The following is a 72,089-nucleotide window of genomic DNA, read 5'->3' on the forward strand; positions in this document are numbered from 1 at the left end:
GATTATAGGAGTTATTTTCATATTATTTTTTAACATCTCATCAAAGATGAAGAAGAATATGGAAGTCTGGGCATTTTTTTTCCTCCTAAATGCCCAGACTTCCATATTCTTCTTCATCTTTGATGAGATGTTAAAAAATAATATGAAAATAACTCCTGTAATTGGAGATAATCCAGATTTTGTGAACAAGTATTTGGACTCACTCAAAACGTTGTAAATAAATTATCTGGTCAAATTATAAGCTTAAATGATAAAAATGAAAATGGTATTTTCTGGCGTTTCTCATGTGTGTGATTATAATCCAGGATTGGGACCTCACAAACTAATATAGTTTTTCTGCATAGTAAAAAGCTTCTTTACATCTCACCAATAGATGTCTCTAGTGAAGTTCTAGTGATTCAAGAACAAGGTTTCTAATTTGGTTCATATATATAGAACTTCCAAGAATTTGAGTAGTGTGGTTGTCAATAATGGGTAGAATTGGTGAATGTTACACGTGTGTAAAGTGACCACTTAAACCAGCCTATGACGGTCGTCAGCCCCGTAAATGCCCAGACTTCCATATTCTTCTTCATCTTTGATGAGATGTTAAAAAATAATATTATATTATAAAGCTATGCTTGTTTGAAACGTGCCTATATACATTTATTTATCAATAGGTCAACGCATATTGCTGAAACAATACTCAAATCATAAGATGTAAGACACTCTATGCCTCTTAAGTCTGAAACAAAGCGTGATATTAATACATACAATAATAATAATGAACGTATAACAATCGAAGTACAGTTACAATAACCACCAATTGTTTATCTTAACCAATAAAAGATAATCTCTTTGTTTAAATATCAAACAATAATGTCGACTTTCAGCGCGGACAAAGTTCAGAGATATTTTTCCTTTGTTGCTCATATTAGGACGCTTCGGGTATGGACCTCAAATGGGATTCAGATAAAACAGCAACAAATCGAGTCGGAAAAAAATATAAAAAGAAACAATCTAAAAAAACCTCTTCACATAACGCTCGAGCCTTTTGATCTGACCTTTTGTGATAGTGGACTCATTTCCATGACAGTTTTCCTCGTATCATAGTTTCAGTGTCGACATTCTATAACAAAGGATTTTTTTACATAGTCTGTGAAATAATACGCCGAGACGAAAAGATAAAAGCATTTCCAAGTACTGCTTTTATTTGATAATGCAAATATTCAATCATTTTTATCATTTGTCATTCATTAGCTTATCTAAGAATTCAATTTGTGGAGTAAATATTAAACTCGTGGAAATTTTACTCTAATCTCGCGTTATCATTATTTAAATTTTATTAGAAATATTAACTTTATAAACTAACTAACCAACCATCACATATACATATATAGAAACCCACACCACTCTGTCTTTGCAAATATTATTCTTCCTCATTCATGCTTCTACTCATACACACCCGCCGATTATTTCGACTTCTGACCCGGCCGCTTTTAAGTTTTTGATATACCTTATCATGCCAGGTTTTACTCGGTCTTCCTCTGCTCCTTTTTCCAACTACATTCGCCTCATAAATTTGTCGTTTGCCATTTCAACACACGATGGCTTCAATATTTTTGTGATAGCTTGCATGAGATTCTATTCATTGTTTCGGCACTTAATTTGTGGTGAGACATGTTACAATGATTAAGGAAACACTTGTTTTTACAAATTATGAATTATTTAAAAAATTTAGAAATCCAAAAAAACCTGAATTCTTAAATAATTTATTAAATAATACAATGTTTCAAAATTCTTCACCTTTGCTTTCCACTTTTCCTTTGTTTTCAAACTCGGATTCTTGACTAACCCCTCTCCTTATGTATACAACAGTTTTTTCAATTTTTTTATATTTTATTTTAGTTATTATTCAGACCTGACGATGGAAGTTTACCTTCCGAAATTAGTAGTCACCAATAAACTTAAGTGGTATAAAAACAAGTGTTTCCATAGTTGGTTTCAGGTACCATAGAGAATCATGAAGATGCGACATCAATAACTCGACACTGGCTATAACACCCAAGAAGGGTGAAAAGCCATCAAAAAGAAGAAGAAGAAGAAGATGCGACATCGTACAACTCTCATGACGCTCACTCCTTTCAAGAACGTCATAAATCAAAGAAATTAATTTTTCAGGAGAACGTTTTTAAGTTTAAAAATATAATACAATGTATTAAAAATAAATATCAAGCCACTTATTGAACTTTTTACTGTGGAACAGATCGTTTTATGTAAAACCTGAAGGTTATTTCTCCATTTGAAAAATATTTATATATTAAAAAAAACACAACTTTTCTTCAAAATGCAAAAATAACACTTTTTGCCTTGTAGCGGGTATATATTAAGTTAAAAATATGCCTCTTTTGCTGGGATATAGTGCATTTTCTGGGCATTCCGAAACCACGCACAACTGAAAATTGTCAATTTTTTATTTATGACGTTCTTGAAAGGAGTGAGCGATGAGCCGATTGAGGTTGAAGTTTGTAATAATAAAATACTCTATAATAATAATGCACTATGTTTGTCTTATTATACCTTCCCAAACAAAGAAGTTGTCTTATCTTTGTGTTCCCAACAAGGGAAGTCTGGAAAGGTTCGTGGAAATACGCAATTCAACATTGAGTTGCAGCTGCATCTATCAATGCGAATTGGTTTATCTTTATACTATAGGAGAATGCATTATATGCACGTAGGTCTTGTGATTATGAAATTTAACGCGATACGCAATAGAAATATAACATTAATAATAATATTCATCTTGAATGATTTATTTATACAGCGCCATTTTCGTAAAATACTACTCCAAGGACGCTTATGCAGATATGGATTAAAATATGAAAATGATAATTATAATAGAAAAAAAAGTTAAAGAAAAACGTCGTTAATCGTCTGAGTCTGAAGGGGGAAAAGTGGAGCCGCCGTAATTTTTTGTAAGGGATTTATCTTGTTATTTTTATTTTTTGTATTGTCTGTATATCGCAGTCGTACAGGAGAAAGTGACCAACTAACAAAATGCAAAATGTTCAGGAGGGCCATTTAAGTCGCATGAAAATAAACATTGATGGAGTAGTAATTTTTAAGTCAATATATTATACTTCAAAGTTTAAAATCCTTTGGGATTTTTTCAGGGCAATATTAAGCTAGTAAGATATCAAATAGTCAATGATCACGTTTTTGTAAAAAATACACTTGGTCACTTTCTCCTGTATGACTAAGGTATGTTTATAGAGATATTTTATTACATATGTCTATCTACGCGAAGAATATATATATATATATATATATATATATATATATATATATATATATATATATATATATATATATATATATATATATATATAAATATATATATGTATATATATATGTATATATATATATATATATATATATATATATATATATATATATATATATATATATATATATAAATATATATATATATGTAATAAAATAACTAGGTACCTACCTATACATTTTATTAAGTACTTACAAAAAGTACCTACATAAAACAGTTCTACCACCAGATGCCGCATGCGTCGCTCAGAAGAAAACAAAAGACTTCCGATATTATTATTAACTGTCAGAATCAGATAGATAGATAGATAGATAGATATAAAAATTATTATAAAGATAGATTAAGAATAAACTTTAATTACAAAGCAACACATTGTTTATTTTATTATTATACACCCACTTTACATATTATTTACACTTAATTTTCAAAAGGAAAATATTACCACGTTATAAAACGACAATTTTGTTAAATGGAAATGGATTATGAAACATTAGATGTATTAAAACAATTACTACAATATGTTCGGAGTGAGAGAGAAAAATTAGAAGATGATCAAAGAAAACGATTAGAAGATAATCAAAGAAGACGTGGAAATCTAAGAACTAGTGATAAAATTAAAGATAAAAGTCCATGTAAGATTTGTGAAAAATTAAATAAGGGAACTCGATATCACCCTGAAGCAACATGCTGGTTTAAAACAAAGGACGATGATAAGATTAATAATAAAAATGAAGATTTACAAATCACACAGAAACAGTGCTTGAAGAATGAAAATAAAAATAATGTGGAAAAAATTTCTACAAAATATAAAATAAAATATTCTCCAGGAAAGAAGAATTTAGAAGTAGATTGTCTAAGCAGGAATCCAGTATTAAAATCGAATGAAAATGCAGATGAACAATTAAAAGTTGTAAATTTGGTTAAATTAGAAGATAATTTAAAAGATCAGAATAAAAATAAAGACATACAAATAACACAGAAACAGTGCTTGAAAAATGAAAATAAAAATAAAGTAGAAAAAACTTCTACGAAAGATAAAATAAAATATACTCCAGGAAAGAAGAATTTAGAAGTAGATTGTATGGGCAGGAATCCAGTATTAGAATCGAAGGAAAATGCAAATGAACAATTAAAAGTTGTAAATTTGGTTAAATTAGAAGATATTTCAAAAGATCAGAATAAAAATGAAGACATACAAATAACACAGAAACAGTGCTTGAAAAATGAAAATAAAAATAAAGTAGAAAAAACTTCTACGAAAGATAAAATAAAATATTCTCCAGGAAAGAAGAATTTAGAAGTAGATTGTCTAAGCAGGAATCCAGTTTTAGAATCGAATGAAAATGCAGATGAACAATTAAAAGTTGTACATTTGGTTATATTAGAAGATACTTTAAGAGATCTGAATAAAAATGAAGGAATTCAAAAGAAAAAAACAAATGGATTGAAAAAAACTGTGTCTACTTTAAAATGGTCAAGAAAAAAAAAATACAAAAAAAGAAAGAAAGAAAAAAGAACGAAAAAAAAGAAAGAAAAAAAAAAAAAAAAAAAAAACTATCATATCACTAAACTTATACCAGTCCCTTCACTACAAGAAGATGATCCGGAGGACGAGTGAAAATTTTACTATGAATTTTCATCCCCAAGGGGGGAGATGTAATAAAATAACTAGGTACCTACCTATACATTTTATTAAGTACTTACAAAAAGTACCTACATAAAACAGTTCTACCACCAGATGCCGCATGCGTCGCTCAGAAGAAAACAAAAGACTTCCGATATTATTATTAACTGTCAGAATCAGATAGATAGATAGATAGATAGATAGATAGATAGATATAAAAATTATTATAAAGATAGATTAAGAATAAACTTTAATTACAAAGCAACACATTGTTTATTTTATTATTATACACCCACTTTACATATTATTTACACTTAATTTTCAAAAGGAAAATATTACCACGTTATATATATATATATATATATATATATATATATATATATATATATATATATATATATATATATATATATATATATATATACATATATACATATTTATACATATATATATATATATATATATATATATATATATATATATATATATATATATATATATATATATATATATATATATATATATATATATATATATATATATATATATATATATATATATATATATATATATATATTTATGGAACATTTTTTCCTCATACGACAAAGAACTTTGTCCAACATCAGTATAGAGAAGATAAGTGTTTATAGTAATATTAATTCTGTACAGTAATATATTTTATTAAGCATTTATCTGGAGCGATATTACCTCCTTTGTTTCAGCTTATAATAATTCCAATACGATACAAAAACATTTATTTTATTGTGCGCAGATGGTAGATGTTCCTATTACCGTGTTTTTATATAATTTAAGGGGATTTTATTACAATGTTAAATACCGATACTATTTTTCTTGTATATTTTTTTTTACTAAAAGGAGATATTTGTGTTCTTATTATTTACAAAAATACTTCAATGTCATACTATTTCCGTGAGCCTAAGCGGCTCATTATTAGAAATAAGTATCAAATTGTGGTAGAGTGGGTTCGAACCGAGAAACTCTGACTCAAGAGTCCGCGACACTTACAAATCGACACGCTTGTTCTTCACTTCTTCTTTGTTTGCTTGTTGTAGGTTTTGTTCCCTGTTTTTAAGAAGGATTAGGCTCCTGCGATGTCGATTCCCGTCTATCAATCCATCTCTAGAATGGTGAATGCTACACATGTATGAAGTGATCACTGTAAAATCAGAGTAATTTGGCGTTCTATTCTCTCTACCTACCCCTGCGGAGAAGCGGCGTGATGGTTAGTTAGTTAGTCAGTTATAATATTGAAGTCATTTCGCTTACTCCTTTCAAGAACGTCACTAATAAAAAATCGTCAATTTTCAGATGAGCATGTTTTCGGAATGCTCAGAAAATGTACTATATCCCAGCAAAAGCAACATATTTTAAACTTAATATTTACCCGCAACAGGGCAGGAAGTGTTGTTTTTGCATTTTGAAGAAAATGTATGTTTTAATTATTTTTTAAAAATTATTTTTCAAATGGAGAAAAAACCTTCAGGTTTTACCTAAAAAGATTTGTTGCACAGTGAAATGTTCAAAAAGTGCCTTGATATTTATTTTCAATACATTGTATTATATTTTTAAACTCTAAAAACGTTCTCCTGAAAAATTAAGTGTTTTGATTCATGACGTTCTTGAAAGGAGTGAGCGATTTGTTCGAGAGTCGGTAATAGGTGAATTTACCTTAATGCGCGTTTCAATGCCAAGTGATGGACTTTTCTTGTGTTTTTCAAAACCCAGCTCCTGCCGTCTGTATGTTGGAAAATGAGAACAAAGACACTGGGATGACCATGAAATCTTCACATTAAACAAATAACAATAAAATCGCCATAATCTTGGGTTATTTAATAATGGTTTTATTCTGAAACCTCCAAAGAGACCGCCAAGAAGGCGGCGAGAGTGGCGGAAGAGGAGAGGGGTAATAATAAAAATTACAACGTAAAATGCGATCTCTCAGAAGAATGTGCGACAAAACGATGTATGATAGATGTGCGAATAGTGAAATAAGGAAGGAATGCAAAGCTGAGATAAGCATTATCGATAAAATTAAGAAAGGTGTGTTGAGATGGTTTGGACATGTAGAACGAATGAGTGAGGAAAGAACGGTAAAAAGATTTTATGGGGCGAATGTTAGTGGGAAAAGAAGCAGAGGAAGACCGAGAAAAACATGTCACGATCAGGTATGCCAAATACTTGAAAGTGGTCAGGTTAGGAGTCGTAACAATCGGCGGGTATGTATGAGGAGATGCATGAACGTGGAAGAGGCGAAGAATGTTTGCAAGGACAGCGTGGTGTGGAGCTCTATTCTCTCTGCCTACCCCTGCGGGGAAGCGGCGTGATGGTTAGTTAGTTAGTTACAACGGAAAATAAAAATTAACTAAAGCACGCCAATCACAATTAACACACTTTATGGTGACGTACGTAGAACTACAAGAATCAAATCACTGAAACGCATTGAACAAAACCTAACACATACTTACAGAGGAAGTATTAAGGAAATTTATAACTTATGACAGTCAAACGACTACATAGGCTGGTTTAAGTGATCACTTTACACACGTGTAACATTCACTTATTCTAATTTACATCTAACCAATAGATGTCTCTAGTGAAGTTCTAGTGATTCAAGAACAAGGTTTCTAAATTGGTTCGATATAGAACTTCCAAGAATTTGAGTAGTGTGGTTGACAATAATGGGTAGAATTGGTGAATGTTACACGTGTGTAAAGTGATCACTTTAACCAGCCTATGACGGTCGTCAGCCCCGTAAATGCCCAGACTTCCATATTCTTCTTCATCTTTGATGAGATGTCAAAAAATAATATGAAAATAACTCATGTAATTGGAGATAATCCAGATTTTGTGAACAAGTATTTGGACACACTCAAAATGTTGTATTTAAAGGTGATTTGAACCATAATAATGCTTTATGTCGGAATGCATTTTTTTCTCTCAAAGGAATGTGAACACATATTTTGTTATCAGAAGACGTGTTGCATTATTGCATTCCAACGAACCAACACGAAAAATTGTATTTTAAGATAAGACCCGCAATAAACTGTTGATTTATTGGAAACTTACAGAAAACACATTTTCGGTTTGAAATACAGTGTTAAAATTCACAACAACGTTCACCGTTCTTATTACTTTGTATAATACGATCTACAAGTTTGTATAAGGATGTGTGCATGTATGGTATGTATATCTCTCACTCCTTTCAATAAATCAAAAAACTTGATTTTTCAGGATAACGTTTTTAAAGTTTTAAAATATAATACAATGCATTAAAAATAAATATCAAGCCACTTATTGAACTTTTTACTGTGCAACAGATCTTTTGAGGTAAAACCTGAAGGTTTTTTCTCCATTTGAAAAATATTTAGTATATTTAAAAAAATATTAAACAATACCTTTTCTTCAAAATGCAAAAACAACACTTTCTGCCCTGTAGCGGGTAAATATTAAGTACAAATATGCCTCTTTTGCTGGGATATAGTACATTATCTGGGCATTCCGAAAACATGCACAACTGAAAATTGTCGATTTTTGATTTATGATGTTCTTGAAAGGAGTGAGCGATATGAAGTATTGTTTATTTTGGGTATCGTTGTATGAATGCAATAAGGATACAAATAATAAATGAATAAACGATAAAATTGTATAAGTATTTGAGTATGTTTTTTTAAAAATTGTAATTAAAATATAACAAATAAATGTTTAAAGGTCCCGTGGTTAGTGTACACAAGTTCTGGGTTCGACCAAACGCAAGCCGCTTAGGCTTGCCTGGAAATATAACTGAATTGAAACATTTGTTTATATCATGAGAATACAAATATATGTAAGTATTTTTTATTTCAACGAGTGGTTTTAAACAATGTTGAAGTAATACTGCATTTAAATCATACAAGCTACCCTTTTATGGTGTCAAACAGTCAAATATTTAGGATATAATTTACATTTGAAACACTAACTTTGTGATTTTCCATTTTATAATTAAAATGTAAATCAGTATAAATATTTTATTATAACTTTATTATAATGTCTACCAGTTTCTAAGCTAACCGCTTCTTTATCAAGATTGATTTATAATAAAATATTTATGGTGATTTTAAAACAAAGTTACATTTTAATTCGTTTTTTTTAAAAGTCGATTACCGCTGTCCAGTTGTAGCCGTATTGAATCCATAAAGCGATGTTGAATAAATCTCTCAAAATTACAACAAAGAAACGGTTCAGTTAGAGAAATGTGATGTTTATTTTGGTCTCAAATTGAGAGCATTCCAAGTTCCATGTGAAGTCAGTTAGTAAATTCCATTTGGGAGTTTCCACTACGGATTCTTTGTTTTGGTTACAGACGAATAATAGCCGTTTAGATTTATGCTAGAAAATAAATGTAAGTTCAAAGAATGGAGATTGCAGATGCTAATAGCTACCGTTATACTTCTGTAAAACTATTTATTTTAGCAACCTGATATAAAATATTGTTATATAATTTTATGAAATTATGGAAAATTGTCAAATGGTTGCATATATAGCTCACTCCTTTCAAGAACGTCATGAATCAAAACACTTGATTTTTCAGGAGAATGTTTTTAAAGTTTAAAAATATAATACAATGTATTGAAAATAAATATCAAACCAATTATTGAACTTTTTACTGTGCAACAGATTTTTTTAGGTAAAACCTGAAGGTTTTTTCTCCCTTTGAAAAATATTCTGTATATTTAAAAAAAAAATTAAAAAATACCTTTTCTTCAAAATGCAAAAACAAAACTTTCTGCCCTGTAGCAGATAAATATTATGTTAAAAATATGCCACTTTTGCAGGAATATAGTACATTTTCTGGGCATTCCGAAAACATGCACAACTGAAAATTGACGATTTTTGATTTATGACGTTCTTGAAAATAACTGCTCTTGACTCTGGACTGGTATCTGAAGCGCAAACTGATAACACTTTCTTTATGTGTTTAACGATTTCGTACAGACGAAGCAGTGCCATATGCACCATTGGGTCCGGATAAGGGTAAAAAGAAGAATAATAAGAATATGTATCCAAACAATAATATGTTTTAATCATTTTTAAAATAAACAAGGTCGAAATCTAAGATTAATTTCAACAGTGCAATAAATTACTTATTTGAAAAAAAATATTTCTGGAGAGGTTAATAAACATGAAATTATTATTTGTTGATAACGAAAAACGTTATCTTAAATCGAAGATAACGCTATCTTTAAAACTAATATGCGTTCAACCACAAGAAAAATAAACGTAGCTAGTGCGTAATAAAATAATAGTAAACAAACTAATCTTCTTCTTCTTCTTCTTTATGAGCCCTCTGACCTCCACTGCTGGATATAGGCCTCTTCCCCTTCTTTCCATTTCATCCGGTCGATTGCTGCTTGCAGCCTGTTTCTACCCCCCACAGCGACAATGTCGTCAGACCATCTCTTTTGGGGTCTTCCGACACCTCTTTTGCTCTCCCAAGGTGTCCATCGTAAAATTCTTGGGGTCCATCTTGTGGGTTCTTGTCTTGTGCAATATGTCCTGTCTAATGCCATTTGAGTTTTGCCACGCGATCCATGATGTCCTCTACTTTGTTTTTTTCTTGGTATATTAATTTTTTTATTTTATCCCTCAGAGTAAAACCAAGCATGGATCTTTCCATGGATCGCTGTATGCACTTAAGCTTCTCTGAACTTCTCTTTGTCAGAGCCATAGTCTCAAGTGCATAGTCTCTTTGTCAGAGCCATAGTCTCAAGTGCATAGTCTCTTTGTCAGAGCCATAGTCTCAAGTGCATAGTCTCTTTGTCAGAGCCATAGTCTCTTGTACATATCACTCACTCCTTTCAAGAACGTCATTAATCTAAAATCGTCAATTTTCAGTTGTGCGTGTTTTCGGAATGCCCAGAAAATGTACTATATCCCAGCAAAAGCGGCATATTTTTAACTTAATATTTCCCCGCTACAGGGCAGAAAGTGTTGTTTTTGCATTTTGAAGAAAAGGTATTGTTTAATTATTTTTTGAAATATACTAAATATTTTTCAAACGGAGAAAGAACCTTCAGGTTTCACCTAAAAAGATCTGTTGCACAGTAAAAAGTTCAATAAGTGGCTTGATATTTATTTTTAATACATTGTATTATATTTTTAAACATTAAAAACGTTCTCCTGAAAAATCAAGTTTTTTGATTTATGACGTTCTTGAAAGGAGTGGGCGATATGTGCTCACTGGCAGTATGCAGGATTCAAAAACTTTTATTTTCAGTGCCAAACTCCTTCCAAGTCATATAATATTAACAGAATAATACGAGTAATAAATAGAAGAAATTGGTTAATCTCTTCAATTTTTTTTTGCCTTGATTCGTCCGCCTCAGTGGTGTAATGGTTAGCGTAACCCGGGACCTCCAGCACGGTAGCCGTGCTGGAGGGTTCGATTCCCAGGGGGGGGAGAGATTGGAAATATAAGTGATACATCTCTGTACTGTGCGGTTTTATACTGTTTTTTGGGTGATTCTATTAGTTGTTATTTGGAGTTGCTATGCAATGCACAATAACATTTAGGATTTAGTTTTATTTGGAGTTGCTATGCAATGCACAATAACATTTAGGATTTAGTTTTTGGTAAGGGAATGTAATTAATTATGAGTATTTTAATGTTTTAGAATTAAATAAACACTGATGATGACAAGGTTCTTGTCGAAACCGGTAGGTTAAAGTGTACTAATAATAAAAATGTGGTTAAAACAAAGTTGTTTAATTTTATAAAGGTTATAAAATGTGCCACAAAGTATCTGCGAAAAACATACAAGAAATATATGAAACTAAATTAAGGTTAAAAATATCTGCAGACACGAATTCCCATTTTGAACATCGGTGCTTCACATCAGTCAACATAACAATTTGCTCTAACAATTTACGTATTACAGATAAAACATTTGTCTTGTGCAAACATGTTTGCACACATAACAGTTTTTCAACAATAGCTACGTGTACGTAAAGCATATGTGGTCTACGTATGCAACCGACGTGTTTAAAAGTGTTTTCATTATTTTCCACGAAGGAGTGAAGCAAACCTTGCAAATAATTATTGTATTGTACTCGTTACAATGTTTGTCGTAAAGTGTTGGCTGCAAAAAATGTAAATTGTAGCTTATTTGTCTAAAAATGGGATCTTGATAGAAAAATGACATGTAATCATTGTAATTTATCTTGAAAATTCGGGGTCACTCGTGAGAAACTGCAGATGGAAGGTCTACGCGATAAATCGCTTATAATATTATTAGTTACAACCTTACAACCTACGATCTCTCGTACTTCCTAGAATATGTAATAAACTTAAAAATGTTTTATAGATCTAGCTAAAAATTTAATAGTGTACTAGAAATCCCTCCCTGTAAATAGAAAAACACATTTTTTTATCATATCAATACATATAAATTTATTTCATAAGGATAATTTGTATTTATTGCTTTGGCGTTTAATTTGTAGAACTCCATAATATATATTATAAATATTAAAATCAAACTGTGATTTTTTGGGTCTGCTAAGATGTATATTTTATTTAATATTATTTCGCCTAAACAATAAACTACTGACTTCTATATTTTTACAGTGTCTGATTTTAATATTTAAAATACACATATGGGATAATATTTGTTTTGATTTAAAATTTTTAATAAAATGTAGATGAAAACGGCAGATTTATCTTTTCTTTTTAATGAATAGCATGTACTTATCTTTTTTCCATTTTTATTGACAAATATTTATGATCTTAATATCAGCACACATTAATTTATTTTTAATATTTATCGTATTCATCCGGTATATGCCTTTATGGAAACTTAAAATGAAACATAAACCCACTCACAGGCCATGGGATGCCTTTGTGGGATTTTTTGAGTTTATGTAATAGCGCATTTTGTGTTGGTAACATATCGCTCACCTCTTTCAACAACGTCATATTTCAAAAAACTTAATTTTTCAGGTGATCGTTTTTAAAATTTAAGAGTACAGTGTAATAAAATGTATTAAAAATAAAAATCAAGCCGCTTTTTGAACTTTTTACTGTGCACAGATCTTTTTAGGTAAAACCTGAATGTTTTTTCTCCATTTGAAAAATATGAAGTAAGGTTATTTAAAAAAATTATTAAACAATAACTTTTCTTCAAAATGCATACATGTATAAATATATATATATATATGTATATATATATATATATATATATATATATATATATATATATATATATATATATATATATATATATATATATAATATATATATATATATATATATACATATATATGGGTGTGTGTGTGTCTGTATACTTGTGCAATAATATGTATTTATATCATTTTACGACCTGATAAGACTCAATGTGAATCACACAAACAAATCAACTTTGACCTTTGATTTTATTACAAAATAACATAATGTACGTATCGTACTGCTTTATTTAATGACACATTAATAAATACTTACATGTGAAGCAGTTACAAAAGTATTATATCATACTGTAGTAGTATTGTGTTATAAATACATATAGTATAACTGAAAATCATAAACGAGTTTGTAAGGAAATTCTTTGTCATTAAAATTCGTGGAACTCTGGTATGTTGTAATGAAAATATTATAATAATCTGTAAAATAACGTAATGTATTACATATGATGTGAATGATGATGCTTTTTTGTTTTAAATACCAACTTTATTTTTGTTGTTTTTTTTTTTTAATATAAGCACTTTTTACAAAATTAAGTAATAGTTCGATAATTCTATAAATTTAGGGTTCAGTTGAAGTTGAGTTGAGTTGGTATTTAAAACATCTGTCAGTAAAATATGTATTTTTTAATGTCGGAATTTTTATAGGGTTCATTTTCCGCCATCTTGATCTACGTGCATTTAAAATTTTAAACTGAAATGATAACAGCTAATCTTGTAGGATATTTAATTCTCTATGGCAAAGATGCTCGTATTACTATTTTTTGTGAGATTTATATTTTTCGACGAAGGTCTGAAAAATACTTAAAAAAATAAGTGAAATAAATAAGACAATTGATACAAATGGGTTGAATTCGGTAATTAGCTAGCAAGTGTAGATGTTAATTAGCCCTTATCGATTCTCAATTCCTTTTTATGGTAATTATTCTCTACCTAGCTCTAATTTCTTAATTGATTTAAGCAAAAGTTTAAAATAGGAGTTTTTAAATTACTTTTATATTGGTAAATAGTGGAAATTGATAAATATAATGACGTGCTTAGCTCGACTCAGAGAAGGCGTAATTAATACGACGTCAAGCCACACTCAAAGGCGCGTTAAGGGTTAAATAACATTACTAACGTAAATTATTTCATGGCAAAAATAAACGTATTTTTGCGACTTTTCTGTGATGAAAGCCGGGTAATGTTTGAAAAAATATAAAGCTTTTTATTAAACTTTTACTTGGTAAATACCACCATTTCATGAAGTCTATTGTTACACATGTTTTCATGCATTTTTCATTATCAAACATCGATATTGAATGCGTCGAAACACGTGTTACATAGATTTTAAGAAATTGTACTATTTACTAAGTATTATACACGTAAAAATTGATAAATAATAAAATAAAATGACTGCCGAATCAATGAATAAAATGAATTATGGAGCTCTGTGTTTGTTTTTAGCCCTCAATCAATATAAATTATAAGGTGCGTCTTGAATTTGTGGTGAAAATTACGATTCCAGGACTTTTCTGGAAATTCGGAATAAAAATTCTAAGTATACTTGCCGTAATATATTTTTCGGTTTACGTTCATCAGAAAATTCAATTTTTTGTTTTTTTTTAGTTTCTTCAAAATTTTACCAACCTCTTAAATTTTTCTATAAAAGAATATTTATTTTTCTCTATGCAATTACTTTTATTACTGTTTTTTTGTGTTACATACATAGTGTAGCGAATTTATTGTAGAATTAGTGCGTATTTGTTTGTCCTCTAGTGTTATTTATGAAACACTAGTGTAGGAAAACATTGCACTTCTTTTTTTTAATTATCTAGCTGCGGCTTATGCAACACCGCTTATCATGACCCTACTCAGGCTTCAACTTTTTAAGTATCATAGTCTATGCCTACTCGAGAGTGGATTTACACTTTAATTTCATGTAATTCATGAATGAAAATTCTAGGCAAAAACACTCGCAAATATTGCACTGATAACAATGAACACACTTATATGGTCATTTTGATATTCAATTATTAAATTTATTATATTGTGTCAACCCCATTTTTAAAACCAAAATTACTTGCTTTATTTACTCAATGAGGTACAATTGAAAAAAATGTTTTAATTCAAAATTTACCGCTGTTAAATTGAGACATATATAACAGTAAATTTCCCTGATTTATGAAATGTTAATTTTAACCCAAAAATTACGAAATTGGTAAGTCATTTTACGTAAAAATATTTTTTTACAAAACTTCAAATTGGCGGGCAAAAACATTTTTGTAATTATACAGAAATGTTTGTGTTTCCTGTATCGACCATTTACGCTTGAATGTTTTCTTGGTATGTGGAAACAGCCAACTCAAGTAAATTCCGCAACTTATATTATTTGATTGTAATAATATGATTTTTTTTACATCGCAACATAGACGAAGAGAATATGGAAGTCTGGGCATTTAAAGGGCTTACGACCATCACAGGCTTGGTTAAATGATAATTTTACAAGCCTATGACGGTTGTAAATGCCCAGATCTCCATATTCTTCTTCATCTATGTTGAGATGACAAAAAATGTTAAAAAAAACTCCTACTTGAAGATAATCCAGATTTGTTAAGCATTTGGACTCTCTCAAAATGTTGTATAGTGATTCTAGTTTAATTATATTGAAATAAAAAAATACATAAATATTGAAATTTATCACTTTATTTTCTTGCCGCCATAGCGGCGGCACTTGTGCAGTACGGCAAACTACGCATGCCGCCTCTGTGGCGGCATTCGAGCGTTAAAATCAGATTTTAACCCTCTAACATTGTGTTAACCCTCTAACACAGCGATTGTTGTGTTTTGGGTTGGTCAAAGAGATAAATAGGGGTAAACAGTGATATATTAAAAGATGGATATATGTTTTGCATAATTTTATTCAACTTCTTTCAAAATATAAATATCTTATATTTACATCCGTACAAAATTATTCTTTGTAATATAAAAATTTGTTTTAAAAAAGTGTTGTTCAATTAACATCTCTACAAGGCATTGGGTTACAATTCCATTTAATACTCTGATGCTTGCAATTAAAATAATATGATTGCGATTACTTTTTATTAAAAAAAATTATTTAGTTTAGAAAATGTTTTCCAATAAAAAAAAAGCAAAATGATTCTGATGTAAATAATAACAATCGAAATTTCATTAGTACGACCTGTAGTAAAATATGTCAATTTAGTAATAACAGTATAAAATCTTTTACAATTAAAAAAGTCAATGCTATAATTTGGGAAACAGTGAGGTGAAGATTGCATTGCAAAGTAGGTACCATATATTACGAATATATTACTTTTCAGAGTATCATTTAACATCCTTAACAATAAATATGGCATCTTTAGCGTCAATCATACTTCGCGAGTGTATAAAAATAGCAAATTTCGATAAAATCCGCATTTTTACGCAAAATTAAATAAGGACTATGCGCGAGCGAGTGAGTGGTATACTGCTAGCGGTGAAAGGCACAACATGAGTCTGAGAAGTCTGACTTTGGACAATATTCTACTGGCACTTCCCTTTACTGTTACTTTACTGTTGTAGAAAGAAGCTTTTCTCGTATAAAAATATCCATAAAATGTACAATATAAAACTACATACACTATCTTATAAAAAGGTAAACATTATTAAAGTATTTAATTGTATACAATACATACAAAATAACATTATGATCACAAGTGCTTTTTCATAAAAAATACTTTTCACAATCTTCGTAATATCCTTCCTATCTCTCGTCTTCCTCACTCATACTACCAGAGCCTATCTTCTCTCTCGCTTCGTACTCTCTGGAGCATCCGTCACGAGGGGACTATTACAAAAATGATTTCTTTCGAGAGCTGTGACTAGATGCGAAACGAAATAAACGTACAATAAGTTATAAACAAATTCTCTCGACACGAAACGCGGACATACATCACTCCGAAATGTCATCGAGCGCTATTCGCTTCTCGGGACGGACGACACGGACACGCCGCCGCTCGGAGGTCTCTCTCTCTCCCCTCGAGGCGGACAGAGACGGCGCGCTGCCGGTCCGCGGGTCCGCGCAGCCGGCGGAAGGAATGTCGGCCCCTCTGTCTCTCTGTAAACACGGAGCGTTTCGAGGAAAACCGAATTTTGGACCGGGCACCGGCTGACCTCGAAACCTCCCGTTCTCGCGCACTCGCGGCAGCGCGCGAACAGGCCGCGGCGGACGTTTGGCAACACTCGGGCGCGTTGCGAAACCGAGTCTGTCGCGGCGGCGTGCTACTCGCAGGGGCGAGCGTCTTCCGACCAAGGAGGGCTCTCCTCGGCCGCTTCGGGCAGCGCGGGCGGGGCCGCCGGCGGGCGCGCGGATCAGAAGGCGTTGTTGGGCATGATGTGGCAGCCGCTCTGCACGTGCTCCATGACCTGCTCCTTGAGCAGACACACGTGCTCCTTGAGCTTCATGACCACCGTGCTGAGCTCCGTGTTCTCGCCCTTGAGCAGCTTGACCTTGTCCTCCAGCTTGGAGATGCGCTCGAGCTTGCGGCGCCGGCACTTGGAGGCCGCCACCCGGTTGCGCTGCCGCTTGCGCTCCAGCTTGATCTTCTCCTGGCACTCCATATCGATGGGCGACATGGGCGGCGACGAGCCCACGCTGGGCACCGTCTGCGGCTCGTCCTTGATGAGCACGCCGCTGTCGCCGAAGGCGGCCGGGTAGCCGGCCAGCGGCAGGTGGTCGAGGTTGGTGTACGTGGAGCTGGCGGGCAGGCCGGAGCCGCCCATGAGCTCCACGGGCTGCAGCGCGCCCTGCGAGCTGTCGCTGTGGTGCAGCTCGTTGAGCGCCTCCACGAACCCGCGCGCGTACAGCTCCTGCTCCTCCGTGGGCGCGGGCGGGAAGAGGATCTGCGTGGTGGGCGTGGGCGTCGCGCCGTTCTGCGCCATGATGAACTTCTCCAGCTCGGGGGTGGCCAGCTTCAGCATGTGCAGGTCCGGGGACGACAGCACGGGGGCGCCCCCGAACTTGGCCCGCTTCAGCTGAGGCCGGGAGTTGTTCAGGTCCAGGGTCATGCTCCTCTTGAGGTGGTTCACGTTGTTGCCGAGCGGATGGTACGAGTGCTCGTCATAGAAGGTGGTTTCCATCTTGAAAGGGGCCCGCGCACTGTTGCGAACCATGTATGTGGCCGTTCACGTACGCGCTAACTCTGTACAAAGGCGACTCGGCGCACGGCGCAGTGTTCAACTTCCAACTCGCCAACTGTCACAGTCGACTATCCAAACTGACTTCGGATACACCGAGGGTCGAGTAGAACAACACTGGTGACTCACTAAACACACCGCTAGATCAATAGACGACACTGTTTTCGAGATAAGAAAGGCACTCTCGCGATTCACGTCCTCTCTCCTCCGAGTCAAATTTACTTCTGTTGAATAAGCCTGTTGTAACACACTTTATATCTCGTGACTCACAAAGTCTTTATTTAGAAATGTCCTCACTTTAGCGCGCTTCTATTGGCTGAAAGTGACGACATCCGCGGTTCGAGTTGGTAACGCGCTCTCCCGATTGGCCGATGAAAGTTGCCCGTTCCCGGGAGCGGGGGAGGGAAGGGGGAGGGGTGTTTATGATAATCGTGTACCTACCGTGCCTATAATACTCAGCTGAGTTGTGGCCAACTTAATTTATTTGTCAGTAGAGGCGAACCCATTATTTTTTATTTTATTTTGTGCAATCTTTCATTACGCGAGATTGCAATCTTTTCTAGAGTTCTCCATAAAAGAATTGTTAATGCTTTCCAACGATTTTAAAGTTATTAATGATAAGAAAATAACACGCAAAAACAATTTTATCAAGTTGTTTTGCATGCTTATAATGATGCCGATCAACGATTCGTAGGAGGGGAGTGAATGATTCGTAGTGGGCTATATTATATTTAAAATATGAAAATACGGATCGTAAAAACGAGCAAAACAATATTTATAAAACTCAAATAATGAACATTTCAATACAGTTAACTTTTATAAACCGATTAACAGTAAAAGAACAAAAGTTTTCCAAAATATTTGATTTCCTTGGTTTTATATACTACAAACACACGAAAAAATATTTCAATTAAGTAATTACACTTTTCCATTGTAGTTGATCGAATGTAAATGTAACATATATAATATAATGCCTCTATAAATACGTAATTACTCCTCCGACTTGCTAGAACGTTCTATTTTCTTTACAAAAATAATATTTTGGCTTTAAAAAATATATATTAACATTCATCATACCATTTTTTCTTATTTATAAAAAAAAATATTACAGATTCCTTTCGTATTTAACGAAAGGTTTGTTTCTCTGATTACAGAAATCTTCTTTATTTGAAAAAGGTTAGAATCTTTGATAAATGGAACGTTCTAGCAAAGAAATATAAATCGTATTACAGAAAACTACTATAGGTAGAACGATTTTATTATTTCTAGAATGATTTTATTATTTTTACACAACTAACTTTCGCTAAACAGCATTTTGCATGTCATTCGAGAAATTCTTAATTTACATCATAAATATAAACCTGCCAAACTAAAAAAAAAACATGTTGGAAGCTTCCTTGCGATTTTATCTTCATAAGTAAATAAGAAAAATGCAAAGCGCCCTTATGAAAATGGCGCTATATAAATCAGTCAAATATCATTAAATCATTATAAAGTTGATTCTGTTTAAATGGGGCAGATGGTTATAGATTTAAAAAAAAAATACAATAAATTTTTTCGTTACTGATTTGTCCCACTTTCGTTAATGTTTTAGATACTGAAAATAAGTAGACTTTTTTTAAGAGGGAGTAGACCCAATATAATATTAAGAGGGTCTTAAAACTTTAATTTCCTGGGGCCTCTTAAAACATTATGGACGGGAAAGGTATTTCTACCTGTTCGGTCGGCTTACGGATGGGAAGGGTATTTTTAACTTCTGCGCTGATTTTAAGTCAGAATAGAAGGAATTACATATTTAATGTTTTTATATGAATATTATGTACCAATCTCTTTGAATATCTCTCTCTATATGAACATAATTATCAAATCCCATCTCCAGCGGTCCGCACACGTAAAAAAATACCCATCCTTAGATACTAGTCTCTAGGTACGGAAACCAAACTGAAGAACTAGAGTCTTTTATGGCACTAACAGACATAACTCGCTGCTGTGATTAGTCCCGCGCGGCTGACAAACATGAATAAAAATGGTCCAAACTGTCTTGATCAGTCTCGTGTCCCGATCTTCCCAATTAGGACAAATCGCTCACTCCTTTCAACAACGTCAAATATCAAGTTGTGCATGTTTTCGGAATGCCCAGAAAATGTACTATATTCCAGCAAAAGCGGCAATTGTGAAACATAATATTTACCCGCTACAGGGCAGAAAGTGTTGCATTTTGAAGAAATGGTATTGTTTAATTATTTTTTTAAATATTCTAAAATTTTTTCAAATGTAGAAAAAACCTTCAGGTTTTACCTACAAAGATGTGTTGCGCAGTAGAAAGTTCAAAAAGTGGCTTATTTTCAATAAATTTTTTTATATTCTTAAACTTTAAAAATGATCTGAAAATTCGAGGTTTTTGATTTATGACGATTGAAAGGAGTGAGCGATATGTATGTTTATATGTTTCAAATACACAATGAAATCATCTACAATTTTAGTGTTTTTTTATTTTTATTAATATAAAAATATAAAAACTGATTTATCAAACTGCTCACCATCTTACAATTCAATTTCCCGACAAATCATAATTAAGTGTTTTTTTGGAAAAGGCAAATATTTATTACATAGTTATAAATAAGTTTTGCAATAAAATTTCATGGTGGAATTGTTGAAAGGAGTGAGCGAAATATAATATATTTATACAAGAACTGTGTACTTTACCAGCTAATGAGGTATAAGTCCCAAGCAATAATGTATACGGCAGTAAATACAGGCATGTAATGGTGAAATGAAAAACAGCAAAATTAAAAAATATTTTTTATTCATTTTGAGAAAACAATTATTATAATTACAAAAAATTATAATTACAAAAAATTACACATGACATTTAAATAATAAAATATATGCACAAGATATTTTTTTTACAGATTTGAATTTCACTGTATTCACAGCTTTGTATGTACCGTATATTTTTTTATCGGTGTATAACATTGATTTCTTTCTTATAACAGTAGTAGAAACTTTCTATTATAGTTTTAGCTGAACTATCTTAAGTACTTGTAAAAAAGATATAAAATGAAACTGACCATTTATGTTTGTCCTCAAAACGGGACATCTACCAATTTTTACGTAATAGTATGTATATTCAAGATAACACATATTTTTTCATAGTTTTTATGTATTAATAAAAAGAAAAAGAATGTTGATAAAGGAAATAACAGGAATAAATAATAATGAATACGAAAAAAAAAAATAAAAAAATTCTGATGAACAAAAAACGGGACGGTCCCGTTCTAAACGGGATGTATGGTCACTTTACGCATGAACAATAGCTTATTTCACTTTGAAACCATTGCAAACTTCATGCATATTTTGTTTGAAAAAACCTATTAAATCATAAAAAATCTGGTTTGGTAAAAATGTTGGTGAGTACTGCTAAGTTATCTTAATGTAAATTTTACAAGGAAGAAATAAAACACATAATATTATCAGGACGTGATGTGCAAATACATTTTTTTAATGTTAAAAAATGACATTTTTGAAGTCTTGAATTAGATTATGAATCTATGTACCAATTTATGTAGTTACTTCGAATTTCAATTAAGTATGTATATAAATAAAAACTATAAGATGAAATGGATAGTTGAAAAAATTAAATATTTTACCTCCTTTTCTTAATTTACCATATCAAATGTTTTGGAGCCACTTAAAACATATATCGCTCACTCCTTTCAACGTCATATCGCTCACTCCTTTCAAGAACGTCATAAATCAAAAATCGTCAATTTTGAGTTGTGCATGTTTTCGGAATGCCCAGAAAATGTACTATATCCCAGCAAAAGAGGCATATTTTTAACTTAATATTTACCCGCTACAGGGCAGAAAATGTTGTTTTTGCATTTTGAAGAAAATGTATTGTTTAATAATTTTTATAAATAAATTTAATATTTTTCAAATGTAGAAAAAACCTTCAGGTTTTACCTAAAAAGATCTGTTGCACAGTATAAAGTTCAATAAGTGGCTTGATATTTATTTTTAATACATTTTATTATATGTTTAAATTTAAAAACGATCTCCTGAAAAATCATGTTTTTGGATATATGACGATTGAAAGGAGTGAGCGATATGTATGTTTATATGTTTCAAATACGCATTGAAATCATCTACAATTTTAGTGTTTTTTTTTAATATAAAAATATAAAAACTGATTTATCAAACTGCTCACCATCTTACAATTCAATTTCCCGACAAATCATAATTAAAAGTGTTTTTTTGGAAAAGGCAAATATTTATCAGATAGTTATAAATAAGTTTCGCAATAACATTTCATGGTGGAATTGCGTTTTATATATAATAATATGTATTAAAATAAATATTTATGTTGTTATTATATACACGAATATTCAAATTTCATGTGATTTTTGTAGGTCTAAGCGGTCCGTTATCAAAAGCAGGTGTCAAGTTGTGGTAGAGTGGATCCTAACACAGAAACTGTGACCCAGAGTCTGCGTCACTAACCACGGGACCACAACCTACTTGTAGTACCTACCCGCAAATGGTTGAACAAAACTATAAGGTAATTATGTACATATTTTGATAAATAATATATAATTTAACACGCACCTTATCTTCATCGTTCACTGTGTGTAGTATCACTTGACACGTTGACTGCCAACTACGAGATAACTCATAGATTGCATTCTTGGCTAGGACGCCGACTAGGAGTTATCTCGTACTGTGTTTACTTGCCATATTTGTGCAGTTACGATAAAATTCCTAGTATATTAGTGCTAATATGGATAGATGGCGCATGGAAAGAGAGCAAAAATCAATGCTGGCTTGCACAAACAGAAAATTTATCAATAAATGAAAAGAAAATATAATTATAAAAAAATTATTCAAAATTAAGTTACATAATATTTTTAAGGTTGGCTAGAATTCTGAAAATTGCCGTGGCAGTCAACGTGTTAAAAACTCTGTTTCACAACTACTAGTTTTGGAATAATCGTCCCCTAATCAGTCTATAGTTCGGCTGTCCAAACGTCCAAAACGACTTCAATATTCTTACTCCATTTTAAAATTAAATTTTTATAGTCTTCAAAATCATCTTATCGCTTTCTCACTCCATCAGCTGACACATGCATGCGCCCTTTTGTCATGTATTTGATTGTTTTGCTTCTGATATTAGTAAACGCAACATTGACAATTGTCACAAGTGCTGTGTAAATGATCCAGTTTGCAGTTATCACACCACAACGTCAAAGTGTGCACATCTTTTTTTTTCTGTTTCCATCTCTTCCAGAAAAAGCTGTGTGTCACAATACATATCAACTGTTAATATAAGTTTTTTTTGCAATGGTGTAAAGGTCAAATTGAAAGCTACGAGCCTGCTTTAATAGAAAGCGTCTTTGACTTTTGGCACATCTGGCAATATCATGACTTTTTGGAAATCCATAGAATAATAACGAATAATATTCACGTTGTCATCTGATGCATCTTCTCAAAATTTTTGATAGCTTTATCAGCTCTAGTTTTGTGGTTGAAATAGTTCACTTGGATATTATCAGGCACAACTGGTTCTTCTGCAATGTATTTTTGGTTTTTTCCTCATACTGTGTGCAATCACAGCATCTATCTCCTTATGGAAACTTTAACCGGTTAACTGCCAAAAGCATCTTAAGACGCACAACTTTCTGTGAACGGAGCGCCGCTCATACAAAAATTACGTCTTAAGACGCGCCGTTTTAAATGGGCTTTTACTAAAGAAAATCAATTATTTAAATGTACAAATATATTGAACGCATAGTGACATCTATTGAGAATATCTTGGCATACTTAGAATTGAAGCAGAATTTATTTTTACCACTTTAAACGTGAGAGAGAGCTTTGTCGTCGGAACAACTGATAGCGCTCAGGGTTGTCCAATAATCCCCGAGTTGCCGTCACTGCCGAATCTGATGACAGTGATTTTAGTGTCAATTCTGATGATTTTTAATTATTAAAAATCATAGTACGTGTGTATACTTTTGATATTAAACTAACATAAACAATTACTTTTGACATATAATTTAGTTTCCATATTTTCTATGACTAATTTTGTGACAACCCTGCACCATGAACAATTAATTTTATGATTATGGATAAGTGACTACACGACTGGCACGCTTTTCATTTATTTGGTAAGTTTTATAAATAAACGTTATTACACTTTCAATAACGATATGTTTAGAAGGTTTTATTTTTGTCATAAAATTCGCGGCGTGCTGGGTACCGCCATACATGTACCTGCCGGCAGTTAAAAGGTTAATGATATGTTCATATCTATCGCTGTTTGTCTATACAACTCAGTGGAACCGGGCTCTGCTGGGTGCTTGATCTTAAAGGCCCTATACATCGTTGCCAGAGTCAGCGTTCTTCAGTGTTCATCAGCTCACGTACTAACTTGACATCTGTCAACTAAGAATGTTTGCTCTGATTTGACAATTTTAAAACGCAGTAAGCCACATTAACAATCTTAAAACACAGTAAGAGACAGACTCTCACTATGTTTTAATTTTGGCAATGCGACTTACTTGATTTTAAATTGTATTTTAGTAGACTTTTGATTGCCAAAGTGTACTTACTGTATTTTTAGAATTGCTATCTTAAGATATAACTGTATTTTAATAATTTTTTCTTCAGCAGGCTATGGGGATACGTCTTGTAAGTCCAAAAATGAAAAAAAAACCTTTTAAAAAAAAAGTCCCTTTCTGTGTTTTAAGTTTGGACAGCCGAGTTGGCCTGATGAGGGAAATAATTACAAAACCAATAGTCAATAAACAGAGTTTTTAAGTAGTTTCATACGTCAACTATGAATTATATCACTATAGTGTTCTATTACCATACCAGAAGCTAAAAACATTTTAAAAATAATTATTAAAATAAATTGACTTAAATTCTTCAGATTAAAACGTTTTTTCCCAAAATTTTGTCGTAAGATACTAATATTTTATTCAGGTAAGTTAGATAAAGATTATTTTTTATTTTATTTATCTTAACATTATAAAATGAGTAGATTTAGTATATATCGCAGGATTTTCGCTTGGAGCAATATATTCCAACCAAACACGCCCAGTCTAGTGAAAATAATCACTTCATCAATGATAATTTTACAAAACAGTTTGTCTTTTTTTGTAGGGGCAAAGGATTCACCAATCATGGATCGAGATGTCACCCTGGATACCTGAATGGTCACTTTGTGTATAATCCCGAGTGAATGGTAAGAGTTTATTTAACGGTAACAGACACTATCCGGACGTCATCGTAAGGTTTGTCCGTCTTGGGGTTGGTCTTCACGTTGCTGATGTTCTGGACAATCTCCATTCCTTTCACCACACGGCCAAACACTGTGTGCTTGTTGTCTAACCAGGGCTGTAAGAAAAGAAAACATTATTTAATTTGTACTAAGTATTGGCTACTGCTACTATCACGCTTTTAAATTATTTACAGTGATGCCTCGTATAACATAACATAAAGAGTTACTGCTATACTGAACAATATCACGCCAGATATTGATCTTTCCATGTGTCTGAGGGGGTATTCCGAAGCGGGATTCTTCTACATCTTTAACGAGAGTCTTCTTGCTTACTTTTAATATGTTTTTAATTAATTTACGCTTTAAATGTTAGTTTGTAATGTATATATTAATTATTGTTGAATAAATTGAACTGAATTGAATAATGAACGCCTGATAAACAAATTCTGTGCACAACCAACTATTTGTTTGCGCGACTCACAACAGACTATTTCATATTTCATCCTACCACTGAACGCCTCGTCACACATTCTGCTAAGTGAGCGTATTTTACATACTGTTGGTAGAGAGCGGGAGATGCTTATAAGTGTTCTATTTGCTTACTTTTGGTAGAGCGCGAGAGACGCCAAAAAACATTGTACAGATCGGAATTGGGTTTGCGGTTACTTGTGATTAGTATACTGAGGGTCAGGTGGCAGACTGTCTGAGTATAATTAGGGTTGGAGTTGAGTGAACTGTCTGACAACAATGTGTTAATATTTTGATAATAACTAAAACCTCCCCCTTTGTCCATTTTTTCGTTGATAAAAAATAAGAAACAGCTACCCTCTCCTCGTCTTTCAACATCCTAGGGACTCAAATTTAGTTTCAGTTTCACATGCTTCTTTGATGCTGAGGCATAGAAACATGTATCACAATAGATTTTAATAAATAGTGGTATTACCAAGTAATTTTTTAAAGGAATAACCCGCGAAGCTTCTGCATTTAGAGGCTTGCAGGTAGGATAGTAAGGATAGGGAAGGTAAATGGGAAAAATACATCACAAATACCCAGAACAATTGAGAATAAATCTTTCTTGAATTTATTTTGCATTGGGCGGGAATCGAACCCGCGATGCCAGTTTTGCAGTCGAGCATCTACCCAACTATGCCACGGCGCCTTTAAAACATTTTTTTACTCGTAAATCATTAAATTGACCGAGATATTAGATTTGGAACTTGGTTTCAAAGAGGTAAAAGTTGTTACCGTGGGAGCCAGTGTGACGAAGAACTGACTGCCATTGGAATTAGGTCCGGCATTGGCCATACTCAGCGTGTAGGGTCGGTCATGTTTCAGGGCAGGTCGGAACTCATCTTCAAACTCCCCGCCCCATATACTCTCTCCCCCAGTACCGGTACCTGCATAAAACATAATTCAAGGAAAAATTCATATTATTTACATATTTTTTTGATATCGCAGCAACATAGGTGAAGAAGAATATGGAAGTCTGGGCATTTACAGGGCTTACTACTGTCATAGGCTTGGTTAAGTTATCACTTTACACACGTGTAACATTCACCAATTCTACCCATGATTGACAACCACATTACTGAAATTTTTGGAACTCCTACATATATGTATATCATTGATCTCATGACATTATACATGAGTTCACAAGAGCCACCTATGTTGGATTGAGAAAGCTTTTATTTAGCAGAGACCCTTTAAAAAAAGTAACTCCTAAGTGGAGAAAACCTAGATTTGTGAACAAGTATTTGGATACATTTAACCTCTCCGGGAGTATGGACATAAATGAACATCCGTGCAAATTTTTCTCAAAAGGAGTATCGATCGATGTTAATGAATGTCAAAGTCTGTCTGCCAGTTAATATGATGCAACTTGTATAGCAATGACATCTGTGGATATGTATATGCTGGGCTTTTTCCCATGTAACGCGATGGAGTGGCGTTCCGGACATATTTTGTTTAAATTTACAAAATCAATTAGACGAAACAATGTTTGGGCTCGCGTAATTACAATCTATATTTATATAATTTGTCAAAATGATAAAGTATGGTATTGTAATGAATATTTAAATGATATTTAAATCTATTTTTTGACCACCATACACATACAAACGCACGGTTTTTCTTCATCATTCCGCGCTAACCCGTATGACCTACCCGCACGAGAAAAGATATCTGTTCCAAAAATATTTCATGCGTACCGGATACACTGACAAATTTATGCCTGGTTTCATACCTGACAATATTTTGTGACATTGTGATTTTTTTGCTTGTTTATAAAAAATATGCCTGGAAATAACCCGAAGGTAGGGTGGTTAAGGTAAAAAGTTTGACATGAAGTGAGTTCCGGTACCTTTTTGTTTAAAAAAAAGCCCTGTTTATATGTAATTCTGACAAAAAATAAAACCTAGAGATGGTGAGATTTTTTTCTTATTATTTTTACATAATTTCTATCTTCATAATACATACATTTTTTCATAATAATTGATTTTTTTTTCATGTAAAAAGAATCCACTCCCCAGAGAAAGTCGGACATCAATCATTGTACTCCCGGAAAGGTTAAAATGCTGTGTAACCTAAATGTGCATACCGGTTGGGTCACCCGTTTGTATCATGAAGCCCTTGATGACTCTGTGGAAGATGTGGCCATTATAATATCCATTCCTACTGTGGATACTGAAGTTCTCCACCGTTTTGGGTACTTCCTTTCCAAAGAGCCGGATATGAATGTCTCCTAGCTCTGTGTGAAGTATCGCCTTGTCATACAACTTCTGGACACCTGAAAATTTAAATTAAAACATTAGTATATTCTGTGCGTCGATTACGACTCCCGTATCAATACAAATATTGCAGCCACACATTGAACCGGGATTCGTGATGAGTGAAGATAAGGATTCGTACCTGGTTTTAGGTGTTTTGAAAACACAAAGGAATATACTTATTTAAGATGTTTAAATAGAAAGCACACTTTCATTTTGAACAAATTACGGGTTTTAAAAAATTTGCAAATTTATGTTTTTCTGCATGAAATTATTTTATACACAGTGATTGTTGATGGTTGACATAGAAAGATGAAACAAAAGTAGCGAAATATGGGACAAGGATTCAAAAAGTTATTAATTAAATGATATTGCTCACTCCTTTCAACAACATCATATTTTAAAATTCGTCAATTTTTAGTTGTGCATGTTTTCGGAATGCCGAGAAAATGTACTATATCCCAGCAAAAGCGGCATATTTTTAACTTAATATTTACCCGCTATAGGGCAGAAAGTGTTGTTTTTGCATTTTGAAGAAAAGGTATTTTTAATTTTTTTTTGAAATATACTAAATATTTTTCAAAGGGAGAAAAAACCTTCAGGTTTTACCTAAAAAAATCTGTTGCACAGTAAAATGGTCAATAAGTGGCTTGATATTTATTTTTTAATACATTTCATTATACTTCTAAACATTAAAAACGATTTCCTGAAAAATCTAGTTTTTTGATTTGTGACGTCGTTGAAAGGAGTGAGCGATATATGCAACCATTTGACAATTTTCCATAATTTCATAAAATTATATAACAATATTTTATATCAGGTTGCTACTAAACACTAGATAGATGATTTTTCATCATTATTTATTTTCAAAATATTCCTTTTTGTAATATTACTTGAAGGTAATAATAAATAAAATAAAATAAATATTATTTGTTTAATCGTTTGGCATGAATTTGTTTTGTGTAAGCTATTTTGCATCATCAAAATTTGACTGAGACATACAGATGCCCCGTTAACAAAAAAAAAATTAACAGCTCCTACCCGTACCCTCTTAAATTTAAACTAAGCTTCACATACGGAAAATGATGCAGAATGGATTGAAATATGTGTCACAATAGATTTGAAGAAATAGTGGTATTTAATAATAAATAAATCCCTTACCGCACCCCAATGGTGTGTAGGGCACTGCTTCATATAAACGCAGTGTTACCTCGATCAATTAAACATGAAGGAAAGGTGATCAGCCCTCCACTTTAGGTACCAGTCCAGTGTAATATTGAATAAATATTAGAGTGAAAAAATCACTTATATTTATTAAACCCCCCTGGGAATCGAACCCGGGACCTCCAGAACGGTAGCCGAGCATGCTGACCATTACACTACGGAGGCGGAATAGTGGTATTTACCAAGTGAAATTTTAATTTAAAAAAAAATATATATAAATGGGATATAATCAAAAAGCAAAAAAAAACCCTACATGATTTAAAAATAAATAAATAAAAAATGTATTTCTTGCTATAGAAATACTAAATGTATTGAGTTGGTTTTGCGATGTCAAATATGTAAAACATCTGCGTAAATAAACATGTCATCGGCTTAGAGTTCAAAACAAACAACTCTGAAATGTCAATTTGACAACAAAAAGGTTTTTTTTCTTCTTAACATTATTCAATGTCTAGATTATACAATCACAATATAAATTTTTACAGTAACATTTGGGGTATGAATATAATGGCATTAATGGCTATTAAAATGGAAAATATTTGTATTGAAGAAAAATTAATAGATCCTTCATATTATTTTTTAACATCTCATCAAAGATGAAGAAGAATATGGAAGTCTGGGCATTTACAGGGCTGACAAATGTCAAATGACAAATGGCTGTCAGCCCCGTAAATGCCCAGACTTCCATATTCTTCTTCATCTTTGATGAGATGTTAAAAAATAATATGAAAATAACTCCTGTAATTGGAGATAATCCGGATTTTGTGAACAAGTATTTGGACACACTCAAAATGTTGATGTTCATATTCATGTATTTTTTCTTCCAACAGCTTGTCTTGTTTGTCAACGAGCACTATTTCTATTGATTCAGGTTTTTATTGACATTTCTTCGTAGAAGTCCATTTCATATAAGAATAAAATAATAAATACATAGCTTTTATACTTTTATTTTGTTTTACAAGTGACCGGGTTATTGCGTTACTGAAACCAGTCGAAACCAAAATGAAACCAGATGGAACCCAGCCGCTGGTCAAATAAAATAAAAATGGAAATGTGATTTGTTGAAAATATTTTAATTATTCTTATATAATTTCTATGAATGCAGGCACCGGTAAGGAGACTTTGGTTGTCTGATTCGGTGTGTGGAGGGATGTTATTTTTAAACCCTTTTGCACACGTTTTTATTGTCAGTTATCGGTTTAATGCAAGAATTTAAGTCAAATAATTTACACAATAAATAATAACCAGAAAATATTTATGAAGGCAGTGCTGGAGAATATCTTTTTTTTATTTATATATGGGTGCGTATAATTCCACATAATAAAATGATATATATTTGGCATTGTGAATTTTTTACATAATTATTTTGTTGTAAATTAAGCGGTCTAGTAAGGAGTTGAAATAATCGGCGGGTATGTATGAGGAGATGCATGAATGTGGAAGAGGCGAAAAATGTTTGCAAAGACAGAGTGGAGTGGCATTCTATTCTCTGTGACTACCCCTGCAGGAAGTGGCGTGATGGTTAATTAGTTGGTTAGTCTGTGTAAAAACCAAATTAACAATACACCCGCAAATTTTTATATTTTGGAGTTAGTTATTCATAGTCTAAGATAGCAATGTTTACAAAATGTGTTATGAATAGCATTGCATTCCAAAAAAGGTTTGATGATGATATGCCAATGGAATTTAACAAAGGACATCATACGACACTCATAACATAACGAATACTAAGATAATTGAGAGAAAGTTTGTTAATACGAACCGCTGAATTATCAATTGATTACAAAAATGTTGTGTTAAAAATGTCTAATAATTTATGTTTAAACAAAAAGTCGTACTCTTCTGTTCAGCTTGTAATTCTTCTAAAGTAATATCGAGAGTTCCCATCGGTTTTCGTCTAAAGCAACATTTAAATACGTTGGGCATATTAAATAAATATTTTCACTTTTCCACCCAAAAATATTTATCGAATCACATCACAAAAATCACTGCATCAGTTGAAATGAACACGGTGAAAAAAGCCACTGTTCTCACTTACAAACAAAACAAAAAAATACACAAACATATATATGAACACAACTTGGCACAGACTTTTGTATTGCTTTGCCAAGAGTTCGAAGCAAACTAAACACCAGTGTTTGGTTTACAAGCGACCGATGCAAACATATGTGTCAGTCACACCATTGTCCTTCAGTACTGAATGAAATTAACATGACTGTATAATAGCAAAACATGCAATGTGCATGTCACACGTTATCAAATTATCAGGTGTTTCGAAATGGGTTGTTGATAAAATATAATAAATTACTTTATATTACGGCAAAAGCTAGAATTAGGTGGAGTTTTTCCTTTTATTTAGGTAGTAAAATTCTAATTCCAATACCAAATTGCCCTCAAGTCATGCAAGGAAATTGTAAAGGTCAACTAGTGGCTGACCTGTATTTGGGGGTTATTGATCTAACGAAAATGTGGTGTGAGAAAAATCAATGGCTGTAGCGAACAGTAAATTGGGTCACTGTAATGCTGACATAATTATTTTAGAGGAGAATCATACGCAAGCGACTGCTTTTAGACTCACTAAACACGTCTGCAAATAAATTCCATTACAAAATTTGCATATTTTTTTTGGCCAATGTTCTGCATAAATTTAAATATAATTATTATTTATTATGCTTGATAATGAACGAGTAATGGGCGTACACTGACATACATTATACTTTATATTACTCGTATGACAATACTTTAAGTATTAATTAAATTATGTAATATTTTATATGCTCCATTATCTTTGACTAAATCATCAACTAATTAAAAAAATTAAAGTAAATAGTAAAGCTTAATTTAAAGAGTTACTATATTTTTATTTTAAATTAGCACTACTAGTTTTGTCCGCCTCCGTAGTGTAATGGTCAGCATGCTCGCCTACCATTCTGGAGGTCCCGGGTTCGATTCCCTGGGGGGTTTAATAAATATAAGTGATTTTTTTCACTCTAATATTTATTCAATATTACACTGGACTGGTAACTGAAGTGGAGGGCTGATCACCTTTCCTTCATGTGTAATCGATCGAGATAACACTGCGTTTATATGAAGCAGTGCCCTATGCACCATTGGGGTGCGGTAAGGGATTATTATTATTATTATAGTTTCAGGAGAGCAGTCCTGCTATCCACAGATAATTTTACCAATGGGAGGACTGCTTTCTAAAGCTAGTATGTAGTGAGTATTTTAAATAAAATTTTACTTGTTAAAAACCGTTATTTCTTAAAAATCTATTGAACCTGAAAATTATATGCATTCAAAAACACGTGTCATAACAGATTTAAAGCGAAATTTTTAGATTTTTTTTTAAAATTACAAATAAAATAAAAATCAAACACAAAGTGTTCCAGTAAATCAAATTTTACATTATTTTGTCAAAAATGTGAGAGATCCAAATTATTATTTTTTTTTGTTAACACTCCATTTTAAATAAAAAAAAATCATATACAAATAATAGATTTTAGTGATACTCAGTAACTTGAGTAATTCAAAATTTTTGAAATTTATTTGTCAAAAACATGATTGGTTGCAAATATTACTTTTGTTAACATTCTATTTCGGTAAATTAAAAAAAAAGGAGAATGAAGAGTGCACAAAATTCTATCAATGCTTTATTATAGAATTTTTCTATACACTATAAAATTATGAAGGCGCTATCTAAGCAAATAAGATAAGTATCGGCAATTTCGGATAATATACTTGGTAGAAAAAGAAACTCCAACCAAACACTAACCACAACAAATAAACCAATAACTAGATTCAAAATAAAAAGGCATTAGAAAGTATTTAATTTTTTAGCTACTTAAAAATTTAATAATCCGAAAAGCGTTTATTTCAGTGGCTTATCTGTGGTAGGATAGTAAGTAAGTGTAAGGATAGGTAGTGTAGATATGGTAAATACAGCAAAACAACTCAGACCAATTGAAAATATATACATCGCTCACTCCTTTCAAGAACATCATAAATCAAAAATTGTCAATTTTCAGTCGTGCATGTTTTCGGAATGCCCAGAAAATGTACTATATCCCAGCAAAAGAGGCATATTTTTAACCTAATATTTACCCGCTACAGGGCAGAAAATGTTGTTTTTGCATTTTGAAGAAAAGGTATTGTTTATAATTTTTTTATATCCTAAATTTTTTTTAAATGGAGAAAAAACCTTCAGGTTTTACCTAAAAAGATCTGTTGCCCAGTAAAAAGTTAAATAGAGGCTTGATATTTATTTTTGATACATTGTGTTATATTTTTAAACTTTAAAAACGTTCTGAAAAATATTTTTTTTTGATATATGACGTTCTTGAAAGGAGTGAGCAATATCTCTTGAAAAGATCACACGTCTAACGACGAGGTACTTTAAATAATCGAAGAAAGAAGGCACCTACTGGCGACTATCTCCAAGAGACACGCCAAATGGATCGGTCACTTGTTGAGTCAGGAAGGATTCCTGCACATAATAATAGAGGAGACGATCGAGGGAATAAACGCCAGAGGACGCCCACGCCGCGAATACCTAAGCGACTTATTCGAAAACATGAGCTGCTCACCGTATGAGGAGCTGAAGAGGGTTTCGCAAAATAGACCTAAGTGGCGAAGGTGGTGTCATTTGTTGATGCAGACCAATCCAAAGTATCGAGACAAAAGAAGAAGATCTCTTGAATTAATTTTGGATGTGACGTGAATCAAACCTGCATATACCTGTATCACAGTCGAACATCTACCTAACTATGCCACACCTATGTTTAATTTATCCACATTTTACGTATACAACAGTGTTCAGAAACCATCACCTGAGATGAAATTGCATAGCTTCATATAGTGACTACGTTCATAAATGCAAATTTAATGCTTTAGTATAGTTATTGGTTTATCGAATACTGATAAAACGGGTTTTACTTCACAAATGCATTTTTCATTACCATTTTTTAGCAATTCAAGGCAACGTCAGGCGTCATTGCGACTTCAAAGAAAAGTCGTAAACCCATCTGTCAACAGACTGACATTTGTGTAAATAAGGTCTTATCATAACGGATGTCATAAATGTATATTTCTAATAAACGTGCTAACTCAGTAATATTTGTTTGAAGATACTAAAAGGGAAAAAGATTACATACTTTTTTTGGTTTAAATGGTGGATTAATGTGTAAAATTAACAGTGCCTGATAACTATGCAGATAAGATAATTTAAAATAATAAAATCACAACAATATAGTTTTTTCCACACCTTTAAGTCTTCTTGTTTATTTTTAATATATACGCCTTGAATATTCTTTGTTATGTATATATTATTTTTTTTGTTGAATAAATTGTTGAATAAATAAAAAAAGTTTTGTCGTAACCTTATAAAATAAAATATATGTGGAAAAAAGTAAATCGTTGTTATTTTATTATATAAAATGCAGTTTCACAATCTAATAAGATAATTTAATATTTAATTTAAGTTTTACTTAGTAAATAACAGTATTTATTAAAATGTACTGTGACACATGTTTTGATGCATTCTACATCATTTTCAAACACCGTATTGCGGTGTTACGGTATTTGAAAACGAAAATAAATTAAAAAATCAATGTTGTGACAGTTGTTTCGCCTAGTTATGTCATTTTCAAACAAATGTTTTTTTTTAAACAATAAAATACAACTTTAATCAAACTCAATTAGTTCTTTTGTCAGAAATAGTCTGCTTACCTTCCGTACGTACAAATCAAAAGGGATAAAGTCCTTGCTCCTTGAGAGATGGTTAATTAAAAATGATGACTAATAAAAAGTTCGTTCCTCGAAGTTGAGCTTGTTAAGGCAAGTCAAATTAAACATTCCGTAAGCAGAAAATAATTTCATTCTGAATAGTTTTTTCAACATCGAAAAATGTCTTGTATTAAAAATCTTTTATATGTAGTAAGCATTTCATTTTTAACCCGTAAGCTGCGGATCGCATCTATTGTCGGTTTTTATAGAAGTACCGTTGACTGCGGATCGCATGCATAGTCGTTTTTCAACTTTACGTACTTATATCAACACGTATGGATAATTTTTTGCACTTAAATTTGGTTCGAGGCATGGATGAATTAGTTCTCTTTGATTTATTGTCATAAAATATCAAAATTATTTTAATTTAGTGTCAACTTTATCGCGAATACTTCCGGTCGGCTCGTGCTCCGCAGATACGACAGCCGCGTCTTCTATACAGCCGCCATACTTTAGGCCGCGAGTCCGTAAATGTTAATATTTTTGTGTAAATACACCATAAAAACATAATAAGTAAAGTGCATTGTATACTGTGAACATCTATGATGGATATCTGAAAGTTTCACTACAAAAAATAGGCAAAAATATGCTTTTTTTGCCAAAAATATTGTAATGTAAAATAATCCAGCACGGGACGGAAAGTTGACACTCAAAATCGAGCAGCTTAGAGGTTAATACAACTTTAGTTTGATCTAACAAAACCAAAAAATAAGTGTTTGATTTAACATTTAATACATAAATTAAAATAGAGTTCGACAAATTAAACGCCAAATTTATAAATAAATAGTATCCCTCACCTTGTCCCTCCGTGGCTGATATGATGTCCTCCTTGGAAGGCTTTTCGTTGAAGATGTCTCGGTCGGTGTCCATGGACTTGAGGTCGTCGGGGCCGCGCCGGGAGAAGATGTAGAAGCGGTTCTTCTTGAAGGCCGTGCAGAACAGGGTCGGGTCCGGCGGCGTGACGGCCAGGGCTGGGTTGTCCGAGGCTTCCATTTCCAGGGAGATGGAACCTTTGGATTTGTGCCCACGACCCTTTGGTTATTTCAATTGGTGTTATTTTACAATAAAGGGACAGTTATTATAACATTAGCTGGCAGAAAATTCATTGTTAATTTATATTGTTTAGATAAAATTATTTGTATTGTTAAGCTAAAATTTAAAATACTTATGATAACTTAAAATTGAAAAAAAAAAGAGAATTGAATTTTTATTATTTACTCAAATATGTATTTCAATTTCATACTATTTCTGTGAGCCTAAGCGGCTCATTATTAGAAAAAGGTATCAAGTTGTGGTAGAGTGGATTCGAACCGAGAAACTCTGACTCGAGAGTCCGCGACACTAACCACGGGACCACAACCCGACTTATACAACCCGAATTATAAAACACTTGTACTATCGAACGTTTTTCCAAAACAATAAATTAAAAAAAACCTTGTAAAGTAAAATTTAACTAATTAAAAAATAACTGTTAAAAATAAATAAATTTGGTTAATTTTATAGCGCCATTTTTGTAGAATACTACTTCAAAGGCGCTTAACTATTCATCTTGATACTCGTATAACTTCCAAAACTCCAAAAAATAAAACAAGATATATATGGTGATTTTAAACAAGATATATAGGGTGATGTTATTCTGTATTTCACTAATCACTATTGCATCAAAGTATTGACTTTGAAAATGTGATGTTCATCATGTAAACGGACCAATTGCCAGTTATCAAAATAAGAAGTAAATTGGGCATTGAGTATATTATTTCACTCTGAAAAGTATACACTTGATAATTACTCTGATACTTTATTTAAAAAAATTCATTTACAATTTTAACCCTTTCCACTCAGACCATTATTTCTCATAACTGATAAAAAAATGCGACGTTTTTCTACCATTAAAATAAATACTTTGGATCCCTAATTTTGGGACACTCTATCTGACAATTTGTATGACCATGTTAATTAAGATTAACTGTATTTATCTGAAATATTTTTTGGTAGAATATACTTGGTTGATAGAGAAATCAGTAATTAAAGTTATACCTGCGCCGGGCCAGACATTGTGGCCCACGGAACTGCCTACTAGAATCATACGGGCCAGAATGTCTGGCCTACAGAGTGGTAAGAGTGCTAAAAATGCTAATATTACATAATTTGTTGCAACTCAACAATTACCTGGAAGAGAGCCAGATGGAGCGGTCTGAGATTCTCTGGTTTGCCGATCATCTTGATGCACCTATTGGTCACCAAGTTGACGAGTTTCACTCCCAGCATGGTGGAGTACATGATGAAGTTGCCGCTCTCGTCAAACAAGATGTTGGCCAAGTGCATCGCATCCGATCTCTCCAAATCTCTCTCCGATGCCATCCTGAATGGAAATGAAAATCACTATTAGCCGTGTTTATACATATCATACGTAATTTCCAGGTAAAGTATAAAATATTGTGATATATCGCTCACTCCTTTCAAAAACTTCATAAATAAAAAAAAATTATATTTCAGAACGTTTTGAAGTTTAAAAATGTAACACAATGTATAAAAAATAAATATCAGGCCACTTATTGAACTTTGTACTGTGCAACAGATCTTTTTAGGTAAAACCTGAAGGTTTTTTTCTCCATTTGAAAAATATTTAGTATATTTAAAAATAATGAAACAATACCTTTTATTCAAAATGCAAAAACAACACTGTCTGCCCTGTAGCGGGTAAATATTAAGTTAAAAATATGCCTCTTTTGCTGGGATATATGTAGTACATTTTCTGGGCATTCGAAAACATGCACAGCTGAAAATTGACAATTTTTGATGACGTTCTTGAAAGGAGTGAGCGATATGTTGATTTAGCTGTAAGAGGACAAAATGAAGTAGAATGGGAAAAAAATGAATACATATCGCTCACTCCTTTCAAGAACGTCATAAATCAAAAAACTTGATTTTTCAGGAGAGCGTTTTTAAAGTTTAAAAATAAAACCCAATGTATTAAAATTAAATGTCAAGCCACTTATTGAACTTTTTACTGTCCACCTGATCTTTTCAGGTAAAACCTGAAGGTTTTTTCTCCATTTGAAAAATATTTGGTTTATTTAAAAAAATTATGAAACAATACTTTTTATTCAAAATGCAAAAACAACAATTTCTGCCCTGTAGCGGGTAAATATTAAGTTAAAAATATGCCGGTTTTGCTAAGATAACGTACATTTTCTGGGCATTCCTTAAATATGCACTACTGAAAATTGTCAATTTTTGATTTATGACGTTCATTACTTCGCAAAGGAGTGAGCGATATATTGATTTAGCTGTAAGAGAAAAAATTGAAGTAGTGTGGGAAAAAATGAATATATGTAAAGAAAAATTAATTTAACTTAAATTTCACTTGGTAAATTCACCACGAATTCTTAAATTTTATTGTGACTGTATTTGAAAATGATACAGAATATGTTGAAACAAGTGTCACAATAGATTTTAAGAAATAAGTCTACCAAGTAAAAATTAAATTAATTAACTAACTAACTAACTAACCATCACGCAGCTTCTCCGCAGGGAACGATCAAGAGTGTCGGGTTGTTCTCCCGTTTAGTGTCGCGGACTCTTGAGCAAGAGTTTCTGGGTTCGAACCCACTCTACCACAATTTGATCCCTATTTTTAATAATGAGCCGCTTAGGCTCACAGAAATAGTATGAAACTGAAGTATTTTTGTAAATAATAAAAACACAAATATTTCTCTTTTCTTTTAAAAATAAAGATAACACTGCGGCGATACGATGCAGTGCCTTATGCACCATTGGGTGCAGATAAGGGTTTATTTTTTTCCCCCCTTTTTTGCACTCTGCTCATAAATACAAACTTATGCCACGGGTAACGGATTCTTACACATTTACCGTAGTGCTTTCAAATATACATTATGTGGGAGAAAAAAAAAGAGGGTAGAGCAGTGAAGTTCAACCGCTCCACTCTACCACACTTTGGATCCATAAATACTGGCCGATAAGGGTGAGAAGAAGAAGGGTGGTTTATGAAAAGATACCATAAAAGTTACCTTCTTCCGAACTCCATATTGGGCAACTGCTGCGTTTGGTGTTGAAGTTCCGTAAATCGCTGCAACGTCTCATCAAACACGCGCGAGAGCTTTCCAGTCGCAAAGTGGAACACCCTGACCTTCCTGTCCACGGAGAGAGCCGCCATTTTCCTACCGTCCGGAGAGAAGGCCAGCCCCGTCGGGAAGGTTTTGTTCTTGGCGAACTCAAACAGGTCCGTGTCGAGCTTGGAGTCAAAGGACACGTTCTTGGGGAACTTGAACTCCTGCTTGGGGCCCGTCCAGTACTCCAGGATGCCGGCTCGGTCCACAGAGACGCACACGTCGAAGGCTAAGTTGTACTTTATCACGGCAACGGGCTGCCGGTGCAAAGTCTCAAAAACGTGCAGGGGATCTTTGGTGCTCTGAATACCATTGTAGATGTATATTTTATTGGTGTTTGCTTCCGATCTATAAAAAAATACACAAATAAGATTTTATTTTTATTTATCTATTTAGGTACATAATAATAATAATAATAAAACCCTTATCTGCACCCCAATGGTGCACTGCTTCATATAAACGCAGTGTTACCTAGATCGTTTACACATAAAGGAAAGGTGATCAGCCCTCCGCTTCAGCTACCAGTCCAGGGTAATATTTAAGAAATATTACAGTGAAAAAGTCACTTGTATTTATTTGACCCCCCTAGGAATCGAACCCGGGACCTCCAGAACGGTAGCTAAGCGTGCTGACCATAACACTATGGAGGCGGACAAATTTAGGTACATAGATACATTTTTTATATTTTATTAATTATATGTATTATGGCTCTTAAGGCATAGCCTGTGTTGAGCCGAAATTCTTGCATGTTAATACAATAAGGTTTTCAATATAGTTAGTACAATATAGGTTTTTTTTTAAATATACGTACATTTTTTAATACAATTAGACACAATTTATATACATTTATACATATCGCTCATTCATTTCAACGTCATATATCAAATAACTTGATTTTTCAGGAGATCGTATTTCAAGTTTAAAAATATAATAAAATGTATTAAAAATAAATATCAAGCCACTTATTGAACTTTTTACTATGCAACAGATCTTTTTAGGTAAAAGCTGAATGTTTTTTCTCCATTTCAAAAATATATAGTATATTTAAAAAAATAATTAAACAATACGTTTTCTTCAAAATGCAATTGCTTTCTGCCCTATAGCTGGTAAATATTAAGTTAAAAATATGCCGCTTTTGCTGGGATATAGTACATTTTCTTGGCATTCCGAAAACATGCACAACTGAAAATTGACGTATTTTGATATATGACGTTGTTGAAAGGAGTGAGCGATATGGCAAGCTTATAATTTTAGCTTCTTTAATACTAACGCTAAGCGTATTTTTCAGACAGATACTTACAATGCTAAAGCATTTATTGCGTCTCCGGAAGTATGCATCCACTCAGCGCAATAAGGTTCAAAATCCAATTTGATCATGTTGATCATATCTGAAACAAACAATATTGAAAAATGAACATCATTTACAATAATATATATACCATCATAGGCTTTAATGAATAGTCAAAATATGTTGGTTTATATTCAGAATTATTAATAATATAACGCTTGACTGGAGGCCTAGACGCAGAAGCGTGGGTAGGCCCCAGGCATGATGGTCCGATGACATTAATCTTACCCTCGCGGTGATATGTATTTACTACATCTCGACCTTAAAAATGAGAATATCAATATAAAATAAAATAGATACGGGCTCACAATTTTTGTATTCCTCCCTAATATAATAATGTATTACATAAAAGTATTATAATATAAAGTTATTCATTTGCAGCGACAGAATCAAATAATTTGTGAAAAAATCGGGAATAAAATCACCAATACACAAGCGTTTCTCATCGTTTGAGCGCATGCCGTTGCTCTGTGTATACGCGCATGTCGTTGGAAGTTTAGTAGTGCGCAGACCGTCGTATGCAATGGTCGTGTCGCTACGCTAGCAATTGCGACTATTTATGATGTCTTTTTATCGATAATTATCCGAGCTAACAGTATAAAATTGTTACATTTCAAATTCAACCATGGTCAATAAAAGCAACATTTAGGAATATTCACATTTTTCCCGTTTTGAAACTACATTTTCATATGGTGTTCTAAATACATTTTTGGAAGTTTTTAGCACCGTAAGGGAAGGGTTAAGAAAGAGCCTGGTGTGCACTGGAAGAGAATCGGTTCCAACAGAGAACTGTGGAAGCCCAAGAGGGAGGTCTTTGTACAATACTGGACACAAGAAGAAGGCTAAAGTAAGTAAGTATAACGCATGACTCAAAAATTAGGTTTTACATATTATCTGAATTCTTAAAAGATGAATGATAACCATAATTGACCAATTGGGAAGCCAGTCCACTAAACTATTCAAGGCTAGTGGACTGGTATCCAACAAACTAGCTAGGAACATGCATTTACAAGTCAACCAATTCAGCGGGAAATGGGGAAAGCTGTTGGCTCCGAAAGTTAGAAAGCAATCTAATTCACTGGATTGGCTTCAATAAATGGCTTAACGATATTCCCTTATAGCCAGTCCACTAAACTATTCAAGGCTAGCGGACTGGTATCCAACAAACTAGCTAGGAACATGCATTTACAAGTCAACCAATTCAGCGGGAAATGGGGAAAGCTGTTGGCTCCGAGAGTTAGAAAGCAATCTAATTAGCTGGATTGGCTTCAATAAATGGCTCGAGGATATTCCATAATCTCGTAATATGAACACATTGGCTTAATAACACATTGTTTGCGGTAAACGCTTAAAAGCATCTTTTACATATTTTTGGTAGAGAGTGGGAGACGCTTATAAGCGTTCTATTTGCTCACTTTTGGCAGAGTGCGAGAGATGTCAAAAAAATTTGTAGGGATCAGAATTGGGTTTGTGGTTACTTGTGATCAATATAGTGAGGGTCGGGCGGCAGACTGTCTGAGTGTAATTAGAGTCGGGGTTGATGAAAAACCCACCTGACAATAAGTTACCATATTGGCATGGCTTAGGATATGGTATATTATTTGTCAATATTTGTGGTTTATTTTTAACTTTGTGATAATTACAATAACTGCAATGATATACAGAAAGACCCTGATTAAAGCTGTTTCTGCATTTCACAATAGTATTGAGATTTGCATGCAATATTGGTATTCCTCGAAATCGTGCAATCTAGAGCCGTGATTGATATTATTACAAAATGTGTTAATATGAGCGTGCTTAATGTTATTTTGTTTAGCCCTGGAAGTTATTTGAACAAATCCTCTGTGCTAACACATTGTTTGCGGGAAACACTTAAGAGCGTCTTTTACATATTGTTGGTAAAGAGCGAGAGAAGGTTATAAGAGTTCTATTTGCTTACTTTTGGTAGAACACGAGATACGCCAAAAAACACCATACAGATCAAAATAGGGTTTGCGGTTACTTGTGATTAGTATACGACCCTAAGTAATATACTTATTAGGGTCGGGACTAATGAAAAAACTGCCTGACAATGTGTTAAGTGAGGTCTAAGTGTACATATTAGGGTGACTGACCGGAGCCATTTCGTAGTAACGTAACGTGTTACGATGCGAGTATTCAGGCAGTCAGTACACCGAGCCGAGCGCTCCATCCATAGTTTCGGATGCTCGGTGATGCTTGCCGCCAGCGATGTTACGTTACGACGAAATGCTCCGTGCAGTCATATATATGTAACACTGGACGCTTGTAAATGTTTTTTTTCTCTCATTATTTCGAAATGAAATGTCTGACATGTAGATTATTACTAGGACTTATAAAAATGGTTTAACTCTCAGAACTGCTAACAATTTAAAAACTTATTTATGATTTGTATGATTTTGTATCCAGTGTCTGAAATATAATTACTACATGCTAATGCGCTGTACTTTGTTAGTAATCATACATTCCTATATATGATAAGAAGCGGAACAAAAGGCATGGAAGCTTACCGAAGTTAATGACATCAAATATTTTCACAGATTTGTCACTAGAAGCGGTGCAGAGATAAGTGCCATTGCAATTTGACGCCAAGGCGGTAATTGGTCCCAAGTGACTTCGAAAATGTTTGACGAATTCAATTTCTTCTTCCACTTTCTTCCAGAACTTGAGATGACCGTCGCAACTCGCTGTCACGACGAAATCCGTCTTCGTCACGACGACATGAGTAACAATATCTCTATGCATATAACTTTTCTCATAAGACTCCGAAGAAGGCAGGTTTTCTAAATATAGCGACTCGTATTGTAAAACTGAAACATCGATAAACTTATTAAAATTGTTTAATTGCGTTGTTACATTAAAACGATATATTTATCAACGGTTTGAAATTACCTTTCCGTTTTTTTTGAGGTTGGGGTTGCACAGCCTCCGAGGGCAACGGTCCAACCCAGCCACTATCGGACTCATCTCCACTGTCATTATTTTGTTTTTTACTTTCGGAATCAGACATTATGCGATGGATTACAGAAATAACCAATTTCAAATGTCAAACCGTCAATAAACAAACATCGCGAACAAATTGTCCAATCGCATCCAATAAAGTTCAAGTATTTTTAGTTTAGTAGACTGTGTACACTGCACACAGATGGCAGTCGGCGGCAGGTGAAACTCGACTCGTAAAATGACGAGAAAATGATCATCACCATGAACGTGAAACTTTGGACGGATATGGGAAGGTTAGTGATGCAGTTTATTGCATCGGTAGTCGTATAAAAAACGTCGATTACCTATATGCAGTCGAACTAAGTACAACTTCTAGAATTTTAAAGATAACCTGAACTAGGAGAGAAAGATGATTTCTTGATACTATTAATAAATGTAGCATGCATGTCCGAAAGCAGATTACTATTGAACTTTTCCAAAATGAAAAGAACTTTGGATAGACACACTCAAGCGATATGTATTCATTTGAAAAATTATTAATATTTGCATTCATTAGAAAAAAAATCACAAGCTGATAAATCACGCGGCTTTTTTTAGATTCTTAATATGTTTCACGAAGATCAAATTAGTAAAACAACAATCACACGTTTTTATTAGTTAAGGTATATTAGCAGCATTTAATTTTTTTTTATCGGAAGTACCAAACAATGCTAATATTGAATTCATAAATGTATTTGCAGTGCCTAGAATCGATTATTTAATAGTATGTACACTAGTCTTTCAAACCAGGAAATGATTCAACTGTCGTCAGCACTAAAAAAAAAACAAATGCAAAAGTGATTTTTTTTTATTTCTCTATTTGGTTACTTATTTCACTAAGAGAATTTCACTTGTTATGCTTATCTTTATACGTAGAATAAAAACGGTGTGTATATAAATAATGATCCAGATTATCTAAAGAAAGCTGTGCATTCCAGAAGAATTAATCAATAGGCGTCATTCATTTCGATTAGCTAAGACTATTGCTATGGAATAAAAATACTATTATTATTTATTGTAACGATTATTGAATTGTCTCCAAAAAATAAATAAATATTTCGTGTCAGACAAAAATACTGAGCAAAAAAATTAGTCTAAATAAAATATTTGAAAATAATATATTTTACTCGATATCGAAAGTAGGGACTTCAAATTGCATCTCACGGACATCCCTTCTCCCTCTGTTCGACGATGACACCACAGCCATATTTCGCGCGCATTCATATACATTCTTCCGTCCTTTGCGATTTCGTAGTGGACGGTAGCGGGCATTTTTGTGGTCGACGCTTCTGTAATTTGGTGGTGTTATAGATTTAGCATAGTTATTCAGTTTTTATTACTGTTAACTTTGTTATAAATACTTTGTTATTTCATTTTACTATATTACTTTAAGGTAAGCATGTCAAATTTCCATATATTATACGTATCAATTGTTCGGTACCGGTTATGAGAAATGAAAACACGTGGTTTCCACACATCCCGATATTATTGCTCTACACGCGTGGAATTACCTTTATTTATTGTAAACGTGTTTCCTCGTGGTAAATAACTTATTTCATATTTATCGAATGTGTATCTTCATATGATTTGTTCCCATGAGTATGGTTCGGTGCATGTGTCACAAAAAAGCGATGCAACGTAAGAGTGCATTTACATTCCCCCCGTTCAATTTCTCTTCGGTTGCATGCCAACCTTTTTATTTTATCGGCAACTCCCAACCGCTAATAAAATTCTCCGCTAGTTTTAAGGAATGTTGACATGATTTAGATTTTCTAATATTTTTTGTTCAATTATTCTATTAGGTTATGTATTACTATGTACTTAAAAGCCAACATGACTAGCATCAGAAATTCCATTTTGGAGAAAGCACATTTTTAGATTATTTTTCACTGAAAACATCGATTTTCGGTTTTGAATTATTTTAAAACCTTCATTATACTCATCCAATAATATATTTTTAAGAGTTTAAATTGAATAATGCAATGTTGGGGCATGAGAAATAGATTTTAATTAATTATTTTGGTCTAACATGCCTTTAACTTCAAACATGTTAGCTCTCATTATTTTTAATGTTGTATGAAATCTTCCGAAAGATAACTGATGCGTTAAAAAAATTGCTACATATAATGGACAAACTATTTAAATAGGATATTATTGAAAATATTTAATTTTCTTAAAAAAGAAAGTCAGTATGGCTTACTTCAATCATACCCACATGTTCTTATTTCAAATAAAATATGGAGTGAGTTTGTTTTGCAAGTCATTTGATTTGTCTTGTAATATATTTTAAATCACAAATATCCAAAGTATTTATTATTTTACAGTTTTTTTTAGTGTAATTTATATAAAATTTGTGCCAATCAAATCGTAAGTCAAATTTTATCCGCTTTCTACTAATTTTGGAAAACATGTGCTTAATTTCAATGAAACTTGTTTTTCAAATGAATATTTTTTTTTGAATTCTTTAATTATAGGTGTTGTGGTTAGGATGTTTGGCTTCAATGGTAGAAAAATATAATAAATATGAGTGATATTTCAATGTAATATTTCTTCATATCGGTCTGGACCGATCACTTGAAGCGCAGAACTGATCACCTTGCCTTTGTGTAATTAAATTACTATCATCTATGTTATGTTCTTATTTTATAATTTTCTTCACTCTATTTTATATAATGTCCGCCTCCGTAGTGTAATGGTCAGCACGCTCGGCTACCGTTCTGGAGGCCCTGGGTTCGATTCCCAAGGGGGGTAAAATAAATTTAAGTGATTTTTTCCCTGTAATATTTATTCAATATTACCCAGGACTGTTACCTGAAGCGGAGGGCTGATCACCTTTCCTTCATGTGTAAACGATCAACATAACACTGCGTTTATATGACACAGTGCCCTATGCACCATTGGGGTGCGGATAAGGGCTTTATTATTATTATTTTATATAATGTACTCTTACTATATGAACCTCAGAGGCTTGCATACTTCACCTCAACGTTTAGAATAAAGATAAATATTGCCTGCAGTGCCCTATGCAAAATTGGGTGCAGAGAAGCGTTGGAAGTAGAAGTTTTCTTAATATATTATTATTCACTAAGACGCTTGTTGGAAATACTAAAATGGTGATTCAGCAAGTTTGTTTTAAATTATCTGGCCTCGTAATGGCTTGGTTATTATTACACATCTTTTATCTTATCAAATATATATTTGCAATTATAAAATATGTATGTATATTCAACTGGAATCAGGACTTAGTTCACTGAACATTTGGCTTATATACATATATATATATATATATATATATATATATATATATATATATATATATATATATATATATATATATATATATATATATATATATATATATATATATATATATATATATATATATAATATTTTTTCTTTATTTTTTCCACTTGTGGTATTATGATGACGTTAGCTATAGGGAGAATCAGCATAAATAACTAATTATTTAGAGATTTTTATGCGCTTTGACTATTTTCTTTCTCTTTTTAGAGTGAAAAATATGATTTTTATGTATTTTATATTTTTGTAAGGACCATCACTATGTAGTGTTATCCTAGTTTACAAAAAAATGTATGAAATAAATTGGATGAATGCGAATAAAATGGAAAACCTGTAAAATTTTTTTCTAAAGTTATAGATATTTTCACTATGAAGAACATTGATGGACTTTTCATAGTAGTATGTTAACGAAATTTGAATCACGGTAATCTATTTGTTTGGATAATTTTTTAAATAAATCATTTGTAAATATAGAGTTAACGGTAAAAAATGATGATACTATATAGGAGATGCTCTTTAAGTGTTGCGTTTATAATATTTTTGAAATTGTTTAAAATCATTTGGCTGTGATTAGCGTATTTAGTTTTCCAAAAAAAATGTAATGCTGTAACTTAGTAGTAAAATATATAGCAGCATGGTTCCTAAATAAATTTATGGCGCTTTGAATCTGTCTACTGTAGCCATTTGTGAACGGTTGATATTATCAAGATTAGTTATTTGGCTGGTTCTTGAAAGTATGATAAAATCATAATTGGGTTGCCATAATGCAAAACCAAGTATCTAACGTAATGCCAATTTTAGAGATGGAAAAATCGCATTTTAATTTTAAGCGATTTTTTTTGTTGATACACATGATTTTGAATTTACAAATTCATAATGCAAAGATTTTTTGCAGAGACCCACCAAGCTACCTTATGTGTCTTGTCAGTGGAGTTCTTTTTACATAGGTTTTTTTTATTTATTATAATTTTTTTTTTAACATAATATAATATACACAAAAAAAGAAAGAAAAAATAATACCTTTATTTGAAAAATGTGATAAATATAATTTTTTAAAAGATTTGAGAGCTTTGGGAACTTTGATTTACGGAAGCCGGGCTGCGTAGTAATTTTCTGAAACCATCTTTGTGTACTTATTGCCATAAAATTTATATAATTATTTCAACATATCTAACATCTCGATAAGATTAACAGGATTCAAATATTGAATAATTGAAAGCTTAGTATCAATACTTCATAACCCAAATTCTCTACTAACATCGGATGAATTTTGGTAGAAAAAAAATTGTGCTGTAGATTATGACAGTTTGTCTTTTTCCCCTCTGTATTTTGGTAGGATTACTCTTCACGCACGAGGCATGTTATTTAATGTTTTAGTTACGACTCAAATATGAATATCTTGATCCCTCGTAATTGGCTTATGTTTGCATGGAAAGTCTCGGCAAAATTGTTTATTTTTTGTTCCAATTTATTTGCCAGTAAAGCAGTGGTAGTAGCATGCTATTTTAAATACATTTCAATGTAATTTTAAGGAATGGTGAAGCCCAATGTGTTGATTTTGAAATAATTTGAATCTTACTAGCGACGGTGCATTTGATGATTTTTAACATTAGACATGTAGAGTTTTTATCTTGAATGGAAAATAAAAATACACTCGTAACATTTGTAATGATTTTTGTTTTAATCCTAGTACTGATTTTGAGTCTAAATCTACGGCTTTTTTATGTTCTACCAAGTGAGGTTTATGTAATTTTTAATGCTATCATGTGATGTAAAACTAGTCTCTTTGGAATTGGAATGATGTGTTTTAGTAGTGTTTTTTCCTTAATTTTAAATTTTATTTGTTTTGCAGTAGATTTAGTAGTTACAGTCTTGTCTGGTAGGTGGCTCATTTTTGTTTATTGGAAGTATCGATTATAATGATTGTATTGTATTTGCAGAGCACCACAAGTGAAGCAATCATGAGTTCAACTGTCTGCTACAAGTGCAGCCGGCCGGGGCACTTTGCCCGCGAGTGCACGCAGGGGGGCGGTGGCGGCGGCGGCCCGGTGGGCGGCGGCAAGGAGCGCGATGGCGGGTACCGCGGGGGCGACGGCGGCTACAGCCGCGGCCGCGAGAAGTGCTACAAGTGCAACCGCCAGGGCCACTTTGCGCGCGACTGCAAGGAGGAGGCCGACAGGTGTTATAGGTGGGTATCCGCTGGATGGTCTCGTACGGTATGCTAGTGTATGTGTATAGAGGAGTGTTTGCGGGTGGTAACGCGCACGGTGTGTTGCAGGTGTAACGGGACCGGGCACATAGCTCGCGACTGCACCCAGAGCCCGGACGAGCCGTCGTGCTACAACTGCTCCAAGGTAGGCCACATCAGCCGCAACTGTCCCGAGGGCGGGCAGGAGCGCGAGAGCCGCTCGTCGTTGTCGTGCTACAACTGCAACAAGTCGGGCCACATCAGCCGCAACTGCCCCGACGGCGCCAAGACCTGCTACAACTGCAACAAGACGGGCCACATCAGCCGCGACTGCGACCTCAATGACCGGAATTAGCTCCCTTCCGACTCCCGAGTCGAGCTTCCGGATTATTCTTTCAATTCTGCAAATTTTCAAGGTGCGGGCGTGGTGCAACACTCGGCCACCGGGCGCGACCCGCAGTTCCAGGAGTTTAGATCTTAAGACAGTTAAAGGTGTAAGAAAATTTCAAAGTTATGTTTTTAATCATATTTTTGCGAAATAGACGGAATGGAGAACTATGTTGTACATGTTGAATTGTGCACTGCCCCCCCTTTGTCCTGTATATATCCGTTACTTGATTATATGCGCGCGCGGAGAAGCGTCGCGGCTTGCCGCCAGACGACGGTCCTAGTGGCCCGATGAGGGGAACCTTTACTGACTAGTTGTGTGGGGAGAGAGGCCTAAGCGTTACATTTTATAAAATTACAGAGTATTTATATATTTTGTACAAATTGTTTTTTCCAAAGATAAAATCTAATTGATTTATCTCCAACACTCACTGTGTTTTCCTTCAGACGGGAGGATGAGAAGCTGAGGGGGAGTTTCCTAATCACCACCGCGGGAGCGCGCTGCGTGCGTCCTACGTGCGCCGCCGCGGCACGCCGGCACGTGCAAGCGCACGCAGCCCGCTCCCACGCTGACTCAGTACCTATTCCTATTCCGATGGAGAAGGGTTTAGTGGGAGGCATTCTTGACACAAGATGTGATGAAAAATACGCATAACTTTGGAAACTAGCCTATTACATATTGCATACTTAGTCTTATTGCAATCTCGGTCCTGTATTGATTGTTCTCTACACGCACCGGCCACCCTCGCGCCGGTCGTGCGTTCTTATCCATTTGACAAGAACTTTGCTTAGCTAAATACATTTTCATTCTAATCTCACTCTGTTTTTTATCATATCTTCAACTCTACTACATAAAGTAAATCGAACCTGCACGGGAGTCGCTCCGATCAGAGGTAGTGTATCCGAGAAAAGGTTTGTATCTGCGAAAGGAACATTGGTTACATGCACATATGCCAATCTAATTAAATAGCTGACAACTCATTTCATAGTCTTCGTCTAGGACTGTCCGGGAACAAGATTTGCTATGATGCTGATTTAAAATGTAATTTTTTTGTGACACTTAACTGGGTGATGTAAACTTTGTTGTTTTTTTTTAAATGAAAACATTTGTTTCCCTGGCAGTCTTATCTTATAAAAATTCTTAAAAATTTCACTAATTCTGAAAAGATCTTGAATTGTCTTATGGAATCTTAGAAATTTTACTAATTCTGAGAAGATTGTGAATTGTCTTATGGAATGTTCTTAAAAATTTTGCTATTTCTGAGAAGATCGAGAATTATCTTAGGGAATATTCTTAGAAATTTCACTAATTCTGAAAAGATCGAGAATTATCTTATGGAATCTTAGAAATTTTTACTAACTCTGAGAAGATTGTGAATTGTCTTATGGAATGTTCTTAGAAATTTCACTAATTCTAAGAAGATCGAGAATTGATGAAATTTTTAAAATCAGTCAGCAGAGCTATATATTTTCCGAACAATTGAAAAGAAGTCTTTTGAAATAGAAGTAAGGTTAAAGTTACCTTACCTATGTAGTCAACTTCAGTAGGAAGTCCCATCCCTGGGCACATCGATACACGCAGAAGATAATGCGGCAACTAAGTAGTATAATTACTTCTATTTGCTTAGTAGATATCTACTTCTATTTGCCAAGATACAAATATTCATTGCTTCCCTTTTTGGTATTTTTATGCTCCTGACGATTCTGGTCGATAACCGGTTTAAAAATGTTTCAAGTCGCTAGAAGTCCAGAAGTTAATGTTGATTTGTTAATGATCAACAGTTACATACAGAAATTAAAGTTTTAAGCATATAGTGCTGATAATTTTATTTCTATTCAGTAAAAAAAAAAAAACAATTTCCATTACATTTTTTTTCAGTTTTAAAATAAAAGTTGGAAATAGAAGTCAAGGAATTATGTTCGTGTTATCTACATCTCTGTTAAGGTTGGTAGCTTGTCACTCCAATTCTAGCCCTGGTCTAGAAAACAGCTGCTTTTTGATTTAACCGTTAGAGTGCTGAGAATCAATATATGTATCGAGTGATACTTTGGCTAAGCGCGGCTGTTGATAAACTGCTGATAGTGCCAGTGTATTTTGGCGGTCGAGCTGGGAGGTTGTTTCACAGCATGCGCGTTTCTAATGATCCAATTTGTCAATAATATTCCTAAATAAATTTATTTCACAATTTTTAAGTGGATGATAGGAATGTCGGCCTCCGTAGTGTAATGGTCAGCACGCTCTGCTATCCTTCTGGAGGTCCCGGGTTCAATTCCCAGGGGGGGGGGGTCAAATAATATAGGTGATTTTTTTCAATCTAATATTTATTCAATATTATCCTCGATTGGTACCTAAAGTGGAGGGCTGATCACCTTTCATTCATGTGTTGACAATCAAGTTAACACTGTTTATATAATGTGTCGCCCTATGCACCGTTGGGGTGCGGATAAGGGTTTGAAGAAGATAAGAATAGGATTTTTATTGTTCTCGCCCTTATAATATCTATTAAATTTGAAATTGACCATTTTTGTAAAAAAAAGTCTTCAGCAATTTTCGCATAGATTAAAGAAAAAATCTCCACGCTGCAATGGTTAAAAAAAGATGCATAAATAAATGTTGGTTTGTTTTCAAGGACTGACAAAAAAATCATGCTTATTAAATTATTACCAATAAATAATATGATAGAAGTTATTGCCTCAGATGTTTCCCGGGTAAATATTACACAATATCCGAACATAATTAATGTTTGCGATGTCAAAAAGAACAATACCACGCATGTATCTACTGAGTACATAGTTGTCCGACGCCCACCGCTGATCACTTAAATAATAAATAGATTACATTGATGTATGACCAAGTTATGACATGCAAGGTTGTTTAAATAATTTATTTAAACAGTCTTCACATACGTCGATAATTGTTTTCCTAGGTCAAGGAATCTTATTGTTTTTGACTTGGAATATCGGAGAGGATAGTCCTAAAGGAATATAGGTAAGATGTTGCCTTTGCACTTTTAATTTAAGCTCTGAAATTTATTTAAAAACAGAACATTAAGGTGGAGACTGGCCGGAGCATTTTGTTGTAACGTAACGAAACATCGCTCGCGGCGAGCATCACTGAGCATCCGAAACTATGGATGGAGCGCTCGGCTCGGTGTACTGACTGCCTGAATGCTCGCATCGTAACGTGTTACATTATGATGAAATGCTCCGGTTAGTCTCCACCTTTAGAGATGTCACTTAGCGTAGGTTCTTGACAATATCATCGGTGTACTGGCAAAAACTTTTACTTGAAAATATGCAATTTTGACTTAATGATGCATATTATAAAGTTCACAACGTTCTATAAACTGGCAAAATACATAAGTAGTTGAGATGTCATATTTATGTGGTTTTAAAAGTGTATTCAAATTTATGTTTAATAGCGGGTATTTTCAGGCTAAAAGCTTTAAATAACATCATTCAAATGGGGATTTCAGAGTTAACATTTTTTTGCCGGTATACCCACGATATCTTCATCTTCAAACCCTCTTTCACACCGATGGTGCATAGGGCACTGTATTATGTAATCGCAGTGTTATCTTGATCCACACAAGGAAAGGTCATGAGCCCTCCGCTTCAGGTACCAGTCCATAGTAAAATTGAATAAATGTTAGAATGAATAAAATCTGTCCTATTTTCTCTGCTTATCCCTGTGAAGAAGCGGCGTGATGGTTAGTTAGTATGTAAGAGGAGTTGCGTGAATGTGGAAGAGTTGAATGTTTGCAAAGACAGTGTGTTGCGTTCTATTCTCGTGATGGTTAATTAGTGAAAAAAGTCACTTATATTTATTTGACCCCCCCTGGGAATCGAACCTGGGACCTCCAGTACGGTAGCCAAAGTGCTAACCGTTACACTACGAAGGAGGATGAAATAAATAGTACAAATATACAATGTTATAATTATATTCTATTGGTCATACACTATCTGACTAATTAAGGTGAAAACCTTGACCAATGTTAATAGTCTGATTTTGGTTGGTTGGAAGATGTTGCTTCCCAGCAATGAATATCTGTTGTCAATATGATTATGATTGAGGGTGTAAATGTAATTTAAATATGCCGCTAAAGTAGTTGAGTTGAGCAGTGGTTTGTCACGTAAACAGAATTTTTAGGTTCGATACCACAAACTGCACATAAAAAAAACACTTATCTTAGCAGCTTTACAACACAGTTTATATTTTATCTACATTTGAAATTTTTCGAATTATTCTCTCGATTAGAACAATTCCCTCATGGAGAATATTAGAAAGAAAAATCAGATTTTCATATCCGTAACACCTTAATTCTTGTGGGTTGTACTTTGGTATTTCAGCTGTAACTGCCATCTGTTGAAAAATTTGTTAAGCATAAGCTTTTATTTTCTGACCATAGGTGAATTTTTATAGAATTTATATTTCAATTTAGGTGATTTAGGTGAGGTGGCTGAAATTTTATTTCAATTTCTTTACATGCTTCTAATTTTACGAGTTTTGTACTTTTCAGCTGGACAAATATTGCAACCTTATAAGAAAATTAAAAAAATATATAATAAAAACCTTTTCGTTTTCCCGTGTAAGTACTTTGGTGCGTAAATAAGAAAACATATCTCTGTTGGAACTGCCATCTTTTGAAATTTTATAAAGTGTAAGCTTTTGTTTTCTGACCATGAATTTTTCTTATTTATTTTTTACATACTAGAGATGGTTAAATATTATTTAAATTTATTTTCTTTTCTATTCTCCTTCAAACCCTTATCCGCACCCCAATGGTGCATAGGGAGGGTACTGCATCATTTAAACGCAGCGTTATCTTGATCTTGGTGATCAGCTCTCCGCTTCAGGTGCCAGTCCAGAGTAATATTGAATAAATATTAGAGTGAAAAAAATCACTTACATTTATTTGGGAATTGAATATTTACCCTGGGAATCGAACCCGGGACCTCCAGCACGGCAGCCAAGCGTGCTGACCATTACACTACGGAGGCGGGTTTAAATTGATTTACTTCCAAATTGATAAAATTTGTTATTTTTAACTTTGCAACCTAATAATAATAATAAAAAAGAAAAAACCTTTTAATTTTCCCGTGTAAGTACAGCAAGATCTCTATAATCCGAATGCCGAAAATTTACCCTCTGTTCGTACTAGTGGAGCATTCGGATTACAGAACAGAGAATCTGTTGGGTATTTTTATCAAATAAAACAATTATGTATTGTGAAATTTTCAATGTATTTATTAAACTTTCTTTAAGATCTAACATTTTAGTTGGTCAATATTTATAACCGGTTCGGTGCCACAAGCGCGTTATCACACTCTCCAATTCCGTACTCGCCAGGCCGGCCATACAAAATAAGCGCGTTCGTTTGAGCTTGTCGCAAGCCAATATCAGATCCAATTGTAATATTCTTTAATTAGAATATATATAGAAAGATCAAGAAATACTAAAATATTGCAATTTACCAATATTATCAAAGTTACAGTCATCTTTTTAAAAGCTTTCACATTATTGCTGATAAAATCACGGCTTGCTGGGTACGGCCATATTAATACCTTCCGGCATCGAAACGGTTAGTGACAAAAAAAAGGCACCTCACCAAAGCTCAAAGCAAGAAACTAGCAAGTTTTGAAAATAGGTGCCTGAGGCGAATACTGGGTATAAAGTGGTATGACTTCAACAGGAATGACGATGTGAGGAGAAGAACTCAACAGCCCCTCATACTGGAAGTCCTGAAGAGGAGAAGGTGGACATGGTTGGGACAGGTCCTTAGAATGCCACCTGAGAGCATCAACCCCTCGTGTCTCTTTTTCCAACCTGGAGGATTCTTGCCCCGGAAGGCCGCTGACGACCATTCACCGACTATACTCAGCGGAACTTCGAGACGCCGGACTGACCTGGGAGGAAGCCAAGGAGATGGCGCATGACAGAGTGACTTGGAGAACTCTCGTGTTGGCTTTATGGTCCACCTAGGGAGCGAACATGGAAAGAAGAAGAAAAAGCGTTGTCTTGCAATTTACGTAAAAGCATCTTCTCTGGCACAGGAGTATCCACTTGGTCAGCCCATGTATGATTGGGCAGACACCGTTCTTGAATGGGGAATACGTGCTACAGCTTCAGCATCAAACATCTTCACTTTCGCTGTCACATTCTTGTCTTACCTTATTATTTCATCGTCAGTAACAGGTTCAGTTCCGGGACGGATGAGTGGATGTTCGGATTATCGGGTGTTAGGATTATAGAGGTCCTGCTGTACTTGGGTGTGTCAATAAGAAAACTGAACTTTTTTTTACAAAATATATATTTGAATGGGTATTTTTATAACATACATCTATATGACTATGATAAGATCCGATACCAGGTACAATTACAATCATTTTGGTACCAGATGCTAATAATTGATTTAGAAATTCGCTTTTTTCTTCATCTCCAAGAAGAGATTACATAAATGTACAATTACATACTAAAGTATCCGCCACTACTTACGTTGATGGCGGAAATTTTAATTATTTACAATTTATGTATATTATATTTTTGCAACTAATTAGAAAGGAAAGTTATCTGGTCATTGCGTGATATTTATAAGGTGTGCTAAGCAAATACTTAAATACATGAAACATATCCGGTTTTGTATAAAAGAAAGCAAGTATATGTTTTGTATAAAGGCACTGGCGCCATCTGCTGGGCAGTCTTCCTATACTGTCAACTTGTGTAGGATTTCTTCTTCTAACCCTTATCCGCACCCAATGGTGCATAGGGCACTGCATCGTAGCGACGCAGTGTTATCTTGATCGTTAATTGCATGAAGTCAAGGTGATCAGCCCCGCACTTCTTGTACCAGTCCTGGGTGATATTAAATAAATATGAGAGTGCAAATCGGCAATGTTTATTTTGACCCCCCTGGGAATCGAACCTGGGACCTCCAGCATGGTAGCCAAACGCGCTGACTGCTGCGCCACGGAGGTGGACAGACAGGTGTAAGATTTAGTGTTATGTAATTTAAGTTTCTTTTTACCGCTGTTAGCTTTAGATTCAAATTTTATTTGGATACTGTGCTGGAGGTCGCGGTTTTATTCCCAGGTAGGTTAAAGTAAATGTAAATGATTTTTCAGTTTTCATTTAAAACCTATATTTAGATTTAATATACTGGACTGGTAACTGAAGCGCAGGAGTGATCGCCTTGCTTTTATACAATTAACAATTAAGATGACACTGACATATGCACCATATATGGTGGTTATAAAATGTTATTAGGTATTTATGCATTATTTTTTATCCTCTTTAAATAATCATCTTTTATAAATGTTGCCCTCAGTCAGTCAAAAGTGTATGGTCATATTTAACCACTATATCGTAGTCATACAGGAGATAGTGACCAAGTGCATTTCTTACAAAAATGTGATAATTGACTATTTGATATCTTACTAGCTTAAACTTGGAAGTATAAATATATTGACTTGTTAAAAATGACTAACCGCATTGATGTTTATTTTCTTGCCAAGCAAAAGTGACTTAAATGGCCCTCCTGAACATTTTACGTTTTGTTAGTTGGTCACTTTCTCCTGTACGACTACGATATATTTGATTACTTTTGTGAATTAGCATATGAAAGTACTTGCTGATACCTATACCGGTTGACAGTTGGTGGTAAGATTGCCTGATAGATGGCATCGTACCGGTGCCGCCGTCCACTTATATAAAATGGATAAATTTTAATGGTGAATATGGAACGAAAACAGCTACCACGGAAGAATAAAGATATTCAATCATAATAAAATGGTGACAATGCTCAAAATCTTAAATCTTAGGTCTAATCCACACCTACAGAATATATACAATGTTACCCACAACTAATGATATAATATTTTAAACGAGGTGAGTTGAGTTGTCGTCTTGTGGTTAGTGTCGCGGACTCTGAGTCAAAGTTTCTAGTTTCGATCCCTGCTCTGCCAGAACTTGATTTCTATTTTCAAACACAAGCCCCTTAGGCTTTCTTGACTTTAAATTATTGAATTTAAATATTTGTGAATATTATGAGAACATAAATAATTCTTTTATATTCATCAATACATTTAAATAAAAAGCATTACGCAGTTGCAAATGTCTTTTTTTCATTGTTCTTTTTTACTCCAATTACTTTGGCATCCAGATTATAACTATGATTGGTCCAGCGCACAAGACAGGAATTTGTTTAATATTATTGCAGATACGTCAAAATATGTATATTTTTTCGCAATATAATGCCTACTACAATGCGTAGTTATCTGATAATGAATAATCAAAGAAAGAAGGCACCTACTCGCGACTATCTCGAAGAGATGTGCCACATGGATCAGTCACGTCTTGAGACAGGAGGGTTTCCTGCACTTGATAATAGAGGGAACAATCGAAGGAACAAACGCCAGAGGATGCCCACGCCACAAATATCTTTGTGACTTATACGAGGATATGGGGTGTTCAACGTATGATGAGCTGAAGAGGGTTTCGCCAAACAGACCGGAGTGGCGAAGGAGGTGTCATTTGTTGCTGCAGACCAATCCACAGGATTGAGACAAAAGAGGAAGGTCTGAAAACGTCCGATGTCTGATCTACTGTATGTGATTTTAACAAGTTTTCCTCATGTTGTTTCTGTGCATTTGCTGTGGGCAACCGTATAGGTGTGAATTAGGCATACAGATAGCAATCAATGGTTTGATAGAAATTGATCAATTTGCAATTTAAGAAAAGCCTTATTAAAATAGTTATAGTATATCGTATATCAAATAAACAAGTGGTGAAATATATATTTAAATTTGATTAAACAGTTTGTATGAAATCATTTGCAGTAATTGTAAGCATATTTTCACTATTGTGATTATTAGTAAAAATAAATGGTCAACCAATTAATAACTGAAAGACACGCTGTATTCACAGCAGGATTAATTTATATTTGAATTTGGAGGTCATTAAAAAACGTACTGGTAAGACGGCACTATCTAGAACAGCGATATCCAACTGAAATTTCTTGGAGGGAAAAATAATACATTGGGGGTTATACATGTAGAAATAAGCAAATTCATACTATATATTCCCAAAAACTAACTTCATATTAAACTTTGATTTGAAATATGTTTGATTTGCTAATTTAATAAAGTTAATTTGTTATATTTTCATTTGAAGAATCAACCTGTTAAGGTTACGATATGATTTTCAATTTCTGGACAGCAATGCGTAGTTCTAAGAATTGCAGGTATGATGTTCATTGCCAGTTGTTTCAAGTTGGGAATTTATCATCGAGAATATATATAATATATATCGTGGGTATACTGGAAAAATATATATATCGTGGGTATGTGGAATTGTTTTATTGGCTTTATTTTTATTAATGTAACTATTTTTTATTATATCCTTTTTTAAATGTAAAGCAAAATATAAGCAATTAAATATATAATTTATCCGCCTCCGTAGTGTAATGGTCAGCACGCTCGGCTACCGTTCTGGAGGTCCCGGGTTCGATTCCCAAGGGGGGTAAAATAAATACAAGTGATTTTTTCACTGTCATATTTATTCAATATTACCCTGGACTGGTACCTGAAGCGGAGGGCTGATCACCTTTCCTTCATGTGTAAACGATCAAGATAACACTGCGTTTATATGACGCAGTGCCCTATGCACCATTGGCGTGCGGATAAGGGTTTTATTATTTTATTATTTTTAATTATATAAGCAATTCCCGAAAACAAAAAAACAAAAAAAACGTTAACAATCCCTGTTATTTAAAGCTTTTAGCCTGAATAAAATACCCCCCTATTAAACTTAAAGTTATATTTACTTTTAAAACCACATAAATATGACATTTTAAACCACTTAGTGTATTTTGCCAGTTTATGGAACGTTTATGCGACTGAAAATGGAACCCTCAAAAGGAACTGGGAGTGCGATTAGGACTCGCTGGGTCCGCATTCAACAGTATGAAGGCTGTCTGGAGATCGGATTTATACTCGGTGAAAACCAAATGCCGCCTATACAATGCCTGCATTGCTCCTGTTCTCTTATACGGCTGTGAAACATGGCACCTTACAAGGGCCCAGAGCAGCCGTGTACTAAGCTTTGAGAACAGGTGTTTGCGGAGAATCTTAGGCGTGCGGTGGTTTGACTTTGTGAGGAATGAAGAGATGAGGCGTAGGACGCAGCAAAACTTGGTCACAACTGTCGTCAAAAAAAGGCGATTCAGTTGGCTTGGCCATGTACTCCGCATGCCTCCTGAGAGCCTTAATCAAGCTTGCCTCTTTTACAAGGCATCAGGTTCGCGCCGCCCAGGACGACCACTGCTGACAATTCGTCGGCAGTTCTCGTCAGAACTTCGCGACGCGGATCTGACTTGGGAGGATGCAAGGGAGCTGGCAGCCGACAGAAAAGCCTGGAGACAGTTTGTGGACTCCATATGCTCCACCTAGGGAGCGGATATGGTTATTATTATTTATTATGGAACGTTGAAAACTTTATAATTCTGCATCATTCAGTCAAAATTGCATATTTTAGAATTGACGTATTTGCCAGTACACCCACGATATGTACTCAATGATTATTCAAGTATATTATCATTGGTTTTAAATGTGTACGGTAAGACCCCGTTTCAGTATTATGCGGCAGTGTTGGAATTCCCTTAAACTGTGCGTAATTTTGTTGCTTTGATACTTGCATGTGGTCTTGCTGACATGATATTATCACATTACATATTAAGATAGGATGGAACGGTCCGAATACCTGAGCTTCCATACCGCATCTGGGAATGTGGCGGGAGGTTTTAGATTGAAAAAAACTAACTAACTAACCATCACGCCGCTTCTCCGCAGGGGTAGGCAGAGAGAATCCACCGCCATACCACTCTGTCTTTGTAAACATTCTTCGCCTCTTCCACGTTAATGCATCTCCTCATACATACCCGATGATTATTACGACTCCTAACCTGGCCACTTTTAAGTATTTGGCATACTTGATCGTGCCAAGTTTTTCTCGGTCTTCCTGTGCTCCTTCTTTAAAACGATAAATTTGTTTTATCGTTCTTTCCTCACTCATTCGTTCTACATGTCCAAACCATCTCAACACACCTTTCTTAATTTTATCGATGATGCTTGTCTCAGCTTTGCATTCGTTCCTTATTTCACCATTCGAACATCTATCATACATCGTTTTGTCGCACATTCTTCTGAGATATCGCATTTCATCCTTCTTTTGCCAACTCCATGTTTCACTTCCATACATCAGTGTCGGAACCAGGACTCTGTTGCGTACTGCCAGTTTAGCTTTCGCTGATTTCGTATAATTTTTTTAAATTGCTTTCATGCATTTCCTCATACAAACCTGATGATTATTACGACTCCTAACCTGACCACTTTCAAGTATTTAAGATAGTTTTTCAAAAACGTGGCACAATCAAATTGCATGTTAAGATATTTGTATATATTGGGTTGATGCAAAAGTAATGACCCTTTTTTATGATCCCAGGTAAAAATTTTTTTTTTCATAAATTATGAATAGTATCTTCTTTTTTTATGATTCCATTGTATAAAGGATGTTTTCCCTCTACTTTCTATTCAGTTTTGGCCTGGCCAGAGTACAGTAATAACCCCTTGTATTTTTTCAAAATGTCGTTCGATAAAGTGCATTTACGTCATTGTTTACTTCATGAATTCCGTAAAGACAATACCGCGAGTGTGGCAACCAAAAACATTTGTGAAGTGTATGGAGCAGATGTCATCAAAGTTCGACAGGTACGAAGATGGTTTGCAAAATTCCGATCTGGAGATTTTTCACTCATTGATAAACCACGTACCGGGCGGCCATCGAAGTCTGATGACGATGAATTAAAAGTCATAATTGACACCAATCCACGTCTAACCATCAGGCAGATTGTTTCAATGATGGGAGTCAACCAAACAATCGCATTAAGACATTTGAAGCGTATGGAAATGGTTTCGCGGTACGACGTTTGGATACCTCATCAATTGTCGGCTGCCAATTTATTGGATCGTGTTTCAACGCGCGTTGCTTTGAGTGCGAGACAAAAACATGAACCTTTTTTGCATCGTTTGGTGACGGGAGATGAGAAATGGGTCGTGTACAACAACGTGACAAGAAAAAGACATTGGAATATACCTGGACAAGCCCCATTAACAACTTCGAAGGCCGAAATCCATAAAAAAAAGTTATACTTTGCGTTTGGTGGAATAATAAGGGTATTGTGTATTTCGAACTCTTGGAACATGATAAGACAAGTACACCAGAACGATATTGTCAGCAATTATCCAAATTGAACATGGTCCTTCAAAAGGATAGACCAGAATTGGTAAACAGAAAAGGGGCAGTGTTTCATCACGACAACGCGCGACCACATGCGGCTATGATGACCCAACACAAGCTCAATGAGTTAAATTGGGATGTTATCAAGCATCCACTGTATTCTCCAGATCTTGCTCTTTCTGATTTTTATTTATTCCGATCACTGCAAAAAAATTTAAATGATGAAAAAAATTATTCAATAGAGCAGGTAAAAACATCCTTAACTTCATTTTTCGCATTAAAATCCACGGAATTTTATACTACTGGTATTAATAAGTTGATAGAAAGATGGGAGAAGGTTATAAGAACTGATAGAAATTATATAATTTATTGAATAAATAATACACAAGAAAAAAAATTTCAAAAAAATATATGTAAAAAACGGTCAAAACTTTTGCATCAACCCAATACATGTTATGACAATTACATTTAGCTTAGGAAAGAATTGGAAAACATCCCCTATGGGGTCTTATGTAGGTATTCCTAAGGGGTAACGGGGTCTTACCGTACTTTAATTTCATAATGGATTGGAAATACTAGAATAACAATTCCACTTGTTAGTTTAGGATTATAACATCAATGGTGTAACAGACACAAGAATGCTGCTTTTCAAAAAATACTGAATAATGTATTATAGTTATAGCTGTAAATTTCGGAATGATTGCACAAAAACCTTTATTGTTGAAGAACTGCAACAAAAACTGAAATAACCACACAATTGTTGGCTGAATGTTGGACATATTTGCTCTAGAAAATGACGAATTCTGTACATCATCGCTGCAAATCCATCACCGCATAACTCATTTAAGACTAAGTTTCCAAAGAGAAAAAAATTATAAAGGGACAATGTGAGCGGTGAGACTGTTATCACTGTAAAAGTGTAATAGTTATTTTTTTTAATCCCAAATCTGAACTCAATGGTGCTCAAGACACATCATTATATCGACAGTGTCTTCTTAACATTTATTACACAAAGGCAAGGTAAAATGTCTTGAACTACAGATGCTATCTCCTTCTTCTTTTAACCCTGTCCGCACCCAATGGTGCATAGGGCACATGAATTATATATTATATATAACGAGTGTTATCTTGATCATTAAATACAAGAAGCAAATGTGATCAGCCCTGCACTTCACATACCAGTCCAGGTATATATAATATTAAATAAATATTATAGTGAAACATCACCTATATTTATTTTGAGTCTAATAAGAATCGAACCTGGGTCCTCCAGCACTGTAGTCAAAGGCGCTAACAAATACAGTATAGAGGTGAACAATAGGAATACAGATACAGATAATTTATATTTATTTCAACCCTTCTGGGAATCTAACCCAGGCCCAGGTACGATAGCTAAATGTGCTAACCACAAGACTATGGAGGCCGACAGTATTGATTTTAAAAAACATATATTTATTTAAGTTTTGGGGTCATGTATATATGCAGTGATGAATAAGCATTAAGGATATTGTAATTTTTCAAGTGACCTTCCATTGGTTGAAAATATGTACCAGCAAAATTCATTATCGAATTGAACAGTTGAAACTTCAATTCTCTTTTCATCCTGTTATATTTTTTTAAACTAACGTTTACTACATTTACTAAATATTATATATCATACAAAACTTTTATAAGTCACATAAAAAATTATTATAAAATTAAATACAATATACTTTTCTTCAAATAGTGGATATTTTAACCTAGCTACACACCTAAAGTAAACAAATCACCAAATAATTTTTCAATCGAGGAAATTTTAAGCAAAGAAGTTGTCTTAAAATTACTAATAGTTATGCAATTATATGTTAAGGGTACTACTTCACATTGCTAAAATATCTGAAAACACAAATCATCTACTACAATTAGTACAAATATCCTAAATTTTAAACAGTGTCAGGTCTTAGGGGAACGTTCAATGTTGTCTAGATTACAGTAAAAGGGAACAAAAACACCAATTTATATTTTTTTTAAATACACAATTACTTATAATGGTAGAACACTTAACTATACAATCAATTAACTTAAGTAATATAATATTTAAAATAAATAATTAGGGAGTGCCTGATCAAAATTGTATATTTCCGCACCATGTAAAAATTGTAATATAAATTTTCTACTCATTTAAAGGCTATTATGTAAAAGGCTTTATGTCATTGTCCGCCTCCGTAGTGTAATGGTCAGCATGCTCGGCTACCGTTCTGGAGGTCCCGGGTTCGATTCCCAGGGGGGTTTAATAAATATAAGTGATTTTTTCACTCTAATATTTATTCAATATTACACTGGACTGGTACCTGAAGTGGAGGGCTGATCACCTTTCCTTCATGTGTAAACGATCGAGATAACACTGCGTTTATATGAAGCAGTGCCCTATGCACCATTGGGGTGCGGTAAGGGTTTTATTATTATTTATTATATGTTCGTTTGATAGTGTTAAAGGCCACTACAATGCGGTATTTTCATAAATATTTCTTTTATTGTAACCTCTTTACTGGCAAAAAACGTTAAAAAAAACCCTGAAATACCTGTTTATAAAGCTTTTTTTAAAATAATCCCTGTTATTTGTGTTGTGTCCGCCTCCATGGTGTAATGGTCAGCGTGTTAAGCTACCATGCTGGAGGTCCCGGGTTCGATTCCCAGGGAGGTGAAAATAAATATTAGTGATTTTACACTATAATATTTATTTAATATTACCCTGGGCTGGTTCCTGAAGCGCTAGAGTGATCACCTTGCCTTCATGTAAGTAATGATCAAGAAAACACTGCGTCAATTTGATGCAGTCCCCTATGCACCATTGGGTATGGATAAGGGTTATAAGTAAGAAAGTTATTTGAAGTTTTTAGCCTGAATACCCACCATCAAACATGACGTGGAATTTACTTTTAAAACCACGTATATATAACATTTCAAACTACTCATAGCCAGTTATTGTGTGTAATTTGCCAGTTAGCAAAAACGCGCTTAGAGTGTCAGAAATGACGACTCTGAGAAGCATAACAGGCAAGAGTCTTCGAGATAGATTGAGAAATGCCAAGATCAGGGAGATATGCGAAATCGAAGATGTCGTTAGGTGGGGAAGGCAACGAAGAAGACAATGGTATGCGCATGTGAGGAGAATGGAACCATCCAGACTCCCCCACATCACACTGTACGGCCAACCCCATGGTAGAAGACTCCCGGGCAGACCACCAAAGAGATGGGCCGATAGCTGGGAATCGACAAGCGCAGGAGGCTAATCCCTCTTAAAAACAGGCCGCAAGGCCTATAATAGGAAGAAGAAGAAGAAGAAGATTTTGCCAATTGATAGAACGTTGAAAACTTTATAATATGTATCATTTCAAATCATCGTGTCAAAATTGCATATTTTCAAGTTACCTTTTTTTGCCAGTACACCGACGATTTACAACTTGACAAATAAAACATACGAGAAAATTCATGAATATACTGTTTTTAAAAACCTGTCTTCATCTTTTCAAAGTTATTTATATTTAAAGTATGATAAATGAAAGAAAAAAATGACACATTTTTCTTTTCAGTATATTTATGAAATTCTATTAACATATTCCACTCCTGTATCTGAGCACAGGGCTGATGTTCCTATCTGCATATCATCAATGATCAAGATAACATTGTGTCAAACCAATGTTCTACCCTATGAACTGTCGAGGTGTGGATAGAGCCAAAGAAAAAGTAAATTCAATATTTTATTTTACAGATTTTTAAGTTGCGGATATATTTAATTTTGAACTGACATCCCTAATTTATTATGTTGCATTAATGGCACTACAACACAAAATATCATACATCCTTCTCAACTTTTTCATATTATTTGCAATCGCAATTACTACTTATATATAATTTTTCCCATCCAATATTATACAGTAAAAATATACATATTCATATAAATTCTATGGTCAAAATAAGAGTTAAACTCTAATAAAGGGTCTCCGGAAAAAAACAATGAATGTCACAAATTTAATAGTTAAATATTCTGTATGTTTTCATTCATTATCAAATCGGAGGAAATTTACAACTCAGTTTTTAATTTTTAATCTGAATTGTTTTCAAAAATGTTTTTTCTGTGGACTCCCATTGTTTCACTTCAAGACCTTCATGTAATATACACTAATACCAGGGGTGGCCCTAGTTATTTTTAACGGTAGCGGGAGACATCTGAATTAAGCTCCAGAATTTCTGATTTTTTTAAATATATAATGGGCTCTGAAAGAAAATTACAGAGAAAATATAAAGATAGAATATATGAAAAACTCATAATCTAAAAATAACTTTGCAAAAAATAGGTTGTTACATTCTTCAACTCAATTATTTTAAAATAAACAATACTTTTTCAGGAACTGATAGTTTTTATTACACGTATAAAATGTGTGTGATACAAATTGAAAGGTAGATCATACCTCTATAATCTGTGGGTATCAATTTTCTTAGTTTGATGTTTCGCAGTGTGGATGTTAGCTATAATAGCAATTTTACGTTTACCCGTTATGACTTTGAGCAATGATTTAATGGTATAGAAGAACTTTTATTAACCCAGAAGGTGGATCAATATTATATTTTATTAATTAAACTTGTTTGGCTATAAAGAAATATCTTAAAACCAACAAATACAAAGGAATAAAATGATTGTATCAAATTCAATATTATTGACATGTTCAATTAATCAATTAGTACCTTTCGGTAATTTTGTGATGATAGCATAAGAAAGATAAAGGGAAGGGGTATGAAAAGGGAATTGTGAAGGACACAGTTATGCATTGAAGGAATGTTAGGGCCTGAACTGATCATGGGGTACTCGCGGAAATTCACCACAGAAGCTCTAAAGCTTAGCAAAAAACAAATAAGGATCCTAACCAAGACCTTGACAGGACACTGCAGACTGAAGAAACACATGACAAAAATTGGACTTCATGACTCCCAGTATGCAGATTTTGTATGGATGATAACGAAACGCTAATCCACATTCTCTACAATTGTGACGCACTCGCTCGCAGACGAAGTCACATCCTTGGAGGACCTCTACTGGACTCCGAGAAGGTGAAGCTCTTACCACCAAGACAGGTTGTGAGTTACATTACACACGTAGGTCTCAGGAGTGGAGCTGTGATACAGAGGGAGGTCACATAAGGGATGTAAGATCCCCTGACCTCAAAAAAAAATGTTAGGACCTATGGATCAGGGGTGGGCTGCCAATTGTTTAACAAGGGGCTCGCGAGTGCGGAGGAAGGGGTTGGGGGGAGGGGAAAGGTGTATCATTTTGTTTTATCTATCCAAAATACATAAAAATAATAAAAATTACTTAATATGCACATCAAACGACAAAATATAGATATGACTTATTTTGTTAATGGTAGATTACTGATTTAATCAGAGAATGTTGATTTCTCTTATTTTAACAAAGGGCTCGCAAGCCCAAGTCAAATTTAACAAGGGGCTCACGCGATCCCCTGCGAGCCCCCTGCAGCCCACCGCTGCTATGGATAGCATCATTTACAGGAAGATGTTGTTCATTTCATAGCCCAGCCGATTATACAGAAAACAAATAACTGAAGAATGCTGTGGTATGGGGGGATTTCACTTACAATATTTGATAAAAACTATCAGTTTCTGAGTAATTTGTTAGAATAGACCCCTAAATTTGCTAAAGTATCCTAGGGCCGCCCTTGACTAACACTTAAAAATCTGTCTACAGTGTGCTTTAAAAGCAAAAGGCTTTCAATTTGTGAACGTAAAAGCGTATCAGTAATCTTAATGTTAAGCATCTGCTAATATCACAGGCAGATAAAACATTTCTTTTCCGTAAAGATTAACGATGGACCACAATGTTTTCATTATTTATAGTTTAAAATGTACACATACTTAACGAGAAAGTGTTTTTATAAACGAGTGTAGGGGAATTGCTAAGTCACAAAGTGGATCAAAGTAGATAGTATTACATCAATAGAAGAGGGTTACTATTAATTTTTCTCTGGTCCCTTTTTGTGCAAAATGGTGGTTTCATATCGTAGCAGATATACTGACAAAATTGCTAAGAAAGTGACATCTCCAGTCTGTAAAGGCAACTTGGACTTGACATCTCATGACTTGGACTTATATACCGTAGAACTTTGATGTGCCCATGTTACTTGAGTCCAGTACAAAAAAATACTTAGATCTGTATTTGGTCTACAATAATGAACGTATTGACACGATTCATTGTTTCCCTGATAGGTGACACTTATTGTCACAATACATTCATTATTGTAGACCATATCGTTGTCATACAAGAGAAAGTGACCAAGTGCATTTGTTTACAAAAGCGTGATCATTGACTATTTGATATCTTACTAGCTTATATATTGCCCAGAAAAAATCCCAAAGCGATTTTAAACGCGGAAGTACAATATATTGACTTGTTAAAAATGAAAAACTGCATTGATGTTTATTATTTTGCCAACCAAAGGGGACTTCAATGGCCCTCCTGAACATTTTACGTTTTGTTAGTTGGTCACTTTCTTCTGTACGACTACGATATACAGATTTAAATATTTTTTTGTACTGGGCTCAAGTAACACATCAAAGTTTAAGTAGCCCCGTTCTACGTTATTCAAAGTTCATTGAATATCTACTGTCAAATGTGATGACAAAGCAGTATTTTGAAAAATAAATAAAGCTTTGTTTACTGATTTGATTAGCCAACTTTGCCAATTGTTCCTAGAGAGAGAATTTTCTTATCAAGATTCCCAGAATATTACTGACTACAATATATTGATTTTTATATAATTGTATTCAAACATTGGATTTAACCCCCGAAGAGGATGTATCAACATATATTAGATATCTCAGCAGAGATACAGCAACATTTCAGTTCATAAAGTAATCATTTTAGCCAGCCAATGACAGATAGTAAGCCCAGTGAGTCCCCAGACTTATATCCATATTCTTCATGTATATAAAATGATGCTTCGTATCTTTAGAGGCATCTAATATATGTCAATACTGACTAGTTTAATTATTATATGGTATGGTATGACTTTTAAATGGAATAAACAAAGGTAGTTAAAATAATGAATTTAGTTTTACAAAATTAATTGAAATACAAAACATGTTTGTTTAAATAAAAGTGTCTTTACTAGGATTCCAAATTGGATAATGAAGCCCTTCCTTTTATATTATGTTACATTTGCTTCTGACACTTCGCTTACTCCTTTCAACAACATATGTCATATATCAATAATCGTCAATTTTCAGTTGGTTGTGCATGTTTTCGAAATGCCCAGAAAATGAACTATATCCCAGCAAAAGCGGCATATTTTTAATTTAATATTTACCCACCACAGGGCAGAAAGTGTTGTTTTTGCATTTTGAAAGAAAGGTATTGTTTAATTATTTTTTAAAATATACTAAATATTTTCAAATGGAGAAAAAACATTCAGGTTTTAACTAAAAAGATCTGTTTCACAGTAAAAAGTTCAATAAGTGGCTTGATATTTATTTTTAATACATTTTATTATATTTTTAAACTTTAAAAACGATCTGAAAAATCAAGTTTTTTGATATATGACGTTGTTGAAAGGAGTGAGCGACTTGTTCTTTATCAATTACTCCTCTTGAAAAATGTTTTGGAATTTAAACTCTGATTCTTTTTAACCCTTGAACACCCACGTCTAGTTTAGACACACAGGCTTATACATTGTTTGCGGTCTAAAAATAATCTCTGAGCATGGTGTAATTTTGACATTGTACTTTGAAATAATTTCCCTAGATGTTCATTCAGGTTAAAGGTGATGATTTTCCAATTTACTGCCAATAACATACATATAATATATAATTCAAATATGTACTTATTTCTACGTTACTACTTTTACCCAAACAATATTATTTTATGTACAATTCATTATATAAATATCTTTGCAGTAAAGTTAATAAGGTATTACAGTCAGTATTTAGGTATTAACCAGTGCCTCCTAGATAATAAATACAATGCCATCTTGCAAGACAGGTTTAGCATCTCGCATGTATTTACATAATCCAAACGATGGAGTTGGCATTGACATCATAGCATAGATATCTCTAATATATAATAATTTGGTAATGTGGAGTGAGCGGATAATGAATGTTTTCAGTCAAAAGAAACATGTATTTTGCGTTGTGTGAATCTTTGCATAAATTAGCAGTGCCCAAATTGTATAAGCTAATGAGTACAGGTATGCAACCAAGTGTGCCCTAGCTATTGCTGCTACTCTCATTTTCTTACTCCCTTGCTATTCTTATTTGCCCTCCCATAGATGCTTTAACATATCCGTTGTAGTTCAACATGTTTGGAGTTATCAATTCAATTGTTGGGTAATATTTCCAAAATTAAACACGGTTATTGGTTTGAATTCTACTTTTATTTACATATATATGACACTGTGTTGTGTATCAAAAGTTGTGTTTGATAATGTCTTAATAAGACTAAACGCATCACATATTATCATATAAGTATATGTAAGTAGAATTTAATCCAATAACCGTGCTCAATTTTGGATATATTACCCAACAATTCAAAATGGAATTCTACCAATCGTTTGCAGTTACAATAAATAAGTTATCAATACAATTTTGTACATATTCATTTAAGTTCAGCAAGCTTGTGGTTTTCAATACACATTCGAATGGACATTGTTAGCTAGTCAGTTTACTCCTTGATACCTACGTGTATCAACAATTTCGTCCAAACTGGACACTTCAATCATCAACTTTGTCATCGTAATCTCAAACATTCCACATTGTCAACAACATTCTCTCCCAACACATTCGAGTGTGAGTGTCAGTAGACAACCTCCATTTATCAAACAAATAATAATATGCAGTTAGAATAGTTCGGACAGCAGAATGTCATATTTGTAACCCACATAACTTTGAGAAGCACCACTGACAACAGTGTAGTGTGAGAGAGAAAAACATCTGTATACACCAGTATATACCAATACAGTAATTGGAAAATGTACAATTTGACACACATATAGTAATATAAATTATATTCTAGTTTGGCACATCTCACAGTAGTCTGAAAGAAAAATAAAATATCAGTACCAAAATACAATAATAATTATAATAATAATAACAATGTTACTTTGCATTTTCAGGTTTTATATATATATTAAATTATTTTTAATAAACTCAAGAGCGAATAGCACTCCCTCGTTATCCGTGGCTTTATTTTACCTTAAAGGTCTCTTACACATTAGCAGCGACACAAGTTGGTATGAATACAGGTGGCATTATTGCTACACTCTTTTTCATCTTTTACAATAGTCATCAGCATCTTATTAAACATATTTCGTTTGAATACAAAAGTAACACATTTGTATAAGACTACTTTTGAGTTTGTTAATGTAAACATGACTAGTTTTGAGAACTACGGATGTTCCCATCAATAGATGAAAACATAAATGTTAAAATTTGTATTTTAACTTTTTTATGAGATCTCAACATCTGTAGTGCTCGAAACTAGTCACATTAACATAAATTAATTCCAAAGTGGTGTTAAACAATTGTTTTATTTTTATTCTTAAATCATCATGTTTTGATGCCAATAAATAACTTTTTTTTACATTGTTTTGTCTGAACATGTACAATATCTGTATGGAATCATCTAGATATTGTATAAGATAGATAGATATTGTATCAATGGCTTTCATCCACGGATGTTAGTGGAACACAAATGCCACGGACAACGAAGTACAGCTTTATTTTTAACATGACATTTTTGTTTGACTTTACATACAATATAATATTACTGCTGTATCACAGGTATGATAATATATATATTTAATGAATGAGAAATGCGAATGCTACCCATTCTTGGCAGTATCATTATCCATATAATTCTCTTTTTAGCACATCATGAAAATAAATCCGAATAAGAATAAACTATATCTTCATTACTGCGTTTGCACCAAATTTACACTAAGCAGTCAATATTTGTTCGGCAAATAGAGAAATAATTTTTTAAAACGTGCAT

At 33.7% G+C, this 72,089-nt stretch overlaps 3 protein-coding genes across 3 annotated transcripts; 1 reads left to right on the forward strand and 2 right to left on the reverse strand.

Annotated features, from left to right (window-relative positions):
- Positions 1–16,057: 16,057 nt before the first annotated feature.
- Positions 16,058–19,409, reverse strand: Jra (Jun-related antigen). The gene has a single exon (XM_088264064.1). It carries the CDS (start codon positions 18,327–18,329, stop codon positions 17,529–17,531), a length of 801 nt encoding a protein of 266 aa, XP_088120190.1. The 5' UTR covers positions 18,330–19,409; the 3' UTR covers positions 16,058–17,528.
- Positions 19,410–25,148: 5,739 nt separating this feature from the next.
- On the reverse strand, positions 25,149–44,077 carry LOC148307029 (peptidylprolyl isomerase domain and WD repeat-containing protein 1). The gene is made up of 9 exons (XM_088264065.1): positions 43,794–44,077; positions 43,412–43,711; positions 40,836–40,923; positions 39,437–39,883; positions 37,575–37,767; positions 36,203–36,437; positions 28,229–28,417; positions 26,878–27,029; positions 25,149–25,748 (listed from the first exon to the last, which is right to left on the reverse strand). Exons 1-9 carry the CDS (start codon positions 43,909–43,911, stop codon positions 25,605–25,607), a joined length of 1,866 nt encoding a protein of 621 aa, XP_088120191.1. The 5' UTR covers positions 43,912–44,077; the 3' UTR covers positions 25,149–25,604.
- Positions 44,078–45,121: 1,044 nt separating this feature from the next.
- CNBP (CCHC-type zinc finger nucleic acid binding protein) lies at positions 45,122–50,185 on the forward strand. The gene is made up of 3 exons (XM_088264061.1): positions 45,122–45,276; positions 49,124–49,371; positions 49,462–50,185. Exons 2-3 carry the CDS (start codon positions 49,145–49,147, stop codon positions 49,724–49,726), a joined length of 492 nt encoding a protein of 163 aa, XP_088120187.1. The 5' UTR covers positions 45,122–45,276; positions 49,124–49,144; the 3' UTR covers positions 49,727–50,185.
- Positions 50,186–72,089: the final 21,904 nt, after the last annotated feature.

Source organism: Brachycentrus maculatus, unplaced genomic scaffold (genome assembly GCF_059751285.1).
Source record: "Brachycentrus maculatus isolate JH-2025_06_01 unplaced genomic scaffold, ASM5975128v1 h1tg000213l, whole genome shotgun sequence".
NCBI lineage: Eukaryota > Metazoa > Arthropoda > Insecta > Trichoptera > Brachycentridae > Brachycentrus > Brachycentrus maculatus.

What these genes read in the sequence shown, in the direction of transcription:
- Jra (XM_088264064.1), bottom strand. Translation starts at nt 18,329, where the DNA reads ATGGTTCGCAACAGTGCGCGGGCCCCTTTCAAGATGGAAACCACCTTC.
- LOC148307029 (XM_088264065.1), bottom strand. Translation starts at nt 43,911, where the DNA reads ATGTCTGATTCCGAAAGTAAAAAACAAAATAATGACAGTGGAGATGAG. An exon ending in AATATGGAGTTCGGAAGAAG is followed by an intron (nt 37,768 to 39,436) that starts GTAACTTTTATG and finishes ATTTCCATTCAG; the next exon opens with GATGGCATCGGAGAGAGATT. An exon ending in TCCATCTGGCTCTCTTCCAG is followed by an intron (nt 36,438 to 37,574) that starts GTAATTGTTGAG and finishes AAATAACCAAAG; the next exon opens with GGTCGTGGGCACAAATCCAA.
- CNBP (XM_088264061.1), top strand. Translation starts at nt 49,145, where the DNA reads ATGAGTTCAACTGTCTGCTACAAGTGCAGCCGGCCGGGGCACTTTGCC. An exon ending in GAGGCCGACAGGTGTTATAG is followed by an intron (nt 49,372 to 49,461) that starts GTGGGTATCCGC and finishes GGTGTGTTGCAG; the next exon opens with GTGTAACGGGACCGGGCACA.